General features: G+C 40.6%; 3 protein-coding genes across 5 annotated transcripts; 1 reads left to right on the plus strand and 2 right to left on the minus strand.

Moving 5' to 3' along the window:
- Positions 1 to 295: 295 nt before the first annotated feature.
- On the minus strand, positions 296 to 17,950 carry L2HGDH (L-2-hydroxyglutarate dehydrogenase). Its single transcript, XM_075282596.1, has 10 exons — positions 17,793 to 17,950; positions 15,474 to 15,589; positions 13,825 to 13,976; positions 13,601 to 13,732; positions 12,702 to 12,864; positions 12,362 to 12,396; positions 11,971 to 12,138; positions 10,836 to 10,993; positions 5,374 to 5,505; positions 296 to 2,935 (listed from the first exon to the last, which is right to left on the minus strand). The coding sequence occupies exons 1-10, from the start codon at positions 17,882 to 17,884 to the stop codon at positions 2,740 to 2,742; spliced, it is 1,344 nt and encodes a 447-aa protein (XP_075138697.1). The 5' UTR covers positions 17,885 to 17,950; the 3' UTR covers positions 296 to 2,739.
- Positions 17,951 to 18,131: 181 nt separating this feature from the next.
- On the plus strand, positions 18,132 to 32,200 carry DMAC2L (distal membrane arm assembly component 2 like). Of its 3 annotated transcripts, none has more exons than XM_075280699.1 (5): positions 18,132 to 18,191; positions 23,583 to 23,699; positions 27,289 to 27,497; positions 30,940 to 31,111; positions 31,556 to 32,200. In XM_075280699.1, the coding sequence occupies exons 2-5, from the start codon at positions 23,593 to 23,595 to the stop codon at positions 31,668 to 31,670; spliced, it is 603 nt and encodes a 200-aa protein (XP_075136800.1). In that variant the 5' UTR covers positions 18,132 to 18,191; positions 23,583 to 23,592; the 3' UTR covers positions 31,671 to 32,200. The 3 variants fall into 3 exon arrangements, with proteins under 3 accessions (XP_075136800.1, XP_075136798.1, XP_075136799.1); XM_075280697.1 differs by lacking the exon at positions 18,132 to 18,191 and adding an exon at positions 18,224 to 18,390; XM_075280698.1 differs by lacking the exon at positions 18,132 to 18,191 and adding an exon at positions 22,033 to 22,374.
- Positions 32,201 to 37,169: 4,969 nt separating this feature from the next.
- Positions 37,170 to 60,568, minus strand: CDKL1 (cyclin dependent kinase like 1). Its single transcript, XM_075282597.1, has 9 exons — positions 60,340 to 60,568; positions 54,767 to 54,888; positions 46,474 to 46,546; positions 44,376 to 44,466; positions 44,042 to 44,242; positions 43,870 to 43,952; positions 41,178 to 41,234; positions 40,099 to 40,254; positions 37,170 to 37,754 (listed from the first exon to the last, which is right to left on the minus strand). The coding sequence occupies exons 1-9, from the start codon at positions 60,505 to 60,507 to the stop codon at positions 37,650 to 37,652; spliced, it is 1,056 nt and encodes a 351-aa protein (XP_075138698.1). The 5' UTR covers positions 60,508 to 60,568; the 3' UTR covers positions 37,170 to 37,649.
- Between the last annotated feature and the right edge of the window lie 11,521 nt (positions 60,569 to 72,089).

Below are 72,089 nucleotides of genomic sequence, written 5' to 3' on the forward strand. Positions count from 1 at the left end.
GTGCTCCTATTAACCCCTTCCCGACAGAACAGGAGCACTGCAGATCCCCTATATTCAGTAAACTGGGCACTTGCAGACACAGGGATACCTAAGGTGTACAGTATGTGTTTCACAGTAACTTTCTACTTTTATATGCATTCTAGGGAAAGAAGTGATTTAGAACATTTTATTTTTATTTATATTTTTTTAAAGCTTCTTTTTTTCCCACTATTCTATGGGAGATACTATACATTACTATTGCGGCTGGTCATAGACACCCCCCCCCCCCCAAATAAAAAACATAAAAAAAATATATATATATTTATTTTTTAATTGCATGACTCAAGTATAAGTCAAGGGGGGCTTTTTCAGCACAAAAACTGTGCTGAAAAACTTGGCTTATACTTGAGTATATACGGGAAATCTATTTTATTGATATTTTAAGTGATAACAAACACAAAGTAGCAGATAAATGTGAATTGAAAGGAAAACGATACATGGATTTCAAAATTTAATCAAATAAAAGTATGAAAAGTGTGATGTGCAAAAGTATTCAGCCCCTGTACTCGGATACCCCTAAATAAAATCCTGTGTACACAATTGTTTTCAGAAGTCACTTACTGAGTTAATAGAGCCCAGCTGTGTGTAATTTAGTCTCAGTATAAATACACCTGTTCTGTGAAGACCTCAGTGGTTTGTTAGAGAACATTAGTGAATAAACAGCATCATGAAGACCAAGGAACTCACCAGACAGGTCAGAGATAAATTTGTGGAAAAGTATAAAGCAGGGTTAGGTTATAAAAACATATCCCTGGCTTTGAACATCTCAAGGAGCACTGTTCAATCCATCATCCAAATGGATCCATCATCCAAAAATGTTAAAGCATTGTAAAACTGCAAACCTACCAAGACATGGCCATCCACCTAAACTAACAGATCAAGCAAGGACAGCACTTTTCAGAGAAGCAGCCAAGAGGCCCATGGTCACTATAGAGGGACTGCAGAAATCCACCAGTGGGAGAGACTGTCCAGAGGACAACTATAAGTCGTGTACTCCATGAATGTGGCCTTTTTGGAAGAGTGGCAAGAAGAAAACCATTGTTGAAAGAAAGGCACAAGAAGTATCAATTGCACTTTGCCACAAGCCATATAGGGGACACTGTAAATACAGTATGTAGAAGAAGGTGCTCTGTCAGATTAGACCAAAGTTGAACTTTTTGACCTAAATGAAAAACACTGTGTGGCAGAAAAGTAACACTGCTCATACACCTGAGCACACCATCCTCACTGTGAAACATGCTGGTAGCATCATGGTGTGGGATGCTTTTCTTCAGCGGGGACAGTGAAGCTGGTCAGAGTTGATGGGCAGATGGATGGAGCTAAATAAAGTGCAATTCTAGAAGAAAACCTGTTGGAGGTTGCAAAAGACTTGAGAAAGCAAAGGAGATTCACTTTCCAGCAAGACAATGACCCTAAACATATAGCCAGAGCTATAATGGAATGGCTTAGATCAAATAATATTCAGGCGTTAGAATGGCCCAATTAAAGTCCAGACCTAAATCTCATTGAGCAACTGTGGAAAGACATGAAAATTGCTGTTCAGACGCTCTGCATCCAATCTGGCTGAGCTTCAGCTATTTTGCAAAGAAGAATCTGCAAAAATCTCAGTCTCTCGATCAACAAAACTGGTAGAGACATAACCCAAAAGACTTGCAGCTGTAATTGCAGTAAAAGGTGGCTCAACAAAGTATTGCTATAGGGGGGCTGAATACTTTTGCACGTCACACTTTTTAGATTTTTATTTGATTTTATTATCTGCTACCTTGTGTTTGTTATCACTTAAAATCTCAATAAAATACATTTATGTTTGTGGTTGTAAGGTGACAAAATATGAAAAAGTTCAAAGGTTATGAGCACTTTTGCAAGGCACTGTATGTGTGGTTAACCAGTGAGCAAAGCTGTCAACCTCAACAATTGTTAACCTATTAGCTATTTTGTTTGTAAGGTCAGTTTAAGGCCCAAGGCAGGAAGAGATTCCAGCTGACAATGCACAATACAGGTAAATCACAGGTCTCTTTACTTTTGCATCAAAAAAGAACTCAATAGTAATGTTACATAACTGCTACAGTTAATTGAAACTTACTATTGCGTTCTCTGTCAGTGCAACATATGGAGTTACAATCTAGATTCCAGGTGTCCGAAAATAAGACATGGTCTAATATTTTTTTTCTCCGAATAAAGGGTATAGGGTTTATTTTGGGGTCTTATTTTTCAGGCACCAGAGCAATACAGGATTTTTTCTGACGGATGGGAACTACAGGATGCCTATTCTCCATCAACGTGACATAATCTAGCACTGGGGGCACTGACTGTAACTAGGGTTTATTTTTGGAGTAGGGCTTATATTTTAAGCCTACTCCAAAAACCCTGCAAAATCAATCTAGGGCTTCTCTTCGGTGTAGGGCTTATTTTTGGAAAAACAGGGTGGTACGGGTCAAACATCCTTTTCCACAAACCAGTGCATGAAAAATATTTTGTGTATTTAGTTGTATACTCACTTACAAATAGTACAGGTCTATTCACACAGTAAATACAATTCACTCTACTAAAGATGGATAAAATGTATTCAAATTGTGCCAACCATCAGAAAATGCAGAGGTTCTGTAAAAACTTCTGGAAGTTGTAGGGTCATTCAGTGACTATACAATACTCGGTTAGAAACAGTACATTCAGTCAGTAATCTGACTATAAAAGGCTCTTTTACAGGTTGAACCGTTCCTCCACTTCAGAGGCAATCATCTCCGCTATGGCAAGGGATGAGGTAGCAGCAGGAGAAGGGGCGTTCCTCACGTGCAGAATGCGATTTGCAAGGTCTCCAGAACCTCCATCAAAAACAAAGTCATCTACAAGGTTACCATCTCTATCCAAGGCCTGTGCTCGGACTCCAGAGGGACCCCTAGATAAGAAAAGGTTACAGGGTTTATCTGGGACTTTACCAATTATATGGTGATTTTAGAAGCTGCGGCTTATTCAACAGACACAACAGTGTACTTCTAAGAGTTACTGGCAATGCTGCTTCCAGAAAGTTCACTATACATCAATTATTAGGCACTGCTCCACCGATTCTCTCACGGTTGAAATTTTTTTTCCTAGCCCCCACTATTCTAGAGCAAATCAATGCTGTTAGTTTTGGTGCCTGATATCCTATTTAGTCTTTGTACTGTCAGGAGAGCGGTATCAGGCAATGGCTGTGACTCTGTGCTCTGACACTGGCTCCCTCTGATTAGTGCTCTGTATCACACACCCCGCCTGACACTGCCCTTCTGACATTACAGTGCTTATATAGCACATCAGGCTCCAAAATTAACTGCGCTTATTGCTGGAGAATGGTGGAGGCTAGAGCAGTGTCTATTAACAGGTAATAAGAACTTGTATTGGTGAAGGTGGTGAAAGGTCCTCTTTAAGTATTGCATGATTTATGTCACCTATATTATCTATGCAGTTTCAGTTATAGTTTTCTGAACTGTGCAAGCCTTCTAATAACTTTTATGGATTGCTACTGCTGCTTAGTGATTTATACAGAAGTTAAACTGCAGCATCCTGCATGAGAAACCTTTCTATAAGGTATTAGCAGTCTGTTGTCAAACCTTTTTTAATTTTTTTTGTAGACAGTGCCACCTAGTGTTACTTTGAGGTATGCCCACCTCATCTGCTTCCTGAGGTTATCTTAGTATATATATATATATATCCCCCATAAGTGTTATTAGACAATTCTGAATATATTTTACAAGCAGCACATGAAGCTTCTATTAGACCCCTGGAGAGAGAGGGAGGCTCACCCTTGATTGTTCCTATACATTTTACTATCATTGATGAGTATTTCAACAAGAGGGTGTGCGGAATTTGAACCAAGTTTTCATAAAATGGTCATGGTTTTAAAATGCAACAACAAGACAAAAAAATCTTCAAAGAAGAGAACCAGCAATCCAAAAATAAAAATCCAAATATTACTTTATTCTTCAATAGTTAAAAAGAAAAACATACAAAAAGATTCTGAAAAATATAAGGTATACATGGCGATATTTGACTCACATGTATTGAAGGAGCGTCTGCGCTGACGCGTTTCGGTACCGTGTGTACCTTATTCGTAGCTATGTTTTTCTTTTTAACTATTGAAGAATAAAGTAATATTTGGATTTTTATTTTTGGATTGCTGGTTTTCTTCTTCGAAGATTTTTTGTCTTGTTGCATTGCTCTTGGCCGTGGAGCTTTAATCCGTGCAATCTATCTAATAGTGTGGGATACAAGTCACGTATGGATAAAAAATTTTAAAATTTTTTACATATTTTTCCTTACGTGTTATTCATAGTGGAATAGTGGGCTGTTTTCCCTTCTCCCCCTTTTTTCCTTATTTTATGGTTTTAAAACGTAGAACTTTTCTTACAGAATTAAAGGGGTTGTCCGGGATAACATCTTCCCCCTCCTACTTTCTAAATTACATTATTAAGCAAAAATATATATTTACCCATATCCTTGGAGCGGCCATATGACAGCCCCAGGGACATTTTCTGATTATCCGATGACAATCAGTTTCCCCATTTCCGGAAATGGATTGTCACTACTACTCCAACCCCCCCCCCCCCCCCCACCAATCCACCATACTTACCTATCTTCTTCCTTTCTAGGCTTCTTTCTCCGGGGAACAGATTCTCCTTCCTTGACATCAGCGCGCACATGCACAACAGAGACAGAGTCCTGGCTTAGCACTGAAGTCGACAGCACATCTCTATTTTGCAAGCTGGGAGCCTGCACAATAGAGATGGATTGAAAGCTACGGCATTCTTTGCGTTCCCCACAGAAGGAAGAAGACAGGTAAAGTATAAAAGGGTAAGAGGGTGAGCTGAGTGAGTTGGGAAGGGCTAGCAGTGGGAGGAATAGCTAGGGAGACAGGGAGGGGGGGTATTAGGGAGATAGTGTGAGAGCCTACAACTACCAGAATGCATTGTAGCAGGAAGCTACACCATGTAAAATGCAGAAGATGCTAGGCACTCGCAGAGAAACCCAGAAATCACTAAAAACATTCCTAAAGTTATATGAGTTGACTTATTAACCCATTAATATTACTATCAGACCTTTTATTTTAAAAAAACAAACCCTTTAATCCCCCTGACTGTTATTTGCAGAGACCAGTTCCCTACATTCTACATTAGGGTATGTTCACACTGTCTCAGCTGCGGAATCCGTGGGAAGAAAGGGCATGTTGCTTCTTTTTCTCGCTAGCTGAAAGAAAAAAATCGCTAGCGGTAAAAAGAAGTGAGTGACTCCCACTGTAATGAATGGGAGCCTTTTTTGCAAGCGGATTTTGAGGCGGACTAGTCCTTATAGAGATCTTACCTGAGAATGTCATTAATGGACAGCTCTGGGATGAACTTCTGCATTTCTTTCAGCTGTGCTCGTAGAAACAACGCCCGGTACATCTCCCCCATACCATACACCAGATTCTTCAAAACCAATTTACGAAGGCCGCTGAAATATGAATAAAAAACATAAATAACTAAGACATAAAGTGGAAAAAACCAACTCCAATAAGCAGCTAGCATAGCAATCTCTTAAAGAATATATGCACCTTAATAACTATTTTTACATTGAGCTAAAGCCAGAGAGCACAGGAGCCTGACGTTCAGAGGAATTCGGAGTCTCTTTTGTTCTAACAAATTGCAAAATTCTAAGAGCATCGTTGGATGTAAATGGAGAAAGAGACTAAGGGCCCATTCACCCAGCGGAATCTATTGCTGCTGCTTTTGAGGTGGCTGGAGGCTAATCTGGGCCTAACCCGTGGTGGTAAGCTGCAGAGGACTGCCAATGTTCTATATCGCCATTCTGCTGCAGGGAGGAAAATGAAGAGGAATCTGAGGAAGATGTCCACCTCACATTGCTCTCCGCTTTCCACCGTGTGAATGTAGGATAAATGTGAGTCAATAAAATTAAAAAATAAGTTCATCCAAGCCTGTGTGGATTCGGTCCCGTTTGTTATCCTGGGCTTGTATCTGGCTCCTGCATCTGACCTCTCTGTATTTCAGAGTGCGGTCCAGTTTGTGGCTAGATTCCCGGGTGCTTATGTGCTATGCCTCAGAGACTTTAATAGGGTTCTAGATGCCACACTGGACCAATTCTCTCTGGAGCCTGAACCCCAAAAATTGCCCTGTCCCACTGCTTTGGCCCGTCTAATTCACGAATTGGGTTGGCAGGATCTATGACCGCTTCAGTATCCTGCAGTCTCTCCCTTTTCCTGCTACACAGCCGGTAAGCATCCCCTGTCTAGAATTGAGTATGCTTTTGGTGATGTTAAAACCTGTTCCTTACTGCAGTTTATTTCTTATTTGCCTAGGGCAGTCTCGATCCACTCTCAGTTGTTAGTTGCATTTGCGGCCCAGTGTTCATCCCTTGAAACTGCATATGTTGATAACCCTACTGAGGAGGCTCGGTCTCAATGGTTGCAGGTGGGTAGGCAGTATCTACATGTATTGCATGACAAGGTCTGCAGGTCCTTATTTTTTTTTTTTCAAGCAGAGATTCTATGAACTGGGTAATGTCACGTAGCTAGTTTATACACTAAAACACGGCCTCTCCTGCAATACTGAGGATACGCTCGGAGACAGGTGACATGCTCTCCCGACATCTCAGCGGTATTATAGTGAGCATTATCTCTCTAAGCTTAGGATCACTGAGCAAGAAGTGACTTCCTACTTAGACTCTCTCCCTCCCTAGCCTATCAGGGAAGCAACAAGCTTTTTTGGACACACCTTTCACGTTGGGAGGAATTATCTGAGACACTGGCGGGTATGGCGAAGGGCAAGTCACCTGGGCCTGATGGCATTCCGATGCAGGTGTATGTTCGCTACAGCGACCTTCTCCTCCTGGAGCTATTAAAATGTTATAACGATGCCTTTGCGGGCCACAGTCTCCCAGAATCCTTTTATGATGCTACTATTATACTCTTGCTAAAACCCAATAAGGACCCACTGAACTGTGGCTCGTATTGGCCTATATCGTTGCTTAATATAGATTATAAACTCCTAACCAAGATGATGACCAACAGGCTCAATTTGATTATTTTGGAACTGGTTTCATGCCAGGAAACTCCACTTCAGACAATCTCAGACGAGTTCAGGCAATCACTCAGATGGGAGTATCTTTTTCTCAGGACTAGGCTATAGCCTCCTTAGATGCTACTAAGGCATTCGACTCAGTTGAGTGGCCCTTCTTTTTGCAGGTATTGTGTAAATTTGGGTTTGGTGAGGGATTTCTAACCTGGTTTTCAATTTTATATAGTTCCCCTAGACCGGCACTGTCCATCAATGGGCCACTGTCTCCCTATTTTGCGTTAGGTAAGGGTACTGGACAGGGTTGTCCACTGTCCCCCCTGCGTTTTCCTTGGCAGTGGAGCCCCTTGTGGCGCTCCTTTGCGCTGACCAAGTACATAGAGGTATTACCATAGGTGCCCATGAGCAGAGAATGACATTATATGCTGATGACTTACTTCTATTTATGAGTGACCCCTCCCGCTTGCTACCCAGTGCTATGTCCTTGATTGATGTATTCGGTAACTACTCAGGTTTACGTACTAACTGGGCTAAGTCCTCATATATGTACATTAGTCGTGGATCGGACGCCCAGGTTAGTGACACCATACAGTCCTATGAAAAAGTTTGGGCACCCCTATTAATCTTAATAATTTTTTGTTCTAAATATTTTGGTGTTTGCAACAGCCATTTCAGTTTGATATATCTAATAACTGATGAACAAAGTAATATTTCAGGATTGAAATGAGGTTTATTGTACTAACAGAAAATGTGCAATATGCATTAAACCAAAATATGACCGGTGCAAAAGTATGGGCACCCTTATCATTTTATTGATTTGAATTCCCCTAACTACTTTTTACTGACTTACTGAAGCACAAAATTGGTTTTGTAACCTCAGTGAGCTTTGAACTTCATAGCCAGGTGTATCCAATCATAAGAAAAGGTATTTAAGGTGGCCAATTGCAAGTTGATCTCCTATTTGAATCTCCTCTGAAGAGTGGCATCATGGGCTACTCAAAACAACTCTCAAATGATCTGAAAACAAAGATTGTTCAACATAGTTGTTCAGGGGAAGGATACAAAACGTTGTCTCAGAGATTTAACCTGTCAGTTTCCACTGTGAGGAACATAGTAAGGAAATGGAAGACCACAGGGACAGTTCTTGTTAAGCCCAGAAGTGGCAGGCCAAGAAAAATATCAGAAAGGCAGAGAAGAAGAATGGTGAGAACAGTCAAGGACAATCCACAGACCACCTCCAAAGAGCTGCAGCATCATCTTGCTGCAGATGGTGTCACTGTGCATCGGTCAACTATACAGCGCACTTTTTCCCCAGACCTGAATATCATTGAACATCTGTGGGATGATTTGAAGCGGGCTGTCCATGCTCGGCGACCATCTAACTTAACTGAACTTGAATTGTTTGTCCAAAATACCTTTATCCAGGATCCAGGAACTGATTAAAAGCTACAGGAAGCGACTAGAGGCTGTTATCTTTGCAAAAGGAGGATCTACTAAATATTAATGTCACTTTTCTGTTGAGGTGCCCATACTTTTGCACCGGTCAAATTTTGATTTAATGCATATTGCACATTTTCTGTTAGTACAATAAACCTCATTTCAATCCTGAAATATTACTGTGTCCATCAGTTATTAGATATATCAAACTGAAATGGCTGTTGCAAATACCAAAATATTTAGAACTAAAAATGATTAAGATTAATAGGGGTGCCCAAACTTTTTCATAGGACTGTATGTGGGCTGAATGTTGTCTCCACATTTAAATATCGGGGTATTTTATCCCTAGAGACCACGGGCTATTTCTGGAACAAAATATTTTTCCCTTACTTTCCAGTTTTAGGGCTAAATTCCATGTTTGGTTGTCTCTGCCTCTATCAGTAGTGGCTCAAATCAATTTGGTCAAAATGGTAGTCTTGCCCAAATGTCTATATGTCCTGAGCCATGCTGCAGTGTCAATGCCTCTTAGATTTTTTTTAAGCAAATGGGTTCACTTTTTATCTCTTTGGTTTGGGGTAATTCTAGATCTAATCGTAAATTATCCTCGTTACAGATGCCGAAGCAGTCAGGGGTAGCTCCCTTCCTGATTTGTTTCTTTATTACCTGGCGGGTCAGCTCAGATACATTCGGCCGTGGCTCCTTTCCGCTACTTTGCCTAAGTCTGAGGCTCAACACCTGGGTCTGCGCACTGTGTGGTCAATTTTTGAATACCCGAATCTATACCGGCGCAAGTTGCTTCCCGTTGATTCCCTGGCGGGACAGGTCTGGCGGCAAGCTAAAAAATTTGTGGCCTTTTTGGATACTCCTGCCGAGACACCACTGTGGCATAATCCGGGCCTGACAGAGTTGTTTATCCTACCGAGAGCCCAGACCTGGTCCAACTATGGGATAGCCTCTATCGGCGATTTGTATACCCAGGGTGTCAAGACATTTGATTTACTAGGTACCGCATACGTCCCTAGGACACAATTTTTCAGATACTTCCAAATTAGACATGCACTATCCTCTGCATTTCCAAAACAACCATGCAAGATTTCTGATTATCCACTTATAGGGGTTCTTTGTTCACAGGGTCCTGGGGGTTTGATCTCTATTCTGTATGCGCATTTGATTCAAGTCAAGGTGTCCCTTTTAGATGCTCCGGCCTTGGTGCGTTGGCACACTGTCATCTCTGACGTTTCGGATGAGATGTTCCAGGAGATTATAGAATCTCCTTTGTACGTATCTCCCTCAGCCAACAATAAATTAATACAGATTTTTATTTTAGACCAATGCTACGCCTTCTTGCCTTTTCAAAATGAGACAGTTATCTCACCTGGGTTGCCTCAGGTGTTCCAGTCCATTATCAGACTTCTGGCATATGATCTAGGTCTGTCCTATTATACGAGATTTCTGGCAGGGTGTTGTGGACCTCCTGACAGGAGTTCTGTCTATGCTGGTGTCGTTTACTCCAGAGGTGTGCCTTTTTGACATTCTGGATGAGGAGGTGTGGCAGCACCATATCAGAGTCTTTTTGCGGGAGTCCTTGTTTTATGCTAGAAAGGCCATTGCACTACATTGGATGGCACCGTGACCCCCAATCAGTGTCAATATGGAAAAAACTTATTAACTCCATACTCCCCTTTAATCAGATTGTATACAAAGGGAGAGGATGCCCTCAAAAATTCCACAAAGTAGGGGGGCCTTGGTGTAATTCCCCCATCATCCAATATACTGCCTTATCCTTGCGAACAGCTATACACTCCTTCTTGCCTGAGGCGTAGGGGATAGTTTGGAGTGTCCATGTCTTTCTCTAACTTGACTAGCTGTGTCTCTATGTTGTCCCACTTTCTTACTAGGGTGTGCTACTTGTGATTTTTTTTATGAGATATTGCATCGACCTGGCTACTGCGCTTTGTGCATGCTGGCACTAGGTGGGTTTTTCTGATTGACCAAATCTGGATTGGGAGGTGGTGAGTGACAGATTTCCTTTATTTTTCTCTTATTTTGTTCTCTTTGTTCCTTTTCAGGTATGCTGCTGTCATATACACATGTACATTTTTGCTGTCTACTGTTTGTTACCCGTTTGGTACTGCTAATATGTTTGTTGTACCTTTTTCAATAAAATAATTAAATTAAATAAATAAATAAATAAAAGCTTTAGGAAAGTTACCCAACATTAATTACTCCACGTCATAGCAATGAAAAACCAAGGGTTGGGGATTTGATAATGGGCACTACAACACAAAGCCATACATATGATAACCAGAAATCTACCTATAAGTAACGGCTTCTCCAAAATCTCTGGCATTGAAATCACACAGTCTGTAGCCTTCTCTTTTAAATGCCAACACTGCATTTGGTCCAAGCCAGACATTCCCGTCCATGCGAGGCGTGAAATGGACTCCAAGAAATGGAAAGCGTGGATCTGGAACCTACAGCCCAATGTGGAGAGAATGGCATTAAGTTGCAAATACTACACAGTACAAGCAGATTAATCAAAAACCCTGATAATGATGATCTGGGTTTAAGCACCCGTCTATCAGCTCACACAATATGCTGCACGCAAAAAAACTGTACGATTCTCAATGCAGCTTTGTATGTGACTAGAGAAGGAAACCTGATGCTATTTCACATTTTATGTTTAATCAATGTTTATTAAAGATTTTTCAAATACAGGGGAAGGGGGAAACAGGAATAAGGAAACGACAATAAGGACGAGGCCCGCAGGCCTCCAATGAACAAAAGCCAGTCGTGGTATACCCAATCGGCCAAACATATTGCAAAGGAAAAATAAATTAAAAAAACCTCAACATCAGACAAAGTGAATATGGAATGGTACATGATAACTACCAGGGAAAACCCTAATAGACAAAGAAAAACAACAGGGAACAAACAACCAGAGGGGGACACGAGGACACCACATACGGAGAGACTAGGACATGAGAAATAGAGAGGGGGATAGGAGGGTAGGAGGAGGACCAGACAAGCAAAGTCATGAAAAGGAGGAAGAGAACTCGGAGGAGTCTTGGAACATAACCCAGGGCCGCCAGGTACTGTCAAACCAGGGGGGGACCGGAGTGTCCTCCGCAACCAGGGCCTCCATTCTCCTGATAAGGAGCAGCTCCTGCAGAAATTCAAGCATAGTAGGTGGACTAGTGCACCAGTGTCTAGGGAGGACAGCCCTGACGGCCGAGAGGAAATGCCGCAAAAGGTCCTTTTTGATCTCAGAGATCTTGTCAGGAAGAACCGAGAGGAGGGCCACCTGAGGCGACGGGGTGATAGAATGGTCACCTATTTCACATTTTAGTTTGATTCTAAGAGTAAGCTATTGTAGAAATGGCGAGTACATCATCTTATCAGTTAATATATCTTGAAAGAGTAATGGAAATAGTCTAAAGGTGATACCTACTGGGTAAATGTTCCCTTTAACAAGATAACACTTTTCCGGCTTTAGCACCAAGTAATCTCCCCGGAAAGGAACAATGCGAGGTTCTGAACTACATCCACTGATTTGGGACAAACGGTCTGAGAAAAGACCAGCACAGGTCAGCACATACTTACAATGAACTTCTTCCCCCTGTAACAAAGACATTGAATCAACAAGCAATACAACTATAGCCGTTATTACTTAAAAGGAGTTTTCTCACTAGCGACACTTACCCACAGCCCTTAGCTAACTGTGTGAGACATTATATATATATATATATATATATATATATATATATATACACATACATACATACACACACACACACGTATAAACCCAGAGGTTTCCTAAATTCACTTCACTAAATTGTTACCTTTTTGTTCTTGATTACAACAGGATATTCCAAGCCTGGAGAGTAACAGAAAAGTGTTACATTTGTGGAAAACAATATTTTATCCTTCATCATATTCCTTATCAGTAATATATTTTGATGATTAAGAAAATGCCATTTAAGATAACAATCATGGCCAAATGCAGGCAAAATAGAGAATTACATGGCTATGGTGCCCCTCCCTATGGCATCTATATACTAAAGCTACACACTCCAAATAGGTGATAAATGGTATTTATGGAAAAATCCCTTGACATAAAAATTCAGAAGGACACAGGAGCAAGACACTAAAAAAAAGTCAGGCTTGTTAGTAGTAACTCACCTTGCTCTGAGCCTGCTGGGCTTTCATTCACCATATGTATATCTGACACTTCAAATCCCGTTAAGACGCTACCTCCGGTATCATGGAAATCATCAGTGTAGGACTGAGCGACATGTCTGTAATTTACAATTCCTGTGTATGGAGAGTCCAGCGCCATTATGCCCTGTATTGCCAAGAATGATACATATGATGATCTGGTTTACTTTTACAGAACCTCTCTATGTATGAACAGGGGAAGTAAGATTCATAGGCTCTATGAGTCTGTGGGGGAGACAGGACTCACCATAACAGTCCCAATTGAACTATAACCACTATAATACTATTTTCTGCTGTTGCTGAGATTTTAGCTTTCTTCCTAATATGCTAATGAGCTGTTTGGCACAACAATGCTTTCATCGCACCAAAAAGCTATGCTTTCCAGCAACAAATCTCTCCATTCCTCCCTGCTATAACGGACATGTATATTATCTGGTTATGTCAATCATACAAGGAAGGGAGCTCTATCGTGTGGTAAAAGCAATGGTGATGCCCTTGTTGCATCAGGTATCAATAGGATACCAGAAATATCTCAGAAATGGAGGCTGAGCTAACAACTTATTCATGCATTTCCAGGAAGAATAAAAGAAGGCCAGCACAATTTTATATCCTAATGTATGCTTCAGAATTGTTATTTACAATATACAAATATTTACTACAGTTATAATAAAAAAGGTATTAAGCAATGTTCACATACATAAGCATCACAGGCTTTATCAGGGGATTTCTTCATATTCATCAAAACGATACCATGGCAAAGCAGTAGCAACACCGTAGTAAGAGTGCTTCTGTTGGAATTCAGAGTTTCACATAACTCTTCACCCTTCACTTATCTAAGAGGAATAGGTCACCCCACTCCTTACCCTGCAATAGGGCTCTTTCTCCCTTATTTCTTTAGCACTGATGATTCGGAGCCCTGGGACATTGTTTTGCAGTCCTCTCTCATACAAAGCTTGCAGTCTTGGTATCTCCTGGTGCTTTACAGCTATTATAAGCTGCAAAAAAAAACAACAAATAGATTTTGTACCTACAGACACAATGACCTAGAATGTAGCCTCTCCAAGACTACACCGCAACATTACTATACCTTGCCACACTGCTTGTATGGAATTCTTTTACGGTCACAGTATTCATAGAGAAGAGAGGCCCCTCGCACGCACAGTTTGGCTTTTAGAGATCCTGGTGTGTAATATATTCCACTGTGAATAACACCGCTATTATGGCCACTTTGATGGGTAGCTATAAGATACAAGACACATAATATTACAAGGCAAGCTTTGATCTGGAATGGTAAGACACCATACAAAGCACCACAGTCAAATATTTCTTGGCCTTATGAAGTCTTCAGTCCAGGTCCTTTATTTAGGTGTAAACCTCTTTGGGTACCACAATATAGTACCCAGACCTTTTGATGACAATGCGCCCCCCTCTGACCAAAACTATGACCATTAGATACGCAAACTATCAGAGCAAGGACGGAAGAGTTTTAATATTAGCTAAATTGGATTACTGATTTTACAGAACTGATTAAGTAACTTTAGGACAGACCTCCAACAACATCCTGTACAGCCACTACTAAGCTGACGGCATGTATGTGTACATAGCAGTGTAGGCAATGCAGAGGCTACATGTACACCTGGACATCATGGCCCCTTCTCAAACAGCTCATTGTCAGAGGTGTAGAGATTTTGACACCTCATTTCCCACCACTGATATGATATTGATGACCTATCCTACAGAAAATCTTTCTAGGCTGAGGTTACAAGCTATGGAATAGCTATATTTTTTTGCAGATTTCATTGAGTTTTTCAGAGCCAAAGCTAAGAATGACTTCAAAACGAAAGAGAAATGTAAAGGAAGAGCCGTTCTGTTAAATTCACTCCTCATTAAACCATGGCAAAATAAAAATAAATTGCTTTCCTGTAAAGTGTGACACCAGCCTAAAAGAATTTTGAAGCTAAAATCATGTGCAACTAAAAAAAAATAACTTTTTTGCACCCACTCTAAGAAAACAGTCTTCCAAATATACTCACCATTCTGAAGAAGACTGCTTGTTTCATGCATTCAGTCTTCTGTTTACAGAGGTGGGAAATAACATGAAATCTATAGTGACATCAATGCTGCGACCAATCAATGGATGTCACAATCCAACTTTGTAAGCAGAAAAAAGGTGAAGAGAGAAGCACTAAGGGCTAGTTCATATGGAGTTACATGAATTCTGCGTGTACACATTCCGTCGCGGATGCAGTGCACTGTCATCCCGTTGCGATATTCCGCTCCGGATTAGGCACAAATGAATGGGCGGGAGCCTCGCGCTGCAGAATCAGCAGCAAGATCGGGCAGCGCGCTTCTTTTTTCCGCTACTAGCTAGCAGAAAAAAGAAGCAAGCGGCTCCCACTGAAGTCAATGGGAGCCATTTTTGGCAGCAGATTTTGAGGCGGATTCTGCGTCAAAATCCGCTGCCAAAAGACTCCGTGTGAACTAGCCCTAAGCCACCATGGTGACTGCAGTTTATTTCAAGACTCTAATGTTTTACATTTAGACAAGCTTTTACTCAGACTAGTGAGCGACATGGTGCTGTTTTCTACTTCTGTGATTACATATGGAGGACCTTATTGTTTGCTGAGCACCAGCAGGGAATGGTGTGGGACCCGGAGACTGTTTTGGATTTAATTCATGGCTCCCTATGTGGTGCACTGTTCTCTATTTATGTAAATTGTAAGCATACTCACTTACCAATCTCATGCTCTTTTTCCAGAATAGCAAATCGGAGGTTTGGATGTCTCAGGATGAGCTGCCGAGCAGAAGCAAGTCCTACAATTCCTGCCCCAACAATGACAACATCGTAGGTACTGGAAAAAAAAACAAAAGGAGGGTGCTGAAAAATGTTAACCTCAGATACAAGAATAAGCCTGACAGGTTTCTAACACTAAAGTCACAGATTTTCTTTTCCTAACACAATCATTTGATATTTCTATAATCTCATGTAGCCTTCTGTTGTTATCCACCAGTGACCATGAGCTCTCCAGCAAGAAGCATAGGAACAAGTTTGTATAGCAAGTCTCCTGACGCTCTTTATTCTATGTTATCATGTCATCATTGGATTTATGGACAAATCATTGCTTGTCCCCATACAGTTTACATTACGATCGACAACAAATCCCTGTTTTTACAGTACAAGGGATGTGCTGCCAAAAAAATGATTTTTATCTTAGCAAAAAATGAGCAATAGTCATATGAGCATCTGGATGTTGACAAAGGGCGGTGATCAGGAATGGATGTTCATATGATTGTTTGGGTGATCATCACCTCATGTAAATGAATCTCCAGTTAGTCTGAGGGTGGGTTCACACCTGCACCCAGTCTCCGCTTTGCAGGTTTCCATCTTCTGCCCGAAAAAAACTGGACAGGAGACGGAAACTGGCAATCAGTTTTCAAACCCATTCATTTGAATGGGTTTGCAAAGTGTCCGCTCCTGAGCGTCTTCTGCCTCTCCGCGGCGAAACCTATTTTTTTTTTAAACCGGACACCAAGTCGGACATCCAGGACTTTGTGTCTGTTTAAAAAAAAAAAAAACGATTTTCCTGCGGAGACCAGAAGATGCCGGGTTTCTGTCTCCTATCCAGTTTCTCGGGCAGAAGACAGAAACCCACAAAGCGGAGACTGGGCGCAGGTGTGAACCCGCCCTCAGTCAGGTTTTGCAGATATCTCATGATAGAAAATGACAATCTAAACACTTCCTCTTTACAATTAGTGTAATCACTGTATGACCCCAGGGAAATTCCATAGAAGGGTCGGGAAGCGTAATGAAACTACATAGTTTCCCTTTGACGTTTTACCATCTCATAAAATGATGATATAGCATTTGGATATTTCATCACCTTATAATTGGTGATACTCCAATCTCTGGGACACCCACCCATCCTCCAAATAAAGGAGTGTGTGACACCCTACACAGCTGCAGCCTGGCCCCATTGTGTAGGAGAACTACAACACAGCGAGTGACCAAATTGGTCACCCCACTGCTGCATTTGGGGTAACAGTGATGGGGGTGCAATCCTAGACAGCACTACAGTCCCTTTATGTTCTGAATGAGTGGAAAGGATGAGAGCAACAGACATTAAATGACAAATGCAAATTTGGTCCACCCGTCTGGTGTCAATCTGCATTCACCCCCACGTTAAAAACAAATACAATAGCCGCTAGTGTCCATCAAGTTTTTCTTACTTTTCTTACGGAAGGTAAAAGTTATGCATGCAGGACCTTTTCTCATAATATGAAAGTAAACAAACAAGACAGAAGAAAGTGTCTTGTCATGTTTTTACATTATAGTCAATAGGAAGGGACTGTTAACATCCACTGCTCTCATTTATGATAGGATGCAATAGACTGCAATAATGGTAGTGTGAACCTAACCTTAATATGTGAATAAAAGAAATTACATTCAAAACAATGGTGTCAGAAATGCTGCTTATTTGCAAAAATTCCCTTATTCTTCACGTCTCTATTCCATATAATAAGGTTATGGCTAAGTAGGTCTGTCAATGTCAAACTTCTTTTATTTATTAATCATCTAAGGGTCAAAATCCAGATTTCTTAGTTATGTTCTTGCTCAACCATATCAGAGGTCAACTATGGAAACGGAAGAAAGTAAAGTGAGTCTCTTTCATTTATACAATGCGATACAAGACAATGGTCCCATCTGCCCACACAGAAGATTATGCTGTGCTATTTTTCTCAAGGAAACCATGCACGCCTCAGTGAAACAGACAACAGTATATGTGAGGTGTCAGTAATGTTTGTGCTGCCTGTCCTCTATGCCCCTTTGGTGGTGACTATGGCATTGTGACTATGACTAATAACTCAGCGCCATTAGTCTAAGGCTATGGCAGCTTGTTCTATATAACATAGTCCAGAACAATCTACACCAGGCTGCTCACCCCATCTGTACCATTATAAACCTGTCTCAGTGAAGACATGCTGGGACTAGTAGTTCTACAACAGCTGACAGGACACTTCATAACGTTATACAGATACCACAGCATCCAGCGTTACCTGTGACAGCGGGCCCTATGTCCACACAGCCTGGGGCCCCCCAACCCCAGCCGTAAGCCTATGGCGGCCCTCGTACAGCGCAGCCCGGCCATTCCCCCCGTTGTGTTTTGGAACAGTCCGGTCACAGCTCACTCTGAGAGCCCGGAGCTCTCACCGACCAATTACCAACCACGTGAAAACATCTCAGCCAATAAGAAATCTGCATTCTCAGCCAATCAGAGGATTCTAGAGAGATAAACACAGACTGCACGCTCCAGCCAATAGGAATAGGATTGGGTAGATTCACCGGCCAATAGCATAAGACCAGGAAGAAAACATCGTCTAGAGGGCGCCCTAGGACAGGGGTGAAAGGGCAGTGGGCGTGGCGATCACTAGACTATATGTCCGATACTGCTGGAGGTGAGGCTGTCATTGTAGCTGTGCAGGGGCTGGTAATGGCCGCTCTGGTCACATTATCTGTAGTGTATATTACTGTATGTGCCGTGTGTCAGTCGTCTATAGTATACAGAATCTGGTCAGTTCTGCATGTGGCACGGTGTACTCTATTGGTTATGGGAGGAGCTGCATGGAAAATAGTCCAAGCAAAACGTGCCTTAGGGTATGTTCACATGAAGGTATTACTGCAGAGTTTGAGGACTTGTACCCCCTTAATCCGCCTCCTGATCATTACAGTGGGAGGGAGATGCAGATTTCTTCAGCTCGGCTTTTTCCCTTATCTTATCTTAATTGTAAATACAGGGCAAATACATTCAGGCATGATGCAGCTAAAAAGAGCTGAAAGTTCGCTTAGCCATACCCCCTTAAAGGGGTATTCCCATGACGCTTGTTCACTAACATGCATGCTGTTGTGCTCTCTTCACTTCCTGCTTTTCTCGGCACATAGGTGGGCGGGGTTTCACTTGCACGGGATTGGTTGTAAATGAATGACCACAGTGTGAAGCTGATGTAGCAGAGCTGGATTTGAGTCAGTTTGCATTACATACAGAGGTAATGGGCTCCCTATCTCAGCCCTTATCAGACAAATTCAATTAAACCGACTGATAAGTGCTCAGAAATCCCGGAGCTCCCACCTCCCCTATCTGAGAAGCTCCGCTACTTAAAAGACACAAACAGCTCAGAGTTGCTCCCAGCCCCTCCCTCCTGAGAGCAGGCAGCTACATCACTTGACAAATGAGCAGATAATCCCAAGGGCCATAGAAACGCAGTGTAAACAATGAAGTGAATAAATTAAGATATCAGTTTTGATAAAGCAATGCATTTAGGAAAAGTCTTAAATCCACATAAACTAGCAGTATAGATAGCATCCTTGTGATGGGACAACCTCTTTAATAGCTACACCTGGACTATAGTTGGATAACCATGTCCCTACATGGCAAACCCCACCTCAAAATGGGCCACTCAATCTTTTAACCTAATATTATGAAATCCTGTGGATGGCAGCAGCCAGGGCTCATACCATTAGATTAAACAGAGGAGTGGATAAGGGTATGTGATTGTCTATACATCGTAGACAGTAATAATTTATACGTAGCCCTTCAGGAGCAAAAAGAGTCTTCTCTTTTTAGTGAGTAAATCCAAACTATCCAGCCCTATATATATATATATATATATATATATATATATATATATATATATTAGTGTCAAGACATTACAGACCCTCCTCCCTTATTCGCTTTGAACCCAACTTGCAGCTATGGACAGGACTTCCTAGGAACAGGGAGTGAGCTACACATTAGCTAGAAGGGAGATATTTAGTGGCAGGAACTTTAGTGTATTGCATACTGGTCCAGAATCACATGCTCAGAGCAGAGAGGCTCGCATGATATCAGGGGCCTCAGCAGTTGCCAGTAAGGGCGGGTTTATCCGTGGATTTCAGCTTCTGAAAATTAAAGGTTAATAGCTATTGGAGACCCTTGGCGATCCATCCAATTCGGGGTGGCTTTTCAGGGAAAATTCGCTGCTTAATTTCCCTTCTGGAAATATACTTGAGACAGAGAATCCACCTGGGAAAGTTCTTCACAGAGTGATATGTTAACAGCATGTTGCCGCAAAAGGAGATTGGCCTTTTCAAGGGGTGTGAGTTGTGTAAAGAAGAGAGGCTAAGTATATACCTACTCCCTAAATAGTAATAGTATAGTGATCTGTGGGTTTTACATGTTTTGGCTATAACCCCAGATCTATGGAGCTCAGAGCAGTGAAGCTGACAGTGCAGCACCCAATATGGACCTTTTTTTCAGCAGTTACATACAGTGGAGCTCATTTTGTTTGAACGCTCACGGGCACCACATTGGGAACAGTGTCACGTATCATATTACCTGGTGATGTGATCCCTTGCACAGTTGGTATTGGGCTTGCTGTTTTTGACTACATAGCCTTACAGACCAATCTATTTATATGGCTAATCCCATATCTATATACGATCATATTTCTCTGTTTACTGTCTTTGTTGTGCTGTCTTTTATGTATAGGTGAAGCTATATGGAGGAGATCTCTAATGTAATAGTCGCAGGTTTACCAGCCATTGATCAGAGCAGCAGCATGTTCGGCCACCATTCCTAACATCCAGCCTAGACTTCTCTATAAGTATATTTGATACTCTTAATCTAGAAATTGGTCAGACTGTGTACTTGGCATCTGTTGTGTAGAAGGTTACCACAGTACTACAAACTGGGGGTGTCGTGTGCAGTTTGACATGGATAACTACATATGTTGTAAGTTTTGCTGTGCCATGCTTCAGCACACAGGACAGGACATAGGGGGTGAATCCATGAGTATGCTGTGTGGCGGTTCCCTCCTCATCTTTCTATCGGTGTGACCCCCCTCTTCCTACAGAACAAGGAATGTAAACAATGGGGGCTACAAGGGTAAAAATTGTGTTTCAGAATGCTCCGTTTCATATGTTAACATGATTTTCTGCTGGGTGCCCAGTCTTCAGATCAGGTAAAAGGCAGCAGTAAGTTGGGGGGGGGATGCACAAAAACCTTGTGATTCCCAGGACCTCCAGGTGATTTCACATGCCTGAACGGATGTATTATTATAAAATTTTCTATGGTGACAAGCTGCACTCAAAAGTTTCCGTTTTCTAACTTCTTTAACATGCAATTGTATTTGACCATGAGATGGCACTGTGATTTCATATACCTTATGTTCCCTGTAGACAAGTACAAACAATAAAGGAGTTTCGTACACAAAACTTAAAGGTGTTTTCTGGGACTTATTAATATATGAACTAATCTTAGCAAAGGTAAATTGAAGATCAGTGGCATCCAATATCTGGGACCCAAGCGGAATAGCTATTTGAAGTGGAACCAGCTTTATGCTGAGTCCCATTTCTCGTTCACAGGCCATCAGCCACATGACCTGTTCGCAGTTCAGTCCTGTTCAAGTGAAGGTGCAGAGCTACTATACAAATATACAGCACTGCGCTTCGCTTTCTCTAAAGAGGCTGCATCGCTCACCAGAATGCTGTGGTCTCTACAAACATCTATTCTGCAGTGAGCCTAGTATCAGACCCCCACTGATCCTTATATGATGATCTATCCTAAGGATAAGTCCCTCAATTACTAAGCATGGTAAAACTCTTTAACCTATTCCTGACATCCACCATACTATTACAGTGAATGCCAGGTGTTTAAAGACGACACAGCTACAGCCTCTATAGTAATGCCGCAAATCTCTCATAGACGGCAATATACACTATGTGATCAAAAGTATCCAGACACCCCCAAAAACATACGTTTTTCATATTAGTTGCATTGTGCTGCCACCTACAGCCAGGTACTCCATATCAACGACCTCAGTAGACATTAGACATTGTGAGAGAGCAGAATGGGGCACTCCGCGGAACTCACAGACTTTGAACGTGGTCAGGTGATTGGGTGCCACACATCACGCAGGTCAATGCCAAACGACGCCTTGCTTGGTGTAAGAGGCGTGAACATTGGACGATTGAAAAGTGGAAAAACGTGTGGAGTGACGAATCGCGGTACACAATGTGGCGATCCAATGGCAGGATGTGGGTATGGCAAATGCCCGGTGAACGTCATCTGCCAGCATGTGTAGTGCCAACAGTAAAATTCGGAGGCGGTGGTGTTATGGTGTGGTCGTGTTTTTCATGGAGGGGGCTTGCACCCCTTGTTGTTTTGCGTGGCACTATCACAGCACAGGCCTACATTGATGTTTTAAATGCCTTCTTGCTTCCCACTGTTGAAGAGCAATTCAGGGATGGCGATTGCAACTTTCAACACGATCGAGCATCTGTTCATACTGCACGGCCTGTGGCGGAGTGGTTACACAACAAGAACATCTCTGTAATGGACTGGCCTGCACAGAGTCCTGACTTGAATCCTATAGAACACCTTTGGGATGTTTTGAAACGCCAACTTCGTGCCAGGCCTCACCGACCTACATCGATACCTCTCCTCAGTGCAGCACTCCATGAAGAATAGGCTGCCATTCCCCAAGAAACCTTCCAGCACCTGATTGAACGTATGCCTGCGAGAGTGGAAGCTGTCATCAAGGCTAAGGGTGGGCCAACGCCATATTGAATTCCAGCATTACCGATGGAGGGCGCCACAAACTTGTAAGTCATTTTCAGCCAGGTGTCCGGATACTTTTGATCACATAGTGTAATTGTATTGCAGTCTATGGAACTTGCAATTAAATGATTGCAGGTTCAAGCTTTTTCCTAGAATACATATAAAACTGAAACTAGGAAAAAAAAATCAAAGTGCTGAACCATTTTTTTTTTCGCTTTTTCACCTCTGATAAAAATTTTAACAAAAAGTGATCAAAGCAATAGACATACCTCAAAATGGTATAACCAAAAATACAGAAATATAAAGTGTTACGGATGTCAAAATATGGCAAACTAACAAAAAAATTTGTTTTCAAAGTTGGGATTTTTGTTAAAATGTAAATAAAACTAGATTATATATTATATATACATTATAAAGAACAAATTGTCCTATAAACAATAAGCCCTCATATGGTTCTGTCAACTGGAAAATAAAAAGTTATGGGGTTTGGAAAGCGGGGAGTCAGAATTGAAAATCGAAAAATGCCACCAGTGGGAATGGGTTAAAGGGGTTATCCAGCTTTTAACAATTGATGGCCTTTTATTAACATAGGTCATGAATTTTAAAAAGCCACAGTTCCACCCATTTGGACCATCAGAGACCAGATGTTTCCGCAGCTCCTGACATTGTGCCTTTGTGGGTACTGCAGCAGTGTTTTGGGGTTTTTATTTTGACTGTTTTGCAATACATTTTATTTTATGGAGTAATAATTGGTGCCATTACAGTAGAAAATCCAACTTGTCCCTCAGAAAGTAAGCCCTCAACCAGATGTATAAATGGAAAAATAAAAAAAATATATGGCTTTTTGAAGCTAGCAAGAAAAAAAAAACTAAAAAAAAAAAATGGAAAATCGCATTGGCTGGAAGGGGCTACAGACATTGTCTGGGATTTAACACGACTAGTCTATAAATGCAGTGAATGTGATATCAGTGGGTTGAGCTTGTGTACCACACACAGTCAGATCCACAAGGACGTGCATCATTGGTTACTGTAGTAAAGCGGCTGCCCAGTGAGCTCCATTGGCCCACTAGTGAGGGGTTAGATCCCTATAGATCACACATCAATTGGCCCACAGCTAGGCCATTCACGAATTCTACGTGCTACGACTGACTGCATCTGCTGGGAGTTGTAGTTTCCTATTCTGGAGAACCACAAGTTGTTGTCTGCTCTACTAGCTTATAAGGCTCTTATCATCTTGTTTTGTCTGTTCTAGGATCCTCACTATGATATTCACTCAGTTTGTGCGGCCATCTCTACTTATTAAGAAGCGACTTCCGTCTTCACCTGGTTGCAGATACTTCTGGGGCTGGCTGAATGCCGTATTTAACAGGTAGGCAGAATTGGACTCATTGCCCATAGCATCCAATCACAGCACAGCTTTCATTTTCAGGAGCAGCATAATAAATGCAAGCTGTGCTGTGATTGGTTGCTATGTGCAACTAAGAGAGTTTTGCTTTTAGACCATTTTTAATAAATCTGCCCCATTGTACCATAATATCAGTTTTGGTGGATAGTTGCAAATAATAAGAAAATGAAGCAAATGTAAGGCATTGTATTAGCTCAGGACCAAGCTCCAATTTACTGTTTTCTTTCTTGGAGGTTATTTTTTTTTTTGTGCTCATTTACTTTAATAGGAACTATGCTGACAAGCCGAGTATGCTTGCCTCCCTGTTACCCTATGTCCCATACACCAGAATGGAGAGAGGCCTGCATATGTGCAGCCATCTCTCCAATGATTGTCCAACTGGATATTGCCGCTCTCTCTTCAGACATGTCAGAGGACCCACATTCTTCACATAGGTGAACAATAGCTGAATACAGAAAAAAATACCACATTGTAGTATGGTAAGTGGAAGAAGAGAGAAAGGGGAGCAAAAAACTGGGGTTCATCACTAACATGGTGTAACCAGAAGGGAGTAAAAATGGGGGAAAGAGAAGCATCCCAGACATGCAACCCCTTTTAAAGAATCGGTGTCAGACAAGGGCCATGAAATCTTGAAAAGTGGAGAGGCTGCATACGGATACCAGCGGTTTGCTTTAAAAATCAATTGAAATGATTGCATTTTTAAAGTTACTGCCAGCAAGCTGTCTCTATACCGTTTTTCCAAGGAATTAGGCGGAATCACAAATGGCGGACAGCAACGCAAGTGTGAACGCCGCATAACTTCAGTGACCCATAATATCTTGGACTGAAGAATCTTCATTGCAGCTTTAGCTTACCTTTAAAGGATCACTCTGGGCAAAAAAACTAATATTGTAGGATAATAAGTACAGAAAGTTGGCATAGAAGTGGCACATCTTTGGAATACAGTCCCAATTTGCAGCGAAGATACAATTGCTGTTGCAGATGCTGTTTTTCTGTCCAACTTGACACTTTTTAAGACAGTGGACAGAGTAAGGTGGGTCAGGGACACCTTGGCCTGTCATAAGAGACAAGAGATCTCTAGATTTGAGTTAGTAGGGAAATTGGTTAAAGGTATTCCATCATTAGAATCCCTTTTTTCATTACTACCACATTGGAATAGCCTTAAGAAAGGCTATTCTTCCCCTACCTTTAGAATTCTTCTCTGTGCCGCTGTTCTGGTGATATTCCCGGTTTTCTCCGTATGCAAATGAGTTTTCGGACAGTACAGGGGGCATCCCCTGCGCTGCCTGAAGACTCTCCAGCGACACCCTTCTTCTTCTACAGCCGCACGCATCCTCCTGCTTCTTCTTCCGGCAAGAGTGCATTCACTCGTGTTTCGGACACAGGAAAATGGCCAACTGCACCGAAGGCACATGTTCATCGGCCATTTTCCTGTGGCCAAACGGGAGAGGCCTCAGGAAAATGGCCGATGGCCATGCGCAGTCAGCACTTTTAGATGAAGACGCGATGGGAGTGCAAGAGAAGAGGCTATCCAGAGAAAAAGACAGAGGCGTCGCTGGAGAGTTTTCATGCAGTACAGGGGGTGCCCCCAGTGCTGTCTGAAAACTCTTTTACATATGGAAGAAAGAATAAATTCCTCAGGAACGGCGTCTCAGATCAGAATAATAAAGGTAAGTGAAGAATAGTATTTCTTAAGGCTACTCCTACATGTACTTAATTAAAAAAGGGAATTTTAATGATAGAATCCCTTTAAGAAAGGTGTAGGAAATGGCAGTCTTCATGAAATCCACCATTGAGTTATGGCCCGTGTAGGTCCCAAGGGTATAGAGCAGGGGTCCAATACGTCAATCGCGATCTACCGTTCATCGCGAAGGACGTATGCGTCAATCGTCGGTGTCTGCTTGTTCACAGTGCAAGCTGAGAATTATCTCTGGACACTTGCAGGCCAGGGCCTTGCACTCATTCACAGTCAGAGCTGCGGCGGCCCCGCCTGCAAGTGTCCGGAGATGACTCTCAGCCTGCGCTGTGAACAAGCAGACATCGGAGAGCTGTCTCCTACTCTCACGCTCCGCTCTGCCCACAAGAAGTGGGTAGTATATCTTATCCCTTGGTCAGTTTATAAAGTAGCTCACATGTTGAAAAAGTGTGAGCACCCCTGGTATAGAGTATGACAGGAATACTTCTTGGCATAACACAGAGTATTAGTTTTTTCATGCGGACATAACCATATTTATATGTGGAGAAAGAGAAATTGAACATGTTTTCAAATATAGATAACTGAAAGTTTTAATGATTTTGTCTTACTGATTTTGGTGACCACAATCTTTTCTGTTAATCGGTTGGCAAGTTCCCTGATTCATAGCCATATCCATTGGCAACTGATCAAGACAAAGCTGTCACTACTAAGATGGTTAGACACTCTGAAAAACTTTTACTGTCTTATATTTGCAAAAATGTTTAACTTGTCTACAAATTTAACTATGGATATGTTCGTGGGAATCCCCCTCTATGTTGGATAATTGTCCAGTGTTTAATATTTATTTTGCAGAAAAGTCCCATCCTATCTTATTCCTATTGTAATATGAAGAGCAAGTAAATTCTTAAAAGATGGAATACCGTAATTAGAAGCGGGTAACACTCCCTTACTGAAGGCTTTTGTTTGGTCCCGCTGAAGCATGGAGGCAGATGGCAGCTTGTCGTCACTGTAATACACAAGACCTAGATGATTTGTGTGATAAACCCTCAGTAACCACTCGCCGTTCCATCCTCGTCTTCCATACATGATATGAAACGCACAGTGAGATACAATACAATTATTGTGGTTGCGGCTCAGGCATAGGTCACGCCTGCTATCTTTTATCTGGAGTCACTCAGCTCTAGAGACAGCTGTACCTGGTCTGTTTCTTCAGAGCAATAAGACACCGGGGGCCTCTTATCGGGAGCACACAGGTAATCAAATCTGAGTCTTATTCAGACTATAATCACTAAACTTAATCCAGGATACAGGGCAACGGCAGATAAACACAGTTACAGCTGAGAGCACACTGGGTAATTAGAAATATAGAGGATTAAACATCTGATATCCATGGGTGTGGATCCCAAGAGCTCCCAACACCTACTCCTTATTGCCAAGTGATAGTCGGCAGCCATCCATACAGAAATTCAACTTGCCAATCCATTTCCCCCCATAAATTCCATACAGCAGAATGGAGAAAGACCCGTACATGCTCAGCCACTTTTCCATTGGCTTTCTCTATATGACATATCATTTGTCTGCCATGGTTCCATAGATGTCTGCTGTGTATATAGATATGGATTTTACAGCATCCATACAGTATATGGATTTTCACTCCCTTGAACTTAACACGAATGTGTCCACTGACAACAATTAGAGAAATCAAACATGGTGGACAATTAAAAAATAAATTATATCAGAAAGTTACAGAAGGTTTCATTATACAGTTACAGGATTACAGTATTTTGATCTTCTTTGAGTATATGACTCTCTAGTGCCCGGGATAAATCACTGTTATCTACATTTTATCCCCTGCAGGGTCGATTATGAGCGCATAAAGGAAGTTGGACCTGACCGCGCTGCATCAGAATGGCTTTTGCGCTGTGGTGCTAAAGTACGTTATAAGGGATTTGACAAATGGCAACACGACTATAATGGACTCCCAACCGGGCCACTTGGAAAATACAAGATTCAGGCTATAGATGCCAATGAGTCGTGCATCATGTACAGAGGGTTTGACTACTTAGGTGAGGAGATGCTTTATTACGCTTGCAATTGACCCGTTATGGATTTTACAATGCACAGTTGTCATTTGGGAAATCTTGGATGTGATCATATAACTGTTATGTGTGTCCATAGAAAGAAATGTATATTGCTTTGTATCCAGTAGTGACTAATACTACTCAAGTCACTCAAGTACTACACTAGTCAAGAAAAGTGGCCAATAACATGGTAGACGTTTCACTGAATGTAATAGTTATCCACAACTGTCTTGACCTCCTGAGCTGAACTTCCCTTTGCAACTAAAGCCGTACATTGAACCCGCTGGCAGCCATTTTGTTAGTTAAGGAGATCTTTATTTTGTCAGCTGGTCTTAGAAACATCATACAAGTATGGAGACACTTCATGTCTGTGTGTGACTGTTAATATTGTGCATTGGCTTATGCTAGTCACTTAAGTTAAAGGGGTTGTCCGGGCACATGATGTCACTACCTCTGTCATCTTGGGGTCTATTCCTGAGGCCACTAATTGGCCACATTGGTCACGTGTAGCGGGGACTTCTGCCAGATGACAACAGACCAGGAGGACTGGACCGCACTGGGGCACCTGGAACAGGTAAGTATGATTTTTTTATTTTTTTTTTAACCGCCCCCAGCCTATTTTAAAAATATATTTTTAGCCTGGGTAACTTCTTTAAGTAGTGCAGTAGACTTTAGACTGTGAAGGACAAAATCTTAAATTGGATAAAAAATTGCATCCCTCTTAGCCCTCAAAAATTCACCTACAGGCAAGGACTTCTTGGTATGCTTGGGATGAAGGCTCTGTGCATGCAAAAGAGTGTTGCCTGACTCAATTTTGCGATAATTTGCGGACAACACCCTGCCCCTGGCCTCATCTCCTATTAAGGTAACATCCAGAAAATTTATAACGTTGGTACCTAAATTGTGGGTGAATTTCAGGTTATATAAGTTGTTATTCAAATACTCCATAAATCTTTGTATATATTCCTTTTCCCCTGTCCACATTAATAAACAGTCATCTATATAGCGAACATACCAATGGATATGGTCCCTATATGGATTAGAATCACTATATACATGTTTCCTCCCACCACGCCATCGTGATGTTCACCAGCGAGGTGCCCCTTTTATCTGTAAATAATATCTATTGCAAAACATAAAAAAATTGTGATGGGGCAAGTATTCTACAACCTGTATTACATATTCATTAAAATCAGGTTCAAAATTAGAATGAATGTACAAAAAATATGCCAATGTGCTGATTGCCACGTCGTGTGGGATAGATCAGGATAAAGCTGTAACATCGCAGATTACCCATGTGAACTCCCCCCTCCACTGAAACCCATCAAAGGTGTTTAAGGGCTAAGAGGAATTGTTCCACTGTTGGGGCATTCGATAAAGAGGATGAAATAACTAAAAATAGATTGAGGCAAAGGGGCTATCCCCAATGGGCAATCAAGAGGGCCTGTAATATAGCCAACAATACTTATGGAAACCGCATACGTTTAAACAGAGCAATAATAATACAACCGTACATTTTGCTACTAGGTATAGTCTGGAATATAATGAGATAGTCAAGATAATAAAAAACAATTTTCCTACCCTGAATTAAGACCCGGTTTTGAAACAAATCATTTCGCAGGGATGCAATTTTGTATCCAAAAGGGGAAAGACCATTGGGAATTATATATCCCCCAGTTTGTTCATCGATGATAGGAATTCAGAATCTGCGACCTGCCTCAATACAGTAGGTTTTTTCAAATGCGATCATAACCGCTGTGGAGTATGTAATTGGGCCACAAAGACTTCCACATTTAAAAACACAAATTGTGAACAAGAATATCAGATTAAAAGTTATATCAATTGTAACAGTAGTCAAGTAATTTATATGATCTCATGCGAGTTATACAAGATTCCCTAAGTAGGAAGCACCAGAAGATCTTTAAAAACTCGAGTGTCAGAACACGTGCGGAGCATTGTCAATGATGATTGTTCCAAGAGTACTGGAGTTTCCAGGCACTCTCGGAGCAAACATGCAAAGGACACATCTAGTTTGAGATTCAGGGGTATAGAGCAAGTGACCCGTCCCAGAAGAGAAGGTAATTGGGAGCATCAGGTACAGATTCGGGAGGTTTATTGGATTCTAAAAATTGGAATCCGTTTCCCGGAAGGTATGAATTATAGAAACGATGTGTCCTACATTTATCATACCTGAATGTACCTCAAATGGCTTATAATATTTCGTATTGTCACTGGTAAATAAGCACTTACCTGGATCAGATGATTTGTTCTTTTCCAATGGATTAGATCCTGTCCAATGACATGCGAAGGGGATGGTCACGTGATGTTCCTTTGAGCATGCGCAATAGAATTAAAGAATTAGCAACAGCCATCTTTATTAAGGGAATCTTGCACCCTGAATTTGAGCATGCGCGGTTTTTGGAACAGGTAGAAATGGTTATAGCGGTATTTATAAAATATATATATATATATATATAATACACATAAACTGGCACTCATATAGGGCACAATAGAAACTCATCTTGGGATAAACATGGATTCTTTCCATGAGTGATGGAGTAAATTTATTTATTTCAACACAGGATCTTTCACAAGAAACAGATGTTCCATAAACGTTTTTGTGGTGGTTCCTGTGTACAGTAAAAGAATATGGGTAACATTAGTATGCATTTTGTTTGTTTTCTGTTGGCGTACCATTTTTTCACTGAAGTTATTCTGATAGTGATGAAAATTTGCAGGCAAGTTACTTATTGGGAAATATATACGATCAATCTATGTAGTCTTCTTTTCTACTGTTTATAATAGTTTTTAAGTGTTTTTATATGCGGGTTTTTTTGTATGTTGGAGGGTGATTTCCGTCTGTCGGGAACTGCACTATGAAGAGAAATCTAGAACTATAATTGTGACATTAGTAGAGCAATAATTGTGGTGCCTTTTCGGACAGAGAGAAAAAAACTTTTTGGAGTGTTCTCAATATACGATCAGGGTGAGAATCCATCATCCCTCTTGTGAGCTCTTACCTGTGTAATACAAGTGTTATGCACATGTAGGGCATTACAACAGGTGATTTCCCAGTATACAAGAGGGGAGGGCTTACCATTCAGGATCAGGCTTTGAAAAAGGAAAGATATTTCCGAAACGCGTCAGCCTGATGCTGTGCGTTTTCTGTATGATGCGTGTACACTACGATTTTTAATGGATTTGATAATAAAGAAGAAGTTTTAACTTTACTACAACGGCGATGCTGGATTCTTGCTTTTGATGGATCTATGTTACACTCCAAGCCGAAGGAGGATTTATCCAGGCAGAGCTGAAGTAGTCATATACATGGAGGTGGGAGTTGTAATAAAAAAAGATCACCGAAGAATGAGCTGAGTATTTTCCATTTTTCCCGTTCCCTATCCATGCAATAATTTGTTCCTTTCAGATGGGCTGGAGCATCTGGAGGAGATAAAACTATGTAAGTGTATGTACATTGAAGATGCTTGTTTGGAGAGAATAAGTAAGATAGAAAACCTACAAAAGAGCCTGCAAAGACTGGAAATCATCACCTGTGGCAATGTGAGCGACAAAGGTGTCATCTCACTCAATTCCCTGAGGTGAGTCACTAGCATGGCTGGCTTCAAGATATTTTATTGCTTGTAGTAGTAAATGTTATTTATATGTAGGATCCAGTGAGATTTCTCAATGGTATGAACCAGAAGGTAAAATATGTCTATGGCAAATGAGTTGTCCTCTGTTTTCAAGTCTGCACATTTGTGCTGTGTTTGTTGACATGCCTTCTTACAGCCTCTAGATGGCACTCTTGCTGTTAATGCCAGTATACAGTATATGAATGCACTTCAATGTTACTCTGAAGATGAGTATTATAAATAAATAAATATATATATATATATATATATATGTAATGCCATGTAATCTTTACTAATCACATGCCTTGAGACTATCAAAGCTGTGATCACACTTAGCACTTAAAAAATACTTATTAATTTATCCTTATTATATTTGCATTTGTGTACTAACATTATTTCTGTGATTTCTAGGAATTTGCAGTATTTATTTCTGAGCGACCTGCCAGCGATCAAGCAGAGAGCCGTGACTGTAGGTCTCCTCCAGAAATCCAACCCTTCACTGCAAATCGAATTAGATCTGGATTAAGAGTTATTTGGACTCGTTTTTTCCATTTTCCTTTATAGTGTATTCAAATTCTGTGCTAAGAACATTGCTATTAAAGAATTACATGGAGAGTGCCATTTTGGAGCTTATGGGGAATGGGAGCTGCACTATAGCATTCATTGTAATCTGAGAGGTCACGAATATGAAGGGCCATGTTAGAGGTGATGGGTCATGATGCCCCTTAGTCATATGCATTGTGTATAGATTAGTTATATTGTTCTTGCAGTGCCTTGTTCTTCTTCTTACGCTCTCTGGAACAGGTAGATACATAAAGGAAGCGGCTGCCTAGAATACAACACATTCGTAAGCAGTGATCAATCCCGACTTGGCCAAAGAGTTGAGGTTAAACATGGTCATACACATTAGATAAACGTATATGAGGATAGTCCAATTTCTGAATGTATACTTTAATATACTCTTTTATACTGGATGATGAATATACATATATGTGATGGGCATAGAGCACACAGTACAGAGCACTCTATTCACATAACTTTTAAGATGCAATACTTGTCACAATTCATTTATTAAAAAAAAACTTTAAAAAAACAAATCATAAATGGCTTTTGTTCCTTTCATGTTGTGATGTGATGCTTCTGGCCACCTGCTGTGCTGGGGACTACAACATTCATAATCCCTTCACGCTTGTGATGGCAGGAGTCCCCGAGTGACTTCCCAGTGATGTCTCTTTAAGCAACGCATAAGTAACCTAACGATATACCCTGGAACATGTACACTGTGTTTTGTTTTTTAAAGACAGTCCGTTGTCTGCCCAACGTCAGATTGATGCCTTGGAGACCTTCTTTGTACATCATTACAGATCCCAAGTGTTTTACAGATCTGTAATTGTCTTGGGTGCCCCCCCCCCCTCCCATAGGAGACAGTCTTGTTTGAAAGATACACACTACTGATGGTTTTCTAACAAAAATTCTTAAATTACCTGTTTAACTCGGCTTAGAAGGTTTTAAATCGCCCTCTTTCACCCCTTGGATCGGCCGCAATGAAATTGCAGGGTTCGAGGGGCTGCCTATCTCTATTTAACACAAGTAGCCTATGTGCAATGTACTGCAATACGATATATCGCAGTATACTGTACTGGGGATCAGCAGATCACAGGTTTAAGTCCCCTTGTGAGACAGAAAAAAGTATAAAAAAAAGTTAGAAGGAAAAAACACCTTTTAATTTAAATAACACAATGTAAATAAAACAAAAATGTTGGGTATCCCCCCCCCTCTAATGTATGTATATGTCCACAAAATCCACAAATACTGTTATGTATTTTGTGAATGCCATAAAATGATATATCTCTACGGCAATGCACAAATTTTGGTCCCCCAAAAAGTAGCAATAAAAAGGGATAAATAGTCATAAAGACCAAAAATGGGTACAAATAAAATCTACAGCTTGCCCCACAAATAAAGACCCCTTACATATCTCTATCAACTAAACAGTAAAAAAAAAATTATAGGTGTCAGAATACAGTGAACCCAGGAAAATCTGATAGAATTTTAGGTTTTTTCACCTGGCTCCCCCAAGACTAAATGTTGCCAAATAAAAGTACAATGTGCTATGTAAAGAATAAGCCCTCACTTAGGTATCTTGACAGAGGAATAAAAAAAGCTATGAATTTTGGAAGGCGGAGAAGAAAAATATATATATATAAAAAAAAAGTCACTTTCCTGTGTCCTTAAAGGACCTATTGGTGTGACCTTTATTACAAATATTTTCCTGGGTCTTAAATTTTTTCTCATAATACAAGACAACTTCCAACTTCAAAGGAATGTCCACTTTAGGCAATCTCTTGTTGAAAGAGTCTCCCAATAATAAGTTTACCAGAAGATGATAAAGACGACTTGGATCCAGTGATCAGCTGCAACCTATGGGGGAACATACAAGCAAATATCATCTAAAACCTTTAAGTAACAAGTTGATAACATTAATAAATGGCTGCCAGGCGCTGTATGGATCAATAAAGTTTATTAACACAACCGTCCATAGTTCAAAAGTATTAAGTAAAAATATATTTGGTTTGTGTATACACTTTTCTTACATTTACATATATGTATAGTTCAGTGTTGTCCCTAATGTGTGGACTGTCGTCATTATTCAGATAATATAGAGTAAAAAGGAAATCACTTTTGCCATACAGCCCTCAGAGGGTCCAATGTTTATGTAACATGGTCATATGCGAGCGATTCCAAACAGCGGTTTAATGAATGATCAGAAATCGCCCCTGGATAACTTAATGCCCATAAAATGAAGGTCAGAACATGGCAGAATAAACTGGCTTTCTACTGCCATTGTGCTTTATCTGCACAGGTAATCTCACAGTCACAACTTAACCCAATAGTTACCATCGCTGGTCAAAGCGTTCTATTCCTTTTGAGAACGGGGAAGTGAGTGGTGGCGTGAAGCCTCTGGCACCTCTTATCTCAAATGATGTACTGGTAAAAAGACAACATGGCCAATCCTCTAATGGACAGCCTTGCATTTACAAGCATTTGTTACATTGATAGTAGTAAATGATCTAAGGATGTTAAAGAATAAAAATATTTAGAACTAACAATAGACATCTATGTTCAGACACGATCATGCATGGAAGTTCATCCTTCCACTTGTTAATTGTAAACCGAAATACAGTACATCACTACTTGGAAATCTGTCACTGAAGATTGCTTAGCTGAAGAGTTTCTTCAGTTGGGGCATCTAAGCCGCGCTTCTAGGCTGATGTTATGTATCTACTTAGGCCGGGAATGTTGTACATTGTGTTTTAGAGATCTTGAGAATATAGCACCCTGAGCTGTCCTCTGATCTTCCCATTGATATGCCTTCTTCCTTACCAAAGAGGGATCCAGTAAGGTTATATCTACTCAACCAGGAAAACCAGGTCTGTTTTTTACGTTGCTTTTGGCACCTGTTTTTCATAGATCTCTCATACACTTGAGTCTATGAGTGATTTCTGATAAACAGCCAGAAACAGGACATGTGAGCCCCACAAACCTTACACTGTTGTGTAAGTAACGTCTAAAGATGCATGCTATCCTGGGACATCCTCATACCCACAGTGTTGGGGCAATAATGGATTAATTGCCTGGATACTGGTCACCCGCACATATGGTTAGTTCAATGGAATATTATATTATAATATTATACATTTTCCCTGTAGCAGCCAATAAAAAGGTAGGCGCTATGAGAGCCAGACCAATGGCAGCAGTCATCTGTAGCCGCTGGGTGGACACATTGTATTAGTGTGCTGTATCGCTACACCACATGCGTTTTTTTAATAGAAATTGGTGTCTTTCAAATAGCATTTTAACCATTTGTGCTTCACCTGCACAAATAAAGTCTGAGAACTTCAATGCAATACCACTGTAAAACCATTTAGTGGGGAATTCATGCCCTGGTATATTTAGGATTTTTATGTTATTGCACAAATAGGTCCGGTTCACAACTGTATTCTGGCCATTCCGTTACCCATTTTTCATGTGGAAGCCAAGTGGAAACCACACAGATCCCATTATGGTCTAAGGGTCCATTCACACGGAGTAAACACGTGCTCATTTTGGCAAAATACGCGTGTAAAGAATACACATGTAAAAATAAGACTCCCATTGACTTCAATGACATTTTTTAGACGTGTAAAAAACGCACCAAAAAACGTGTCAAAAAACGCATTGTTTTTTGGCGCATTTTTTACACGTGTAAAAAATGTCATTGAAGTCAATGGGAGTTTTATTTTTACACGTTTAGGGTGCATTCACACGGAGTAAAATGGAGTGTAATTTGGAGTGTAATTTTTACACGTGTAAAAAATTTACACGCATATTTTGGAGCGTTTTTTTACACGTGGCGTTTACGGAGAGTTCACGGAGCATGTTTTTCTACATGCGTAAACGCTCCAAAAAACGTTCCGTAAACGCCACATGTAAAAAAAACGCTCCAAAATACACGTGTACATTTTAAAAATTACACTCCAAATTACACTCCATTTTACTCCGTGTGAATGCACCCTTATCCTTTACACGTGTATTTTGCCAAAATGAGCGCGCCTTTACTTGGTGTGAATGGACCCTAAGGGGTCCACGGGTTTCCTTAGGTAATCGCTTTTTTTATGCGGATAGGTTTCCATTCGAGGACATTCCCAAGCGGACTTCCCGAACGGAAACCTAAATGCAGATGTGAATGGGCCATAGTTATGGTGTAATGTTTCTCATTTTTACATGCAATTTTTTTAATGGCAAACTAATTCAATTGATGTTGCTCACTAACCTGAAACACCAGAATAAGAAGTCAAGAGCTACATCAATCAAGAAAAAAATATAAGTACTGGTCCTCAAAACTCCTTGTTTAATATTGTATCTACAATGTGACAAAGGGTAAAGACAGATTTCAATCTAATTCTGAATATATAATAAATATGTAGCACCATACTTATATTATTTTATATGAACCTGTCAGTCGTACTCCATGTGGTCTCCACTGGTGTATGGAACCTGATTCCACCAAACGCCTTCTGGTATTCACAACAATGTTATAAGCGAGTTGTATAGCCTTAGGGGTCATTCACATGGAGTAAAGTGGCACTGATTTTGCCATGATAACTCGCGGCAGAATCAGTTCTGATTAGAAGAGAAACACGTTGAACTCAATGGGAGTCTTCTTATCAGCGCCGATTCTGCTGCGAGTTATCGAAGCAGATTCAGTGCCACTTAACTCCATGTGAACATTTCTATCAAGCTGCGATTTGAGACCCTGCAGGCTACAACTAACAGATTATATAATTCCTCTATGCTTTTATGCAAAATTTAAACATTGGAACAATGTTGTGAACACCACAAGGAATTTATCAAGTTCCATAAACCAGTGGAGACTGTGTGGAATACACATGGGAAGTACAATCCAGCATAATGTTTCACATTCTAATTCTGAACTCATATAAGAATATATAAGTTTAGCATCTGTGTTAGCTGGGTATGAAAGCTCCGCAAAAGCTACACACGTGATCTCCTGAACTGTAGATATATTCTGTACATCCATACATACATTGTGTGTGCTTATGTAAGATATTTGTTTTATGTGATATATAACATTTTAATTTCCCTACGCATTAGGAGATGTACCGGTGTTGGTATCTGCTTGTACCTTATGATCACATCATAAATACAATATTAAACATAAGGAGTTTTAAGAGCCAGTACCTTATTTTTCTGCTATAATTTGTGGTGCAGATAAAACCCAGAAGGATAGATTTTCTTTTACAAAAAGAGCAGCATGCACCACATTGCCTAGAAAGGATTATTTATGTACTTGCTGTACTACAATGTAACAGTGTGCTGCAGTAAATGACAGCAGTGGCCATATAGCTCATAAAACAGTACATGTGAAAGTGCCTTGAATATAAAAAGACGTTCATTACTATAATAGCACATTACGGCATCAGGCTCAGCTCTAGACTGAAACTGCAAATTAAATGTCCCCCTTCACTATTGGTACATACGAGTAGTTATAGGTTTGGGTCTAGATGGGCAGGTAAGCTTAGATATGGGTTTGGTAATTTGGGCTCACAGAGGACTGTAGTTAAGGAAAGTTGGTTTGTTGCTTATGGCCCGTATACTGCTGTGGCTGAAGAAATAGCTGCCAAGTGCTTTATTTGATATTGGTATGTGATGCTCGATAAGTAACACAATAAGGAATAGAGCTGTATGCGGTCTGCTCTCTGCACAGGGAGCCTACAGTATTGTGAAATTGCCCATCTGTGAGATACAATCAGACGTGCCCTCTGCTTTAGCGCATATTCTGCCAAGGTGCAGTTTATTAGCATTTAAACTGCTGGATCCTATAAATAACTTCCAAAGGCCATGACCGCTGTTACCGGAATATGTGCCGCATCTCATTTTCCCCTGAAATTCCTGATGTTTTGTTCCAGCAGTAATAAATATTTAACTAGTCTCTTTCTCCCATTTATATGTTGGGGAAACGGTAGTTGAATTTTCTGGTATTGTAATATTTCTTGCTCTCCAGTGCTGGTAAGATATTACTGTTGGTTAGTTGAGGCAGATGCTGGAGCTGGGAAGAAAGGAAAACACTAATGATATATGGCCAAAACCATGGGAAAAGAAACATACATTCATTTTAGATACAGAAGGAAATGGTTTTAAATACTTTGCTTTACTTCTCTTATATTTGAGGTACATAGTGTCATTCTCCACTCACATACAGATCTGCATTCTATATATTGTTGTTGGCAGCTTAATCCTCTAATAACCAGAACCATTAGAACCTTAAAGAGTTTTAACTGGAAAAACTAAACTTATATTAAACTTACACAGAACCCCAATACAAAAAAATACACACACAATTTCTTCTGAATAACACAAAGGGGGGCATATTTCTGAAGCTGTCTAAAAGAAACACTTGCTTTGTAGGGCAACATATTCTAAGGCCTAAGGGCAAACTGCGCCCAGTGACCCAGTTGAGGCAGGGAGTCCACGTTCATCATGCTGGATCACTCTAGACCACGTTGATCAAAGGGTAAACAGCCAGACTCAGGTTCCTCCTATCCCAACCATTATAGCATTAGATAGCATCTGCTAGAGGGCAGCATAGTATACTCACTGAGTCAAACATGGTGATGTAGAATTAGGTCAGGGCTACAGTGTGACTTTCTGTAACTCTATTAATTGATTTTAACTATTGAGCTACAGGTACAGTCCAAATGGATGCACTCTTGTGTTGTATGCAATCTTGTGGCCTGAGCTGTCACTTAAAGGGGTATTCCCACCTCACATACTCAGCAGTCTTCACTCTTGTAAAATCTTCTTTCTTCCTGGTTTCTTGCATCATTTGGTGGGCGGGGTTTCACAGGCAACCTGCCGTTTAGCTCCGCCCCCAAATTCGTGTGTAGCTCCGCCCACCCACATTGGACTATGAAGTACAGGCAGCAGCAACTCCATTCTGTGTTACATACAGAGACTGCCTGTCTCTGCCATAATGAACACAATTGAATTAGCTAGCCTGATAACTGGGAGAACAGAAGAAATGAAAGCAGCTCCTCTCCCTTATCTGAGTGCAGGAGCTAGGTCACGTGGTGTAGACACAGGAATAGCTAGATACACAAGCTCGCTCCCTGCACTTAGCCCCTCCTCCCTCCCCCCTGAGAGCAGCAGATACATCATTTGACTCAGGAGCAGCTAAGTCAGGGCTGTGGCCACAAAAAATTGAATAAAGTAAGATAGTGGACAAACAAAGCAGTTTTGCTGAAGCAGTGTATTTAGGAAAAGTCTTACATCCACATTAACAAGCATTATAGATAGGATCCTTGTGATGGGACAACCCCTTTAATAGTTGACATCAGTCAGTAGTGCTACAATAAGTCATGGTGTAACCTTGTCCTAAGGGCCCTAAATGACCATTGTAAAAAGACTTAATAGTGCTCATTAAGGGGTTAAAAGACTGCGCTAAAAAGCACCCCCATAAATGCAGTCAGATTTCTGTTCATTACCATTACAAGGACAGACACCCTGTTTTAGCTAAAGCTGGGTTCACATCTGCATTGGCATTTCTATTCCATAATAAAAACAAAAAGCAAGCCGAAGACATGGTGACATGTAGTGACATGGTGGAAAACAATAGTAGACAACAATAATGGGGTCTTTTGGGTTTCTGTCAAGCAGACTGGGTGCTATTTTGTGTAAAATTTTCGATGGAATCCGAGATGGAGGCTTCTTATGGACCCTCCAAGTGAACATGGTCTTAGTTAGGTACCTTGATGTAATATTCTTTACAGTGCTGCATTCAGAGTGTGTGAATCAGATTAAAGGGGTTGGCCACTTTCAGACCAATATTGACAAACAAATGTACAATAGAAAGATATACAATTTTCCAATATACTTTCTGTATCAATTCCTCAGGTTTTCTAGATCTCTGCTTGTTGTCATTCATTCTGTTATTTCTAGAGGGTAAAACTCTGACCATGGTCATGTGATTTATGCTCATCACATGACCATGGACCGTAAATCACATGACCATGGTGTTGTGTTGTGCTGTTAGCTGCACATAGCAACCAACCACAGTGTAGCTTCCATTTTTCAAAAACACTATGTCGAATAAAACGTGTGCTGTGATTGGTTGGTATGGACAACTAAGTTTTCCTTTAAGACAGTTTTCAGAAATCTCTCCCTATAATTTCTAGAATGCAGAATATTAATGGAAACTGTACACAGACATTAAACTGGTGGGGTATATTGCCAGCTGAGGAACTGTGAGTTCATCTGTAGAATTAGTACAAGATAAGTGAATCAAATTGTTGAGAAAGTTACTACATTTTTTAAGTCGATTAAGAAAGATGAAGCACAAGAGCTAACAGTCTATAGAGATCACCAGGATAATAAACCTCGCCATTATTACATACCCCTGGGAAGTACTTCCTGTGAAGTCTGGTCTGTTTCCTACTGACTCTCTCAGGATCTTTTGCAGCATCTGCTTCCTCTCGTATGCTGTCAAAGTAGGGGTGTTCTAGAAGCTGCTGACATGTCAGTCTCTCAGAGGGGTCCATATGCAGGCAGCCCTGTGTGCAGATACCAAAGAGGATGCTGGGATGCAACTTAGTGGATCACAATTAGTTACAAAAACAATTTTTCTAAAACAGTACTGAACTCTTTAACCCCCTTCATACACACAATAAATATCTGACCATGGGGGGCCTAATTCACACACCCTTTTTTTTTAAACTGTCTATAGTGCTTCCACAAGTTAACCTGTGGTGTCAGGGTGAAATCCAATGACATGACGGACTGTACACTGTAAGGGCCCATTCACACAGAGTAAAGGTGCATGTATTTTGCCAAAATTTTACGCGTTTTTTACAAAAACTGCATCAAAAACCATGCCAAAAAAAGTGTCACGTTTTTTCCGCCTCCCATTGACTGCAATGGGTTTTTCCATGCGGAATCCACCTGAAGATAGGTCATGTTGCTTTCTTTTCCCGCTAGCTGAAAAAAAATGCTAGCGGAAAAAAAAAAGCGAGCGGCTCCCATTGAAATGAATGGGAGACGTTTTTGCAGGCGGATTCCACGTCAAAATCCGCCTGCAAAAAACTCCGAGTGAACATACCCTAAAGATTATACTTGGTTGTAAACTGACTGAGAAAATCTAATGTGGAGCACATACCCTTAAGGCCGGGGCCCCACATGGTGTAAACGGACACACAGCTTATGAGTTTACTTTACTTTTGAGGACAGAGCTCCCCTATTAATGTCAGCCTGTCTGACAGCTGGTTACTGTTTGCCTACATACAAACCAATCCATCATTGGACAGGGAAAGAGCTTTCTAGTTTAATGCACTGCAAAGACACAATGTATTTTTTGTGCGGTATTGGCCATACTATGCTTTCCTTATGTAGGCAGTACGGTGTGGTGACAGATCTGTTTCAATTCACCTCTACATCAGAGAACTGCAAAAAGTCACGTTAACCAGAGACCTGTTCTCACCTTCATTAGTCCTAAGGCTTGAGATGAGATACTTGTAAATCTCTGTTCCAAGGGCTCCTGCAAATGAAATGTGGTATTTGTAAATTTGGAGCATTACCTTGTGTAGGAAGATGACATAATAAATTGTACATTGTTTCTAGGACGCAGCTTCAAGTAACAACTTCAAAATCCTATGGAGGGTTATAATACTACAAGGAACCAGAAAGGTGAGGAACTCAGGGTCCATTCACACGGAGGAAAATGATGTTATATTTGGCGCTGAATTTTCCACGCTGGAAAAAATGCCTCCCATTGATTTCACAAGTGGGAAAAAAAGCTAGCGGAACCCCTTGAAATCAATGGGAGGCATTTTTTCCAGCGTGGAAAATTCAGCGCCAAAAAAAGCATCATTTTCCTCTGTGTGAGGAAGTCGAGAGGGGGCAGAAACAATGGTGATATGTAACTCCTTCTACCTGGGGTAAATTTTTGAGCTTTTTTTTTCTCTTCAAGCCTTACAGTAGTCATAACCTTTTTATTTTTCCATTCATATAGTCTTATGATGGTGTGTTTTCTATGGGACAAGCTTTATTTTGTAATGGTTTTATTTAATGTTCCATACAATATTTTGTAAAACATAAAAAAAAAAACTTGTGGGCCACATAGTGACTTCAGGAGACAGATGGTGAGAACGTCACAGGTAATATAAGCAACGGGACCTTAGGGGGTATATAAAGTGCTGGACAACCATGACATTATATCTGCCCTTACGTGGGTGTGAAAGTCTGGCTGCAGAACAAGATTGGAAGAAAGATAATGGTAGTTAATTACTTGAAAGTCCTGAAGCCGCAAATATAAGTATTGTCAGAGCAGCACTATATTGTATAATATAGTCATACAATACACAAACATTATGGCTACAACAAGTAACTATATGCATTTGAGGCTAAGGCTCCATGTAGCGAAAAAGCGATGTGGGAAAAAACATGACGGCAAAGCATTGTGGTTTTTCCCGCAGCGCTTCCATTATACCTATATTGAAACCACCAGCGTTTCTGTATTTATAACTGACATAATCACAGCGTTCCCGCTGTGCTTATTTTTCAGCAATGTGCCAGTTTGCAGTGACTGTAAAACGTTACGTCACATTGGGCCCCGGATTATAAGAATTTCCTATTTTAATTGTCTAGGGAATCATCTTTGTCATCCTCATTAATGGACAATTTGTGGCATTGTGAGGTTGTACCCACGTGACAGTGAAAGATGGCAGTGTGACGTCTGGTTTTTATTACAGCCATCACACAGCTGTTTTGAAAACAATGAGAATGAATGAGTTTATTCAAATGTCTTTTTTTTTGACAGGCTGGAAAAACAGGCAGGTGAAAAAAACAGGCATGTTTACAGTATATTTGTCCATTTTAACAGATAAACCCAATAGAAATCAATGAGCCATTTCTAATAATCATTTTCCTTTAAAAATGAATCAGTGGGTTGAGTAAAAAAAAATAAAATAAAATAAAAAGGCCAATGGATTTCACCAATGTTCTGCAAAAAGGTTTAAAATAGCAAAGACAGGAGATGCTAACAGGTGATGCCGTATAATACATCAGCACCTCTGCATGAGCTCAACAACATGAAGTGTGTCTATGTCAGATGTCGTGATTACATTACGATGAGCTGTTTGATGTGTCAATTTTTTAATATTTGCATTTCTTTATGAAGTAACAATTCTGAAAGATGTTTTATTAAATTTATATATATAGAAATATTCCAATCCTGAATGTGTTTATAACCAGCATATCTCTGGAAATCATAGGACACCAAAAGCAAGTTTCTAAATGACCCTCCCAACGCTCATTTACTCTTAAAGAAGTCCTTTCATCACTCGGGGCACATGCGGTTTTATATACCGCTAGAAAGCTTTCACGATCTGTGCCCCTGGTGAAGAGCTATCGGTGACGGTACCGTAGCTCTTCACTGTCAGAAGGGCATTTCTGACAGTCAGCCAGGAACGCCCCTCCTCACAGTAGTGTCTATTGAGCTGTACTGTGAGTGCAGTGAGGAACACCCCCCCACACACACACACACATAAAACCACATGTGCCCCAAGTGATGAAAGGTCCTCTTTAACATCACACAGCCCTAAACACTATGAGGAAATGAGAAGCTGGGAACAGCTCTTAATACAGAAGCAAGGGAAAGAGGTTAAAAAAGGGAGGATTTCACAGAAAGGAGCCAAAATTTGTTGGTATAGTATATTACAAAATATATTAAGAACACAAAAAGCTGTCTGAAAATCAAAAGTTGTCCAAAAGTTTAGTCGCGCTTTAAGTGATAAAATTTCTTTTCACAGATCCCTTAACAGACTCTATGAGGGATCAGTGAAAGCAGATGTCCCTCGTATGTACACTTGGCTTTAAAACAGACACTTTTCATATTCAAGTGGGATATCAAACAAAACAACAGTTATGGGACCAGCCACACATGACTCTTTCCCAGGCATTGTACGCCATGTTACAATTTAATTCTTTCCTTAGAAACCTATTAGTATTATTTACATCACTACAGTATATGGTATTAATGCTGAAAATCAGATTCCCATTCATATTTCCTTTGTGTTCCACATCACAGATGGTTATTGTATCATTTTATTATTACTATTTCATTCTCCTTTTTATTTTATGCCATTAATCTGGATTTTATTATATTTTCGTACCATATTTTCAGGATCTGGTATGCTGACGCCACTGAAGAACTGGTTTGTGCTAAAAACCTGTTGATGCCGAGGGATCAGATCTCCTACAAAGATATAAAGGCAGTGATGTGTGTTATTAAAACATAAAACTGCAGGCGGTCAGAGCTGTTACCCAGAAATTCATGTCACTTACCTAAACTTTTTCTAATAAGGTATAACTGATCCACATCAGACTTGCCAGGCCAAAGTGGAATTCCGGATAGAAGCTCGGCAAAGACACAGCCAATGGCCCAGACATCCACAGGGGGGCCATATTGTGTGTCTCCAACCAGAAGTTCAGGGGCACGGTACCACCTTGTAGCCACGTAGTCTGTGTAATAGTCAGAGGGTCCAGCTATAATGTAAAGACAAACTTACATAGATTAATTAAAACTGGTGCACATATCAATTACATTCTGTGGCTTGAGATCCTTGCAGAATATTTTAATAAAAATTAATTACAGAGGAAATAAAATAAGAATACTCACTTAATATTCTTGCAAATCCAAAATCGCAGAGCTTGATGACCGAGTGCTTGGTAATGAGTATATTCTCCGGCTTGACATCACGGTGAATACACTAGTGACATAAAAACTTCATCAGTTCCTGTCAGTCTCAGATTTTTATTTCACTGATGTTTCATCCCCCTTCCCAATCTGCACCCAGAAAGCAACCTCTGTTCTCGAGATAGGTGGAAGTCTCGGTGGTGCGACCCACTGTGATCTGAAACATATTACTTATGTTGTGGAGATAACTTATTATTGTGGGACGCCTCTTGTATTCTAGAATATTATACAATATATATGCAATTAAAGTGACAATGTCACGAAATGGACGTCCAGACAGAAACTCTGTCACTTGAGAGCTCATCTCTAGTCAACATCTCAAGACAAGTATTACATCCACAGTCTACATTATGTTATGCATCCCCAGCAACCGAGGGGTTAACCACATGACGACCTAAAGCTACAAGAACAATTAGCTAAAACATGAAGCCACCAATTTCAGTGATCACAGAGGGAGGCAGGGTGTCACTGGAGAGATTAGTGCAAGATGAGACACAAAAGTGCAGGGTAATCTACCTAGAAATGCTAATTGTTTCTATATTTGGCCATGTAATGGCTGAGGAGGGAGATGGTGAGGAGATCACTGGCAACGCAAGCGACTAGGCCTTCAGGGGTGTGTGAAGTGCAGGACAACCATGACATTATATCTGCCCTGAAGGGGTTGTGAAAGTCTGGCTGCAGAACAGGATTTGGAAGGAAGATAATCGCAGTTAATTACTTGAAAGTCCTGAAGCCGCCAATATAAGGATTCTAAGAGCGGCATTACATTGTCTAATACAGTGCTACCATTCAGTAGGGGTCTCCCCAGGAAAACTTTAAAACTAAAGCTCAATTTCCCAGTGTAATGTAGGATTGAACAATCTATGTTAATGGCCAGTTTGGGGTCATGTTATTGACATACAATGCACAACCTAAATGAAAATATATCTATTCTGTCATCCCATGAATCATTTTCATACCTGTTTGCTAGGTTCACACATAGGGAACCAAATGACGGAGAGCCAGGCCACTAAAACAGCAGTTACACACAGACACAGGCAGACCCCATTGACTATAATGGGGTCCACCATTTGCAGCAGATAGAGAAGTCCTCTGTACAAGGCTTTTATCTCTACCGATTTTGGGGGGGTTTCCGCAACAGAGTATCCAGTGGAAACGCTGCAAATATTCTGAACCAAAAAATTAGAGTATTTGTGATGGAAATCTGCAGTAGAAAAAGGCACCAAACCCTGTTTTTTTGTTGTGAATTTTAATTGAGGAATGCTGTAGATTTTTGTGTGGTCCAGGGCGGGTCTGGAATAGGTTTCAGCTCCAATTGTGGGTACTGGGCTCATTACTGGGGTCTTAAAAGGCTGAAGAACCTACACTTCAGGGGAGATCCAGGGAGTGAGATGAGGCGTATGGGTCTGTCCTGGTACTCTGAGTCTGGTGAGACTGTGTCGTGTTATTTGTCCATGTGGCTGGTAGTAAGCCACAGTGGTTTTTGAATAAGTCAGTTTTTATTCATATGCTAATGAGCTTCCAGCCAGCTCAGGAAGTTCCCAGCAGCCTCCTCTCTGCTATTATCTCCTATGTGTGTTTGCAAACAGGAAGCAGGAAGTCAGCAGCAGCCTGTGCTGTATACACCCATAGGAAACAATAGCAAAGAGGGTGCACGATGCAGTCTAATTAGCATATGAATAAAAACAGACTTATTCAAAAACCACTGAGGCAGTTTACATACTAAAGGTAGGTGTGGAATAGCCTTTTTATAGGCTATGCAAGGATGAAAATGACTTTTCCCAATGATAGAGCCCCTTTAAGGCTGTATTTTATTTTTGCTTATTTTGTGCCTGAAGTCAAGGTTTATTTATTTTCCTGTTTTTTTGTTTTTTTTTTCTAAATAAACCTCTTTCCTGCATATTTTGTGTCCCTATCTTTGACTAGTTGGGTCCGCATCACTACTGCTTCCGAGCTAACTTCCCCACAATATGATACAGTATAAAATTTCGTAAATACATGCAATAATCTTTTTACTCACATTGTGCTTGTGGCAGAAATTGACTGCCTGTAACGTCTGCCAGGTAATGCTTTTGACAAGATGTTCAGGAACCCTACAAAAAAAAAATGGCTTAGACAGATACAGCTAAGAAAACAAAGTGCTAGCGATATGAACCAGACCTTTTTGTTTTGTGCACACAAAAAATCTAAGATTTTTTTAATCAACAAGATGCATGAACCTCAAAGCCAAATAATAGTTTGGCAGACAAACACATAACACTTGCATGCATACAAATGCGTTACTTCCAACAATATGAGCAAATGAACCGTTCAGAAATTGCAAATGAAAATTAGCAAAACAGTCCAACTCCATTAGGGGTAAATGGAGACCACAGCAGTCATGTGGCTAAAACTGTGACCCTTATCTAGCCCTGGCCATACACATTAGATGAATGGTGGCCAAACCAGCAAATTTTAGTGGGACCAGGAAACAATCTAATGTGTAGGGTGATGTCCTGACTCGCTCATGCTGAATTTTAACCAGATGGATCTTTTTGTCCTCAAGCTGCCAAAAGAGGAGTCATTAAAGGCAAGAGGTCTCTGCCATCTCCTGTATGAGATATAGGGGTCCGGAGGAATAGTTGTCAACCAAATGGATCTGAATATGTTTGAAAATAAAAAAGACAGATATGAGATGGGTGAAAGTGATCCATCCAATGCTCTGGAAGAAACCTGGTTGGATTTCTGTACATTAAATACACATCAGATTTGCCAAAGGCATTAAAATATATCACGTCTGTTTGAGACTCGTAATATAACAAATCTCTACAGGCCTACATGACAGTTTTCTAGACCATTTGATTTACCATTCATCTTCACTGACACAATTGTGAGATTTGGGACTGAGCCCTATAGTAAAAATTCAGCGTTCACACAAAAGGATATATAAATGACTATTATATGATAAAGTGGACCCTGACAGATAGATAGTACAATAGCCATTCCAATTCAGACTGTATTAACCCATTCCTGACCCTAAACCACTTGATGAATTGCACTGCTACAGAAACAGACAAAAGGATGCGCTGAAATGAATTCCTTTCCCATCATAAAACCGTGAATCTACACACAGGATGCGTTGTAAAGCAGCTGTCAATGCAAGTCTGCCCTATAAATGCTCCGAACACTGGACTCCTTTCACTATTGCTAATACCAAAGACCCCCACTACAGTGTTAACCTCTTACATCCTTGGTGCTGATAACATTGCAATTTATCAAAAACGTAGATGCAAAGTTGTGTTTGCTCATAAATGCTGACATTACCGAACACTTTAATCAGGAAAACCCCAATACACCAAATAATTTATAGTAGACAGACAAGGATCCCTATAGCAGAAGCCATATTGTGTCCTTTCAAGATCGTAACTGCACTACCCTAATCTATTTGGACCCCAAACCAAAAACTCTTATTATATCTATAACGTATTACCCTACTCCAAAATGGTAAAATTGATATGCTTGATACAAAATTAATATGCATATACATATTTTCTACCAAAAATTGTAAAAAAAGGGAATGTATATATTTAATACAATTAGGTCAACAGTCTTTTGCCTTTCGTGGGATGTGACGATTGGTTCATAGACATTAGTATATTAGAGACCTGCATACAAAGAAGTTTTCCTCAGAGGTCATTGACCAGTGACACAGTGACCATCAGCAGAATAATATATTTATTGTTGCAAATTTTGTCCTGTGTGAATATATGCTAAGGATTCTTGTGGAGTCTTTTCCTTGATGGGTCAAAGAAGTTTTAGTAGCAAAAGGTGTGGCCTACGCAAGATTAGGAAGTATCACACCCTATAAAGAGCATAGCCTGCCTATCAGATATATACAGTATACCTGTCGTATGGAAAGCTCAATAATGCAGGTGACGCCGGCGGCCTACGTTATTAATATGCATGAGGAGGGGGACGACTGTTGCAATTGTTTATATGACAAACCTCTGTTTGTTTTGGCGACTGTTTCCTAATATATGGGATTAGTGCAGTTTGCTTAGCAAAGTAACAAGCACTTAACCAGTACTTAGGTGTACGGTGTCTACTTACTACAAAGGCATTTCTGGCTTTCTTCTTGTTATGAGCAATCTGCGCGTCTTAGATGTGACTGAGTCAGATAATCTTATAAGCATTAGAAGATGATAAGCCTGCACTTGGAATATGCAGAGCAAGTCTGGCAGGAAAACCTGTAATTAACTTGCTAGGAGTCGGTGTCTCAATGTATCTGTGTACATAGCCGTCACAGAACCACTGACCGTGTCTGCATTGGACATGGTATTCAATGTTGCAAACATGCCAAGCAGATCTCCATTTTTCCATTTAATTGAGGAGATTATTTGACAATATTCTATCTATATGTATCACTGATGGCTTAGATGCTTGTAGTTTATAATCATTCTGTCCTTGTTTTAATGTAGACCTTCCTTCATGCAATAACATCCTTTTGGGCTAGTACTAGTGCACAGCAGCCAATGTGGGCAAGCAGAGCTTCAGTATTAAGCATTGAAAGGGACAGGACAAGAGCCGGAGCCTTTGAGGCTACTTGGACATGGAGGAATACAGATAAGAAAATTCAGTCCATGCATCATAGTGATACATGGACTGAACCCAGACTCTCAGCACCATAGTGATATATGGTAGATCAAGGATATTCAACTGCTGGATTCTCTTCACTTTCAGGGGTCAACTCTCACAATGTCCTAATTTTGGTTTAGGTCAGGACCTTGTATGCCAGGCCCTGCCAGTAGTTGAACTCCTGATGGAAGACCAGCTGTCATAGGGCAGAATTACCAGGTCCATTCACCTGACATCCAAGGTCTGAATTTGGACCAAGGTCAACCTATTCAGAAGCCCTTCATTAGAGTACACGCACACAAATGTGTGCATCTATAAGTTTGCACGAAAACACCATGCACAGCCCATGGTTGATAGCCATGTACTGGTCATGACCTCCACAGATCCAACCATTTCATGTTGTATGTCTGGGCTGCACAATGGACAGGAATAGGACTTGCCTGAGTTTTGCCCCAGGCTCATGTTCTCCTACAGAGACCCGAGATAATACATGGGCATGTGTATGGGGCAGTACAAAATAATAAGTCAGAGTGCTAGATATTAAAAACACAGCTAGAACACTGACAAAGTGCATGTTCATGTGCATGGAGCCTTAGATTGTTGACCAATCTTGCCATAATCGGGGCAGTTCAGTTGAGTTTTATCCTATGTGTATGACCAGCTTGAGGCTAAGGCCCCACATAGCGAGTTACAGCCAAAAACGCATTGTGGTTTTTCATGCAGCACTTTCATAGAAAGTCTGAACAGTTTTCCTCTGCAGACTTTCTGCTTCAATTATACCTATAGGGCAGTGGTTCTTAACCTTGTTTAAGGTACCGAACCCACCAGTTTCATATGCACATTCACCGAACCCTTCTTTAGTGATATATCAAATATGATTTTTTTCCAAATTCAAGACATAGGCCTTTTTTCTTTTTTTTTTTACTGGTATACAAAATGAACCGTGCATAGGGCCTAGGGTTCGATCGAACCCCGATTAAGAACCACCACTATAGGGAAATCACCAGCATTTCCGTAGGTAAAATTGACAGGCTGCGATTTACAAAAATGTGAAGGCTTTTGAACTCGCAGCGTGTCCATTGCAGATTTTTTTCTGCAATGTGTGGATGTGATTATCCAGAATCCCATACACTTTGTAGTCACTATAATACTCAGCAGCATATATGCTACATGAGGTCCTGGATTTACAGTCAGACTCCTAAACATTTCAACTAAGTTTGTGTCACCGATCACATCTCTGCCCTGAAGTATCAAAGATAACAAAATGTCAGTAAGGGTGAGTTCACACTGAGTATACGCCAGCTTATTCTGAACGTAAAACACGTTCAGAATCAGCGGCGTATAAAGCAGTTCCCATTCATTTCTATGGGAGCCGGCATACGAGCGCTCCCCATAGAAATGAATGGGCTGCTTTTTTCACTATGAGCACTCCCATTGAAGCGAATGGAAAGTGCTCGCGTGAACAGCTAGCTCTGATCATGCCGAGCCGTACACGCCAGCACTTCCCATTCACTTCAATGTGAGTGCTCGTAGTGAAAAAAGCAACCCATTCATTTCTATGGGGCGCGCTTGTATGCCGGCTTCCATAGAAATGAATGGGAACTGCTTTATACGCCGCTGATTCTGAACATGTTTTACGTTCAGAATAAGCTGGCGTATACTCAGTGTGAACTCACCCTAACAAAGAAATGAAACAGCTTGGTGAGAAAAGCTTACATGCTAGACTGTTGGAAGGTTACAGCAACATGTGGCTTATGCATTCAACCAAATTTAGAATGCAGCTTTGTATGCAGTTGGAGTAAAGGTATGAAGCAGAAGCAAAGCTACAGAGGGGTGTAGTGGTAGCATTCTCTACCAGGCTCTTTACCTTGAAGGGGTACCAAGGGTCACTCTGCCACATAAAAGATACCACTATTCTAAATAGTACATGGTAGGTAGGTGCCCCATTATAGATTTTCCACTGGGGTCAGGGGGCTTTAGGTTATGCCTCTAGTATGAAATAACTCAGAATAACATACCAGAAGCAAAGACTTTGCACTAAAAATGATCACAAGCTATCAGGAAGAGTTAGAGGCATAAACCTCAAGAATAGCATATAAATCCTTAAAACAGGAAACCCAACAAGATTTTAGGTTTGTGCTTTAATCCCATTATAAGCAACTAGTGTAACAGGGTAGATTAATTGTCACTCCCCAACTCCTTATCGTGCCCATCAATTACCCTCATACTGTATGTCAACACTACGGACAAGCTGCTGTTTACCTGCGGCCTCAATTAATCAGGAAAATGTGAGCCCTTCGTCCAATAGACGACCTACTCGGGAGATTTATCAAATATTTCCATAGCACCAAGTCACCGTGCCAAACTCTGGCCAATAAATTAAAATGAAGTATCGTTTGCACAATGCTAAAAGCAAACAGAACATTGAGCAGTGACAGCCAGGATTGCTAATACCTCTTTACGTAACCAGGGGAGTGTCAAAGTGTCAGGGGTAGGAATCCGATGACTGTAACACAACCGTATTCCACTGGCTTCTGCATGTGGAGACTCTTAGTTTATTTTCCTATTTTTAAAGAGTGTTTCCCATGAGTTTCTTTAAAGAATTTATCCAGCACCCGTGCATAACACTTGCATGGGCTCTATCTGCACAAACATTAAAAAGGCCGTGAGACCAACATTTTTTTTAATCGATTGTCACACAGAAGTTTTTAAACAAAGAGAGTCTATGTGGCTGTTCACAAGTCCATGTGAACAGACCTTCAAAGAAAAATAAATCATCATATTTTTGTCCATTTGAAAAGATTCAAGTCTATAAGGGATCCATGAAAACATCTGTGATAAAAAAAAAAGACCATTCATCTGTTTTCAGAGCCTATATAACATCACAGTTGTATGAATTAGCCCTTAGAGTGCATTTACATGTTTAACTTTTTAATGCAGTTTGTGAATCGAAAACCAGAAGTGGATTAAAAATAAATAGGAGTAACACCTCTCATTTATACCTTAGCTCCAATTATAAAACCATACCTGGTTTTGTATTTAAAAATTTCACGCAAAAATCTGAAATATAAATACACCCTTAGGGTGCCCTAACGGTAGATGGTGCGTCCCACCCACATGTGTCATCCACTAATTGGCCGGCTGTACCTGTACTCGCTCATTTAAAGCAATAGCAACAATACAATTACAGCCAGCAATTAACAGTAAGTGGCGGGAGTGGACTGGAGCTGACCTAGTGAGACAGAGAATGTGGATGTCACATGAAGATGTAGGCGCTGTCTGTCCCTTCTATATTCTTTCCCCTGTCTCTCCATGGATTATGGATGTATAATGCAGAGAGGCTGAAGCTGGGGGGGGAGGGGTAATTTCACATTGTTATATCTTGGACATTATAAAACATAGACTAGAGAGATAGAAAATATGAGATTCTCATCCTTCAGATGACACCAGGACGGTAGAGATATCAGTAGAGATATCATCATTTGTAGCATAATCCAGATTGTGAGCAGCTACATATGAATATGCCAATCTCAACTGTGTCTTCGGAACTGGTGAAATTAGAACTGGTAGTGTTGTATGAAAGCTGAGAATCTTATCTTTCATATGACACCAGAAACTGTTCTAAGTTTTACGATACTCTAGATATGACTGCTTAGAGTTATCCCCCTTCCAGCCTCAGTGTCCCTGCATTATCCATGAACTTGTACACCCATACTCCAGTGAGAAGCAGTTTACAGAGAAACAGTGGATATTAGCGCAGCTGAAATTTGTTAATAAAGTATAATATTTATTAATGTCACAAATGCTGCCAGAAAATCTAAAGTTTAGATACACTTTAAAGCACTAAATAAGTTTATACATTTGTTTAGTTTGATGCTAAGTGGAATTTTCTGTATTTGGAAATTTGAGATTTGAATTACTATATTTCCTAAGCAACAAACTAAAGCAGAATTATTTGTAATTAATTTATTAAAATAAAATAGGTGCATTTCATGCTCTCTGTGTGCCACTACCTCAAATCCTCAGCTCTTAGCTAGTGTATATTAGAACTATAGTGTCTGGTGTAAATAACAGTAAATCTGTCTGTAGAGCACAACTCCCAGCACGTCCACATTTCCAAAAATGGTGCAAGGGAAAACACCAAAAGTCACAAACATTGGTACAAATAATTCATAACTTTGCTGCATGCCTAGTACTAAAGTCCTATAGATTAAAAAACAATCTCTGGAGTGAGGATTTAAAGGGGGTTTCCAAGATTTGGAGCAAACCTCAAGGCCAGCCAGGTGGGTGGAAAAGAAACCAAAAGACATACTCAACTTTCCCTAGCCCTTCACTGTCTAGTCCTGTTCCCATTTTCTTCACATGCCAGGGCTCATAGCATTGGAAGCTGTGAGGCACACTTGACTGCTGAAACCAAATACTGGCCTCAGTGGTTGCTGCAGAGGGACTGGTGATGTACGTCACTGGATCCTTAGCAGTGACCACTGATTGGTCTTAGTGGTTATGTGAGCCTCACAGCTTCCGATCCTGTGAACCCTGGCATGTGAGAGAATAGGCTACAACACTCTTCAGACAGCTAAATTGGGGTTCTAGGTGTTGGTTCCCCCCAATCTGATACTGATGATCTATCCTATGGATATGTCATCAATATGTTAGTCTCAGAATACCTCTTTACATTTTTTGCAGTAGTCTAATTGGACAGTTCATTATGTATTATATGTCATGTTACTACTTAACCATATCATGATGTATTACCTTTATTAGAAGTCATTAGAGACTCTATAGAAGTTTGGTTGTCATTCAGAGATGACAACTGTCGAATGCATTTGCAATACTCATGATTCATTGACTGGATATGATTTTTCATTAGTTGTTTCCTATTTTAGTAAGAGGTATAAACATTTGCTCTAAAGTACAGATGCATCCAGCATCCAAAAAGAGTACACATACTTGTGTATAGGTAGTTTTGGTATTCAGGACTCTGGTAAAGTGGATGAGAACTCTGGTGGAAATAGGATGTAACTGAGCTGTCCCAAAATCAAACAACACTAAGATTGTTCCAATTCTTGTTTCCAATTGGTAGTATAGAAATCCTGCAGGACTCCCATTTCTGGCAAGCACTGCAATTTTAGCAAACATGAGAGAAGGGAACTGGTGTGAAGTCCTGCAGCCCTTCTCTCTCTAGAGCAGGGGTAGGTAATCTTCGGTTCTCCAGCTGTTGCAAAACTACAACTCCCAGCATGCATACTTGCTCTGCTGTTCTTGGAACTCCCATGGAAGTGAATGGAGCAAGTTGGGAGTTGTAGGTTCACAGCAGCTGGAGAGCCGAAGGTTCCCTATCCCTGCTCTAGAGTGATAGGAAAAGGATGGAAAGAGAAGCCATGCTCTTCAATTTTAAAATATAGGGCATACTATGGTGGAAAACAAGAGAAAAAAAACAGCTGTCTACCTCTCTCTATATACACCCCGACTGTAGTGTGTTATATGACATGAAAGTCGGTGTTTTCTTGCATATTCCTCTAGGTATAACAAAGCTACGCCCAATCATTCAGTCAGTGATCCTTACTATGTGGAGTTCAAGCCTTGAGAGGTCTCAGATGTGTTGGTATCATGAGGGGGAACCTACACAATATGAGGCAAGGTGTTTTAATGTTATGGCTAATCAATTTGTATGTGTGGTGAGCTCATTGTACACTTACCCTCGTGGATGTCGGTCCAGTTCATGGAGAACAGTGTGGTCACAATATTCAAAGACCAAATGTAACTTCCTCTTCCGTCTAAAAACCTCCAGAAGGTTCACGAGGTTGGGGTGCTTCAATTGCTGGAAGAGAAAGAAACTAACACATTAAGACCAACAACACAAAAGACAGAGGAACAGAAGAGTAATGGCGAAAGGCGATACAAACACATGACATTAATGAAATGATCAGATCAAACATTCCATCATTTGCCATACTAGACGATAACCTAATCTGGTTAATATTTACCACAATTTGTTCTTAGAGTCATTCCAGCAGTCGGATAAACATCACATTACACAGGCCATAAGCAATAAGATAGGTGGGAATATTTTGCTGACGGATTCTACAGGTTTAACCCTTTATGGGCACCTCACTGACATGTTTCTTTTAACAGATTCCTTGTATGATTAATGAACAAGAACATAAAACTTGTTGTCGAAGGGATCTACAATCCAAACGTTGGCAGTCTCTTTGTTTGCTTTCCTACTTCTTCTATAAATATTCTATGTTAAATGTCATAAAGGACATTATCATGGAGAGTTTTACATGTTCCATGTCCCAGGGACAATGTCAAAGAATTAGTTAATACCGCTATGATCAAAACACAAACACGGCCATTGAAACCTAGGCTTTTCTGGTTGCTCACAGGACACACACAAATAGGATTCCTTTCCATCTCTCGCACACAGCACCGGCAGGTATTGTTGGTTACAATTCAGCGTTCACTAAATATTTGCTTTTTAGCAGGTCTGTATAGGGAGGATCAGAGCAGCTTAACTACACAAATAGGTTGCCAGATAGTGACTGGCATGCCAATGATCAATAAACAGAGGTTGTTACTATTTACTAAGAGCAGGAGAACACTCCCCAAGCAGGTCTCCACATGTTATACTGATAACAAGGCATCGGCCATTCCAAGCTGACACTTTCTGGCGTGGGATGAAGAAAGAAAACTAGTGAAAATTTAATGAGTGGCACCAATGCCTATAAATTCCAATAGAAGGGACATCCTGCAGCAATGGTTTCATAGTCTATATTATGCTGGTATTTGTTACCACTTTTCCCGAATCGGTTCATTTAAGCTGCCAAAAACCATTAGAAGGAAGTCTGCCAAAACTCTATTAGGACTTGTGGACGCTCACACAAACTCTTATTTTGGGAAAAAAAAAAAAATTAAACTGAATTTGATTCCCCTAAACAGCACTCCCCCCCCCCCAAGTAGCACTCATTCACTCATTGAAACCATATTCAAGTAAGCAATGAAACCATCTCTGAAGTCTCCCAGATAATGTTGTCTTCTACAATACATGCTTTACATATTCTCAGTTCATCTTCACTCCTGATTTTTATCTTTTTGACTTCCAATTCCTCCATTATTAGAACTATAATTAAAAAGTCTAAAGAAAAGACAACCCTACAACATAAGATATATAGGGCTGGGTGGCCTAAATCATATTCACATATCAGCAATTCTGGTTGGGTAGCGAATAGTTAGTGATATATCCTTTAGCCAATGGAAGTGTGAGAAACAATGGCCCAGAGGTAAGACCTACAACTATCAAATATTAAAGGGATTCAATCATTAAAATGCAATTCTTTGTCCCTATGTCTTCTCCGTGCCACTGTTGTTTAGAAATCCCGTTTTTTCCTGTATGCAAATGAGTTCTCTTGCAGCACTAGGGGCAGTCCCCTGCGTCTTTTTCCGGCGCTGTCTTCAAACTTCCACTTACCCCAGCTTACTGAGTAAGCAGCCACAAGAAAATGGCCACTTACACCAATTTACTGTGTAAGCGGCCACAGGAAAATTTCTGCGGGCATGCACAGTCAGCTCTGCCTGAGGCCTGACAGCAGAGCCGACTGCCCATGCCTGGAAGTTTGAAGACAGCGCCGGAAAAAGACGCAGGGAGAGGCCATTCCAGGCGAAGATAGAGGTGTCACTGGAGATGTCTCTCGCAGCATTGGGGATGCCCCCAGTACTGTTTGAGTGCAGGGGACCGCCCCCAGTGCTGCGAGAGAACTCATTTGCATAAAGGAAAAAACAGGATTTCTACCGAACGATGGCACGGAGAAGACATCTAAAGGTAGGAGAAGAATAGCCTTTATTAAGGCTATTCCTACGTGTAAGGGACAAAAAAAATTGCATTTTAAGGATAGGATCCCTTTAAACATGATTTTGCATTAGAAATAATTATGCATGTTAAAGTCATTTTGCACAGGTCCTCTTTATATTTATTTTAGAGCCAGCTTACATGTTATTTTGCCAATAAGTGCATTCATTGATGTGATCAAAAATAACGCTAATAGTAAGCAATGTGATAAAATGGAAATAAAAAAAATCTAATACTCACTGACTCCCTCAGGGCTCAGAGAGCAGTTTTAAACAAATAAAAATACCCTAACTTTCTGACACACAAGTGAAGGATAACTTTATAAGAGAGTAACAGTTTATGGAAATCCCATAATCCCATTTCACCCACTGGTCCTGGCCTGCTCCAGCCAGAATATACCCAGTTTATTAGGATAATATAATGGACATTTATAATGGGAGACTCTGCCTTTAATGGAGCTTATTAATTATGCCATGACATCACACTTTCTATAGTCTTAGGGCAGGTTCACACCTGCGCCCGGTCTCCGCTTTCGGGTTTCCGTCTTCTACTGAGAGAAACTGGACAGGAGACAGAAACGCGGCAGTCGGATTTCAAACCCACAAAGTTGGACATGCAGGACTTTGTGTCCGGTTAAATAAAAACGGTTTCGCTGTGGAGAGGCACAAGATGCTCACAGGCGGTGACTTTGCAAACCCATTCAAGTGAATGAGTTTCAAAACTGACTGCCGGATTTCCGTCTCCTGTCCAGTTTCTCTCGGCAGAAGACAGAAACCCGAAAGCGGAGACCGGGCGCAGCTGTGAACCCGCCCTTACTGTACATTCATAACACGGCTACCAGAATAATTTCTATAAGTATGTACAGGGCTGCTTTTAGCCAATGACATAGGAACATGACACTGTGGGGACAACCTGCGGGGGCATTATAATTTGTGTGGGTCAAGTATTTCTAAGTGGTGTTGATGAGGGGAGGGGGCAATTATGAAACCTTCACACAGGGCCCACCACCAATATGTTAAAATGGCCCTGGGTAAGAATTCCTACTTGCAGAATGTGAGAAGGAAAATGCATTCACTACATTTGGAGATTCTAACACAGCCACACCTAAGATTCTTGCACAAATCCCCAATGTGTTCATTAATGTCCCAGAATCATCTGCACAGCCAAGCAGAGAAATTCTTTTTAATCGGATTGGAAATGACTCTTGAGGAACAGATGTCTATGAACTAACTGCGAGATTAAGCAGAGAACTATAGTACACAGCTCCCGCAGTGTCATGCATTTCCAGAAGGGGCTGGTAATCATAAAGCCGCACATTTTGTGCATATCAGAAGACACAGATTTCTCTACAATTGGATGCACAAATACAGTATAAACCGCTCTTACAGCACTTTCTGGATTCCTGCTGGTGATAGAATGGGGAGGTGGCTTCTCCATGTCCGGTTCATACTGAATATAACAAGCAGTGCAAAGCATGATGGGATACTACAAGTCACTTGTACCTATATTAAATATTTTATTGTCAGGCCATAGGTGGTGGCCACAATGCAGTTACAAACTGCACAACCAAGAAAGTCGAAGTGGCTTTCTGATTGATTGTTAGAAACTGATATATTAATTGAGTGTATTAATTGTTCATTAGTAATGGTCACATGGCATGCAGAACCATCAATAATCAATCAATTTTTTTAATGATCTGTTGAAAAGAAGAAAAGTGCTAATGTGCAATAGAGGCAGCTGTTACAGGATCCTAAAATGGTGAAGACAGAGCACCAGATAAGTTGGTCATGTTCCCTTCTCTGAGGGCATTGCCTATATCCATCATGGCAAACCTATGGCATACACGCCAGAGGGGCACTCACCACTCAGAGCCCCCTCTGTGGGCCCGTACACAACTGCCCCAGTCAACACTATGATAGTGGTTCAGGAAAGCCTGCTTATGATGTAATGACGTCAGTACACCCCACATGCCCACTGAAGCCCAATCACAGGCCCCAGCAGTAACCTCTGGGATGCGTTGCCTTGGTCGCAGGAAGAAAAGGACTGAAGAGGATGCTGGAGAGAGCCGGAACAAGGATGCCCAGGAGACGTGAGGCAAAGGAAGTATAATAAGTATTTGTTATTTTTTACTAACCTCCCCTGGGCTTCCACTAAGGAGACCCCAGAGTATAATAAAAGCACCAAAACGTATTGCACTGTGTACACCAAAAAACTGTACTGTGTTGGGGCCACTGTGGAGCAGATCGTAGTGTGTGGGGCCCTTCACTATTTATATCACACAGTATCTGTTTTATAGCAGACATGTGGACCCGCAATTACGGACAGATTAATTTTAATGGGGCCGTGCACACATCCTGGTATTTTATGTTGAATAAAGATAGGACATGACAATATACAGACCGCAAATACGGCCTGCAAACATAGCTGCAGTTGTGTGAATGGGGCCTTATTGTGTTTTTCTTTTAAGACAAAAGATGTTACTTTGCAATAAATTAGTGGGTTCTGAGTTGCAGTATGGGCACATGGCCTCTAAAAGGTTCGCGATCAGTGGTCCATACTAAAGGCAAGGCAACACTTGGTACATCCATACACAGCAAAATTTGTCTATTTCTCAAACCCACAAATCTAAACATGGCAGGGTGTAATTTGCTTAAGCATCTAAATTCACCTTCACACATAAGACACACCTTTACATCCCTCTAGCAAAATATTATATGTTATATATTGTCTCCGACCTAAATACAAAGAGAAAAGTTGGTCGAACCTGCCAGCTATCTTATGTGTATTGGGGCCTCCTGACACTGCTTTGACATGTGATGTCCAAGGAAAAGATCAGGCATGACAAATCTAATCATGTCTGATTCTTTTTTCCCAGGAAAATAAACCAAAGCTTTCTCACCTCTTCCTCTTTGGTTCAGCTGAACCAAATATATGCGTGGTTGTTTAACAGACTGGCTTGGTTGCACATACTTCTGTAATTTTTCCTTTAATCTGAATGTGGCTACAGAAATGTATTCAAATATTGCAGAAACAGCCCCAGTCAGTTGCATAAAATAGATTTTGGAATTGCAGAAATAATCTTCCCCATTGTGGCCTATTCTGATTTAGGAACTGCTAGTAATGCCTGACAATGAGAAAAAGAAGTGCTTAAATATCCTCTGTGTAAAGAAGTGTAAAAATATAACAAAATCAATACATGATCTTCAAGAAGAATACAGTAGGTCTAATTTGCCTGTTGTACAATACACACTACATAATGGCGATCAATGAAGTGCTGGTTTTCTGTTCCTACTAAGATAAGTTATTTATCCCATTGTGTTGTACAGTGTGTGTGTTGTCAGTAAAACAAGTTCTTCGTAAGTGACAATGTGTCATAAATAAACCATTATGTGAATGTACAGTATCTGTGCCATTGACAGGTACCTTAAGCATTCGGATCTCCCGTAAGGCGATTTTCTTTATCACTGGATCATCCTCCGATTCTAAGAACTTCTTTATTGCCACAATCTGTCCTGTGTCTCTGTTCCTGCATTTAAAGACAACTCCATAGGAACCTTCTCCTATTTTGCCAATCTTCTCGTACTTCTCCATCAGTCTGGATGGGTCCGACCTTTAAATGAAATCCTGTGAGCTCAGTCCTGGGCATAAGAGGCAAGTCTAACAAGGCACAATCTGCGCACAATTGGCTGTGTCTTCCTTTGGGCGGCACCTGGAAACACAACAAAGGATCCAGTTGGAGCATAATTTACTGTGAATAGTCCATGAACGAATAGATGGAGCATGATATAAGAGGATAATTTATAACATTATTCGCTGCCAGCCATTGTTGAAGTGAATAACCAAAATAGTTGAGAAAACAGAGCCCAAGGAGTGCGAATACACAGTATACAAAGCAAGAAGAAAAACAACTGAACAACTTCATATTCAGTGGACAGAAACCCCAAAAAAACATCCAATTCATTCATTTATTTTCCTGTATTTTCTATTCCAGCTTTGAAATATAACATGGAACAAACTTACATAACGGCAGATAGTCTGGACTGCAAAGAATGAATAGGATTTAAAAAAAACAAAAAAAAAAAAACAACAGCTTTCCTTATCATATCTGGTTATTTATTAAGGGTAAGGTGAAACACAGTGGTTACTATCAGTTTGTGGTCAGTGTAGTTTCCAAATGCATTGGTATCTGGCTGCGTAGTTTTGTCAGTAAGCCTCTATTCTCACAAACGTTTGTAAATGGCCGTGAAAAATGTCCCATTTGGCATCCATGGGGCACCTATTTTTTCAGATACCTCATAGATCTGCATGTATTGAGGACCTGTTAAAACATGCAAAAATAGGACATATCCTTTTTCCAATGGTCCGTTAAAATGAACCGTGAAAAAAAAGGTCATGTGGGGGCAACACGGTGGCTCAGTGGTTAGCTCTGTAGCCTTGCAGCGCTGAAGTCCTGGGTTTGAATCCCGCCAGGAACAACATCTGGAAGGAGTTTGTATGTTCTCTCTGTGTCTGCGCGGATTGTCTCCCATTCTACAAAGACATACTGATAGGGAAAAAAAAATGGTCATGTGAATAACCCCATTTGTCCGTATGCAGCCTCTCCATGGAAGAACGTTTTTTTTTTAGCTGGACATACAGGACTTTGTGTTCGGACAAAAAAAACGTTTTCAGCGTAGAGAGGCTGCATACAGACACCGGCAATTTGCTTTTAAAACCCATGCAAATGAATGTATATTTATTAGACTTATTTTACATTCATTAGCATGTTTTTCTCTGTCGGCTATATCTGTAGTTTGCTTATCATACCTGCCATATACAACTCACAGTAAGACTTGAATCTGTTCTATAACTGCCTCTCCATCACTCAGAAATAGCCCCAGGATCAAGTAGGACAAAAACTGAGAAGTACTGTATAGTATTAATGAGAATAAAGTACTTTGGTTGTGACTGAAAACTAGTACTGATGTCAGCAAAGTGCTTTGGTTGGGACAGAAAGCTCCTATTTAACTGCAGCATTAGACTGAGCCCGTCTTTCTTCTCTGAACTCCTGCACTTCATGTACATATGTCTCTCCATAGACTTTTTTTTAGACATATGTACCATAATCTGAGTAATGTGAACTACAGTCTGTCTCCAGATGGATATAAGAGGGATTTTCAGAGTAAGACTATGGCCCCACATAGCAAATCTCAGCTATTTTATTGAGGTTTTGCTGCATTTTTCTCTTCTTTTTATTCTTTCCTTATTCAATATATAGGGAAAACGCTTTCAATTCCACAGCTAAAATTAACATGCAGCGTTTTACAAAAATGGATGCGTTCTACTATATGTGGATGAGATTAACCAGAATTCACTTTTCTGGTATTCTAAAAGGCAAGATTTTTCTCCTACATTCATGCAGCAGTCAATGGGGCAACATGCGGCCTTAGCCTAAAAGTCATTTTAGAAGAGGTGGGATAGAGCAAGGAAATAGCTGAATAAGAGCCAAAATAGGAATTTCCTCTGATAAGAAGCAAAAGGGTAACAATGTTTTGAACTTTTGACTTTCAGGCTCCATATCTCACCATCCACTACACTTTCAAATGTGAGGCTACCATCATTTTATAGACTATCATCTTGGCGATCTCATACTTTGACTTGCAACTATGGTATTTACCATATGAATAATTATGCAGTTCTTGTCATGTAACTTCATTGTTACTGTTTTGCTCCTGGTAATGGAAAAACATTTTTCTTCTTGTATGCTATTCTCACATTCCCTAATAGCTCAGTGTGTTATAAAGTTGATTCCCAAGCGAAAGGTCGAGGATCAGCCAGAAAGAAGATTTCCCAAAAAAAAGTTATACTGCATCATCCAGCTCATCAATAGTGGTCTTTTGGCCAAGAAAATTGCCAAACTGCATCATGTGAGTGCTATGACAGTTGTAAGAATACAAAATTAAGTTTGTCCATCCATTCAAAAGCCAAGAGGTGGACATCCAGGTAAAATATCAGAATCAACTCATCACAAGGTCTAGCAGTTCTGGCGCGAACAACATGGCAGTGGAAGTGGCTCGTATGCTTCGTAATAGCGAGATCACAGATATCCATTCAAGCACTATGTGAAAAGTGTTACACAATTCTGGAACAGTGACCCGAAAAAAGGTAAACAAGCCTAGACTTCAATATCATCAAAAGAAACGTTGCCTCAAGTTTGCAAAACAAAAGTACGGAAAGTGGACAGTAGATTTGAGAAAAGAGTGATTTGGCAGCGATGGGACGAAAGTCAATTGACTGATCTCTGAAGGGAGCAAAGGGGGTCTGAAAAAAACAAGGGAAAAGGGGGCTAACAGATTGGAGAAAGTGAAGGAACTGTCAAGTTTGGTGGAGGAAGCAACAAAAATTGGAAAACACAATGCAGAAATACTAGTACAAGCTGTGCATCTTATAATGAATTTTCGCTGTACCTTTTTCTGCAGTGGTTTTTTATTTTTATTTTTTTTCTGCAATGTGTTACCTTAATGGACATTGAGGTAAAAATCGTCTCCCAGTTAGAAAAATAACTTTACACTTACGCAAGGGTTGCACTCAGACTTTGATCGCGCAACACAAAGATTGTAAGGGCACATAAAATACTGTGAATGACTTTGAGGTTCCTGATGAATATTTGATACATGGTTCTCAACTATGAGATAAGACATATATAATACAACATAGGAACACATGTAGCCCCAGCATGAGAATGATTTTGGGCTCAATTTACTCTTTCAAGTGCTATCCTCCTGAGGTTACATGTCACACTGTGCTACCTCTGCAATATTACCTATACAGGTACAACCTGTGATACTACAGCAGTGACTATACAGTTTCTGACACGGCAAGTAAAGATATAAACACAACATTGACATCTAGACCAGGAAAAATTGAACCGACATAAATGCAGCTTTATTTCTAGGAGTCATTGAGGACATTGTCTTGTAGTGGCTGGCTCAGGATTTCATGGTTACTTTCTCCGTGGCAGACCTCGGTATATAAAGTCGTATCTCTTTTCCCGAGTTATTGGCTCACTGTCAAAGTGTGAAGTTGAGGTGTAATTTAATGCTTCAGAACAAACAGAGGCCTCGAGGCTCATGCAAACTGCAGACCATCAGGCTCCAGCAGTGACATTAGATGCTCTATCTCTGGTGAACCGATACGCCCCGACTTTGTACACTGCGCTTCTAGTTTCCCCTCTCGCTTTCTTTTCTTTATTTTACTTTTATAATCTCTGTCTGAAACACAACGTAACCATTAGTCACAGCAGAAGTGAACCATGCACACAGGTACATGCTCTACTTGGATTCCCATAACTAATAAAAAGAGACGCTTAGATACATGTTTATAGATGTAGTTGCCATCTACTGGGATGCTGGGAGTTGTGGTTTCATTGGAAAAGTCACAGGCAAGCAGAAATTCTAAGCCAAAGCTGGAAAAAAAATCAATGGTTATTACAATCTGGTCTTGATGCAGCCAATCACAGTCCTCAGTGGTAACCTCTTCACAAATGGCATGTCACACCAGTCAGCTGTGAAGAGGTCACTGCTGAGGCCTGACTGCAGCCGTTCCTTAACACAAATGGAAAGTCACTGGTGATGTCGGTCAGGGAGATTATATACAGACCAATTGAGCAGCTGCTACAGTCCTATGAAAAAGTTTGGGCACCCCTATTAATCTTAATCATTTTTAGTTCTAAATATTTTGGTGTTTATAACAGCCATTTCAGTTTGATATATCTAATAACTGATGGACACAGTAATATTTCAGGATTGAAATGAGGTTTATTGTACTAACAGAAAATGTGCAATATGCATTAAACCAAAATTTGACCGGTGCAAAAGTATGGGCACCTCAACAGAAAAGTGACATTAATATTTAGTAGATCCTCCTTTTGCAAAGATAACAGCCTCTAGTCGCTTCCTGTAGCTTTTAATCAGTTCCTGGATCCTGGATAAAGGTATTTTGGACAAACAATTCAAGTTCAGTTAAGTTAGATGGTCGCCGAGCATGGACAGCCCGCTTCAAATCATCCCACAGATGTTCAATGATATTCAGGTCTGGGGACTGGGATGGCCATTCCAGAACATTGTAATTGTTCCTCTGCATGAATGCCTGAGGATTTGGAGCGGTGTTTTGGATCATTGTCTTGCTGAAATATCCATCCCCGGCGTAACTTCAACTTCGTCACTGATTCTTGAACATTATTCTCAAGAATCTGCTGATACTGAGTGGAATCCATGCGACTCTCAACTTTAACAAGATTCCCGATGCCGGCATTGGCCACACAGCCCCAAAGCATGATGGAACCTCCACCAAATTTTACAGTGGGTAGCATGTGTTTTTCTTGGAATGCTGTTTCTTTTTGGATGCCATGCATAACGCCTTTTTTTATAACCAAACAACTCAATTTTTGTTTCCAAAATGAAGCTGCCTTGTCCAAATGTGCTTTTTCATACCTCAGGCAACTCTATTTGTGGCGTACGTGCAGAAACGGCTTCTTTCTCATCACTCTCCCATACAGCTTCTATTTGTGCAAAGTGCGCTTTATAGTTGACCGATGCACAGTGACACCATCTGCAGCAAGATGATGCTGCAGCTCTTTGGAGGTGGTCTGTGGATTGTCCTTGACTGTTCTCACCATTCTTCTTCTCTGCCTTTCTGATATTTTTCTTGGCCTGCCACTTCTGGGCTTAACAAGAACTGTCCCTGTGGTCTTCCATTTCCTTACTATGTTCCTCACAGTGGAAACTGACAGGTTAAATCTCTGAGACAACTTTTTGTATCCTTCCCCTGAACAACTATGTTGAACAATCTTTGTTTTCAGATCATTTGAGAGTTGTTTTGAGTAGCCCATGATGCCACTCTTTAGAGGAGATTCAAATAGGAGATCAACTTGCAATTGGCCACCTTAAATACCTTTTCTTATGATTGGATACATCTGGCTATGAAGTTCAAAGCTCACTGAGGTTACAAAACCAATTTTGTGCTTCAGTAAGTCAGTAAAAAGTAGTTAGGGGAATTCAAATCAATAAAATGATAAGGGTGCCCATACTTTTGCACCGGTCAAATTTTGGTTTAATGCATATTGCACATTTTCTGTTAGTACAATAAACCTCATTTCAATCCTGAAATATTACTGTGTCCAACAGTTATTAGATATATCAAACTGAAATGGCTGTTGCAAACACCAAAATATTTAGAACAAAAAATGATTAAGATTAATAGGGGTGCCCAAACTTTTTCATAGGACTGTATTTGAAATGGGGACACAGGAGAAGGGAATACTCATTTATTATGTTTATATTGACGTAGCAGCTCCAATAAATTGTAAAAATATGAATTGGACAACCCCATACAATAGACCTGCATGCAAAAAGAAATTGTATTTAGGCCCTATGTGGTCAAACAGCTGATGTGTCAAGCAAAGAAGGATTGATTCACATTGTAGGAATCTCTAAACTTCTAAATGATAAGACTCCCACATTTTATTATGGAAAATTACATCCCAGTTATAGAATTAGGACTATCTGCAACCAGCACTATGGGGAGTTCTTAAATACGCATTTGTATAGGAACACCTAAAAGTGATAGTGGGTCTTCTTCCCCAGTACAGCTATACAGACTGCACATATGGCATGCACACTCCTGAAAGAAGACTGGAAAAAACAGAAACTCTATAAAAAAAAAAAAGAAAAGAAAAATACTGTAATACTTGCTTTATAAATTCTGCACCTATCCCAATCCTCATTGTGTACAAGTAAAATGTAGCAAAGTCATATCTATCACATCAAATGATTCTGTAGATAAAAAAGGGCTGTTACAATGACCTAAAGATGGGTTCACGAACCAAATTTCTGTTTTGTTTTTTTGCAGTTGTCTTGATTTTTACGCATTTGCATGCTGTGTTCACACTGTACTTTTTTAACTACTTGCAGTAATGAGTACTATGTTTTACTTTGCATTTCAGCTGTAAGCCAATGACCATTAAACTGAAAACCAGAGATATGAACAGCCTGAGAAACCCAAACGTGAAGCAACAAAATTGCTCAAAAATTTTACATAGAAATTTTTTTATAAATAAATATTTTATATATATGTACATGTATAGCATTAACAAATAAGCTTAAGATCATAAGTACCAGAAAAGCAGAGTGAACAGAGGATGCAAGTAAGTCCCAGTAACTCCCTGTATAAATCTATTGCAACTTGAGTAAGTGTATGGGTGATTAAATGTTCAGTTTACAACCCCTTACCCCCAAGGCAATGGATTTGGCTATTCATCCAGGACACTTGTCAGACATCAAATGCATAGTGAGTGCATCTGCCAAGCAACCAGATCTTAGTCAGCTATCCTGACTCTCTCCTTGGCTCCTGTCAACACGACCATATTATATCTTCTCCACAGGACAAGAGTAAGGGAGACTGGAATTAACATAGAGAACTGGGCATTTCTTGGCTCACTAATCCTGTAAGGATGTTCAGGGAACAAGAATACTCAAGCTAAGGTCATCACCACATCTCCAGTACTGTAAGGGCTTATTCACACTTGCATATTACAATTCTTTATGAACATTTTATTTTCCATTCATAAAACGTTGCAAGTAAGTTTAAATAGTTTTATTCACTTTCATTTTTTAATGTACTTTTTATGTGCATGCTATTTAATACATAACACTATGGACAGCCTGTATCGTAAGCATTGTTACTGTGCGTTACGCCAGCTACCCATTGGGATGAACAAGGCTACCAGCTTCATGCTAGTCTATTGGTTGAAAAATCTAGGCCAAACAGCACACATACAACTCACAGGTCACACTATCTCCAGGCACTTTACTGAGGCAGTTTATGGGCACAGCAACTTCTCAATAGCTTCACAAAACGCAGACCATAACCCTTCCTAACAGAGCTGGAGTCATAGTCCAATAGCAGCTTTGTGGATCATACAGGGGTTGCACTAAGCTCTCACGGGTCCTGCTACTCCAGGCACATGTGACAGGTCCACTCTGCTGGTTTTTGGGGAAAGATTGGGTACCACTCCCTTACTGACACTGTAACTCTGCACAAAAGTCACAAAGCAACTCTGAACTGGCCTCTGAGGCCAACTCCAGTCCCATCTCTACTTAACTTGACTTCTGAAAGGCAAAGGGAAAACTCCTTTTGGGCTAAGGCTCCACGTAGCGAGCTTCAGCAAAAAAGCACTGCGGGAAAAACGCAGCAGAAGTGCACTACAGATTTTCCAGCATCGCTTTTCACAGAAACACTGCAGATACTCCCTGCTTCTGTTATACCTTTGGGGAAACCGCCAGCATTTAAATAGGTATAATTGACGTGCTGCGATTTACAAAACCACAACAGTTGTGGAAATCAATGCGTTTCCGCTGCGTGTATTTATCTTCAATGTATGGATGAGATTCGCTAGCCACTTAGCAGTGACTGTAAAATACCACATGGGGCCCGGCTTTTAAGGGAGACTTTTCTGCCCTGGCACGACAGAAAAGCGTCAAGTCACAGCATGTACAGCCTGCACTTTGATTGGCGCGATGACTCAACAATATGAACATCATATTCAATGAACAGTGCAATATACGGCCAACAATACAACATACAGAGAATAAATGTATGTACACAACAGACCACAAATCTTGCACAGGGACTCCATGTCAAGCAACCCATCTTACAATAGGGATAGCTGAAAAAAGCCATTAACTCTTATTCCCTGGAGTCGTTCCCTGGATTGGGGCTCCTCCATGGCTTGGTACCTGAACACTAGTATAGTACAAGGTATTGATTATTATATTGGACACTGAGATAAGAGGATTCTGCTTCTATTTACACTACTGCACTCATTGTGTATTTAGCAGTATACATGGTTTAGGGTATGAGTGATACTTTTTATATTTGCTTTTAATAACCAGTGCTAAATGTCCGTATTTTCGTACAGAAGTATGAATGAGCCTAAGGGGAAAGACAATGTGTAGCAGACACCAGGCTTTCAAGTTGACTGTGGATGGGTTCCAAATTTTGCAGGTAAACTGCAGTTTTATTTATCGCATTATCTATACTAACTTTAAATAAAATCTTATGCCAGTGCCATAAGGGTTAGTTCACATGTGAATACCGTGTGGCGTAATTTGGTCAGGGAAAAAAAAATGCTTCAGGAATTGTTATTATTCCTGAAGCGGTTTTTGGAGCTTTTTTTTAGAGCAGTTTTTACCAAAAAGCAGTTTCCGCCTCCCATTCACTTGTATTGACTACCTGAGGCGAAATCCGCCTCAAGAAAGGTCATGCGGCTTCTTTTTTCCGCTAGTGGCAAAAAACTGCTAGCGGAAAAATGAACACTAGCGGCCTCCATAGACCACCATTGTGAGGGGGCGGATTATGACGTGGATTCCGCGCCATAATCCGCCCCCTCTGTGCCCGTGTGAACGAGCCCTTACAGTAAATTGATTTTGGATACAACAGAGTCTCATGTATAGAAGAGCAACACTTGGATAAACATTCAAAGGGCAGAGGCATGTTTTCCTTCTGCTACGTTGTCATACTTCCACTGATCAAGTGACAATCCTAAGGAAAGGCTATCAGTGGCATTTACTTGGGTGCCCTTAGGTTAGGACACATAGGGTGAGTTCCTGACAAGTTGAGGAGGCAGTGCTATAACTGATTGACAGCTATTTCAGTATGCACAGTCACAGAGGGGAGGCATTCAGTCACTTACAGGACCATCTTCTTGACTTCTCAACATAGAAATAATTGACAAGTTATACTAAATCTTTCCCCACAAATATATACATCAATCTGCTCAGCTCCATCTGCTCTAAAACATGCGACTACAGATTGAACTGAATTTTCCACATGACAAGATTTCAAATCCCAAGCATGCACTGCAAAAACCTCCCTGCAGTGCAAAATGTCTTGTGCTGTGGGTTTTGAATCTGCAGCATGTCAATAATTGCTGCAAGTCCAACCATAGTTTTCAACCTTTACAACCCAGCCGCTCACGGAATTATGACTGTAAACCGCAATGAATAACAGCAGGAGTGGACCTGAGCTGTGTGTCCCTAGCCTTAGGAGGTATATCTCAACCAAATCCATTATGTGTTAATTGCTTGGACACATTTGGAGAAATGGCAAGTACAATTGTAGTCCAGCATTTAGTGGGTGCATGCTATTCTGCTAACTACAGAGTTTCACCTGTGCTTGCTACTGCTTCAAATGGTAAACTACATATGCTTCCCAGCAATGGGAAAGGGATTTTCAAAGGTTCATTGATGACCTATCATTATTCATTGATGCCAACCCTATCATTTGGGTAAGCTCTGTGACCTCTTCATGGAAAACCAAGCACAGTGCCGTTCATTGTATGGCGGCTGCGCTTGGATTCTGTGTTTGACTGTGACATCAAATGGCCTGTGAAACAAAAGTGGCACTTAGGGAGTACCATTTCTACTTCAAACAGGTGATCTGTGGGGGTCCTGAAAGATGGAGCCCTGGTGATGACTGATCCTACAAACAAAGGAAGAATAAGAGAAATTCCCTTTAACACGTGAAAGATGTATGCAGGATGCAGCATCAAAGAGCACCTTTATCCTGGCCATAGAAATTACATATGTGACAGTAAATTTAGCTAGGATACTGGCCAGCAATTTGTATGGGGCCAGTACAATTGTTCAATTAGATCACTTATCATGGCAAAAGAAGGTCAGAGAGCATCTGGAGATGGGGTACATCCAAACAGTGAAGTTGGGTGCAGTTAAAGAGAATCTTTCACTACCTTCATCCAGTCTAAATTTTTGCAAGAGGTGCTGCTCCACTGATTCTGATACAGTTGAAATTTCTTCTCTAGTCCCAATCGTTGTAGTTAGTTTCCCAGTACCCAATATGTTAATCAGGCTCTCTACTGTCAGGTGGGCGGTCCCAGACCTTCTCCTCCAGCTCATGACCAGACCGCTGACCAGTAACAAGCCTAGTCAGCATACTGGGTGCTGAAACTAACAACAGTAATTGATCAGGAACGGTAGGAACTGCAGATTCCAACTTTGCCGAAATCATTATTGCAGCACCTACTGAAGCATGTAAAGATATGGAGTTGGTGAGTGTGGTGAAAGGTCCTCGTTAAAACTTCATCTGAAAAAAATGCATGTAGTTTTGATGCTGTTTTTGATTAAATATTTGATTTTACAGAGAAACATGTTAAATAAATCAATTTCATCTGTACCCTATTGTATCTTCTGAATGGCACCCTAGCTTTAAAAGGTCATTATGAGTCAGGGCAGAAGTAATGCTATTGTCATACAGCGCCCCTTGCTATTCCCAATCAATACATTGAACATATGCAAAGGGGATCTGAATGGAATCGAGCTCTGAACACAGAGTGTATTGATAGGTTGGAGACCATTAAATAGACCGTATAGATTTTTAAGAATCAATATAAACAGTAATGACCAAAAGACATAACCACCAGTACATGATACCAGGCTGGGAATTACTATGTGATAGACTGCTGTATAAAGACTCATGACTACGCTCACTGTCTCATCCTGTTACACAAACAAATCTCCAAAACATCTGCAGCAAGTACATGAAATACTTTACCAATGTCATGCAAAATACAAGCTCTGTTCTTCACTGTGCCAGGGCAATGTCAATTTTTAACAGATTTCTATTTATTTCCAACCACTAAAGTGGAAATTGTGCTGTCTATGTCAATAAGATAACTTGCAGAGAACAACCCTGCCAAAAACCATTCAGGCACATTAGAAACCAAGCAAAAGGCAACAGTTCTATACTCTAGAACCACAGACTGGCCGTGTGCTACAATACAGTCTCCTCTAGTTCCTAAAAGCAATAGGAGGAGGAAAAATATATACGTATCATATTAAGGATCTCTATAACGCAAATCCATAATGGAGCCATGTACATAAAGTATACTGTGTGGGCTAAAATGATGTGAAATAGACTAAATATATTCACAATCTGCATCAAAAATTACTAAACATACAGAAGAGCAGCACAGTGGGTATAATAAAAATATTAAATGTACATGTAGCATAACATTGGTCTACTATTACAATAACTGCAATTATATTACTAAGAACTATAGTAACCCTGCTTCTAACCAACTAATTTTTAACTACCAGCGCAAGCACCAGATAGATAGA

The sequence above is a fragment of the Leptodactylus fuscus genome, chromosome 7 (assembly GCF_031893055.1).
Source record: "Leptodactylus fuscus isolate aLepFus1 chromosome 7, aLepFus1.hap2, whole genome shotgun sequence".
Lineage (NCBI taxonomy): Eukaryota > Metazoa > Chordata > Amphibia > Anura > Leptodactylidae > Leptodactylus > Leptodactylus fuscus.

Bases quoted from the DNA above. Each gene is read 5' to 3' on its own strand.
- L2HGDH (XM_075282596.1), bottom strand. From the start codon at position 17,884: ATGGCCGGGCTGCGCTGTACGAGGGCCGCCATAGGCTTACGGCTGGGG. The intron at 13,733-13,824 runs GTATAGTAATGT...TTTTTTTTGCAG, and splicing joins CATACAAGCAGTGTGGCAAG to CTTATAATAGCTGTAAAGCA. The intron at 12,865-13,600 runs GTAAGGAGTGGG...TTGGCAATACAG, and splicing joins AGAAAGAGCCCTATTGCAGG to GGCATAATGGCGCTGGACTC.
- DMAC2L (XM_075280697.1), top strand. From the start codon at position 18,227: ATGGCCGCTCTGGTCACATTATCTGTAGTGTATATTACTGTATGTGCC. The intron at 18,391-23,582 runs GTATGTTCACAT...TGTCTGTTCTAG, and splicing joins CAAGCAAAACGTGCCTTAGG to GATCCTCACTATGATATTCA. The intron at 31,112-31,555 runs GTGAGTCACTAG...TGTGATTTCTAG, and splicing joins ATCTCACTCAATTCCCTGAG to GAATTTGCAGTATTTATTTC.
- CDKL1 (XM_075282597.1), bottom strand. From the start codon at position 60,507: ATGGAGAAGTACGAGAAGATTGGCAAAATAGGAGAAGGTTCCTATGGA. The intron at 43,953-44,041 runs GTAAGTGACATG...ATATCTTTGTAG, and splicing joins CCTTATTAGAAAAAGTTTAG to GAGATCTGATCCCTCGGCAT. The intron at 37,755-40,098 runs GTATGTAATAAT...CTTTCTTCCCAG, and splicing joins ACAGGAAGTACTTCCCAGGG to CTCCAGCATCTGCCTCAACT.